The following is a 63,965-nucleotide window of genomic DNA, read 5'->3' as shown; positions in this document are numbered from 1 at the left end:
GGCGGCGGGTGGAGGGCGGCGCGCCACGTGGCGTGGCGTGGTTGGGCAGGCGGTGGCTGCGGACGTGTCCGGCGCCGTCCGGACGTGTCCGGCGGCGTCGGATCTGAGATTTTAGGGTTAGGGGGGAGAACGAACCGCGAATTTCGGAGGGGGGTATATATATAGGCATAGGGGGAGCTAGGAGAGTCCAAATGAGGTGCGGTTTTCGGCCACACAATCGTGATCGAACGCTCTAGGACATGGAGCAGAGTTTGGTGGGTTTTGGACCAAATTGGAGGGGTGTTGGGCTGCAACACACACGAGGCCTTTTCGGTCCCTCGATTAACCGTTGGAGTACCAAACGAAGTCCAAATGGTACGAAACTTGACAGGCGGTCTACCGGTAGTAAACCAAGGCCGCTTGGCGAGTCTCGGTCCAATCCGGAAATGTTTAATCCCCACACACGAAAGAAAGATAGAAATGACCACCGGAGGAGAACGAAGCGCCGGAATGCAAAACGGACAACGGGGAAAATGCTCGAATGCATGAGATGAACACGTATGCAAATGCAATGCACATGATGACATGATATGAGATGCATGACAAAGAAAACAACACACGGAGACAAAGACCCGAACCCGAGAAATAAATATAACTTAACGCCGGAAACGGCAAGAGTTGGAGTACAAATTGGGAAAGTTATATCCGGGGCGTTACATCTATGGCCAGGGCTGGCCTGGCTAATATCCATAGTAAAAGTTGGGGTCATACTACGATGAAGAAGACTCCGACTTCCACTGGTTGGCAATCATCTCTGGATCCCACTGGTAATTAGACTGTCGTGGAGGATCAACTTGTGGTTCCGGCTCTAGCTTTGTGGCTGATGTAGGGTTCTGATAGGCGTGAATAGCCTCCAACGGAACAAGGTACTGGCGTGCAGATAAATCAAACAAGGAAGGAGCAGGCAGGGTAATAGTCTCAGGATGATGTTTATCAAAGAACAATTTGTATTTAAGCTCTCCTTCCCTATTCTTAACAATAAAATCATGTGCCACCATAATCTTATAATCTAAATAAACACGAGGCGGCACTTTTTCTTCCTTTTCATAGTGCCTAATAGGTATGTTAAAATGTGCAGCTAGGCGTGAAGCATAGATGCCTCCAAAGATGGGGCCCTTTGTACGGTTCAGACTTAACCGTTTAGCAATAATGTTGCCCATACTAACAGAGTTATCACTGAATAAACCGTGGAGCAAAATAATAATATCAGGAACACTAAGGTTTCCACAGTTTCCGCGACCAATTAAGCAACGACTAGCAAATAATGCAAAATAGCGTAAAACAGGAAAATGTATGCTAGTGATTCGTGTATCGGAAACCTTCCTTGTTTCCCCTACGGTGATGGTATCAATAAACCCATCCACATCCTCGTGATGTGGTTCCTCTGTCTTGCCCTAGAAAGGGACCACACAAACCTGACAAAAATCATAAAATGACATCTCCTTATGCTCATCATATAAATGAAAATCCTCCGTAGCTGGTGAACTCCTAGAATGGAAATGAAAGTTTTGCACAAAGATATTTGTGAGTAAGAGATACTGATCGCGTTGGTCGTGGAGGAAAGCGGTGAGGCCTGCATTTTCAGCTAATTCATAATAATCTTCATAAATCCCGGCTGCTCTCAAGAAATCATTGGAAGGCCATTCACACGACCGAACCTCCGCGGTGCGAGGCAGATTATACTTGGGCTTCGGTGCCTTTTCCTTCGAGCTTCGGCTTGATGAGCCCCTCAAAAGCCTCTTCATCATTTTCTAAAAAATTCTGAAATTTTTAGTAACTTCAAAATAAAAGTAAACCAAACTCAATAATATTGATAGCAACTACTCCTACAAGTGCCTAGAGCCTATATCATGCATCAAAACTACTTGGAACCATATAAATTTGACAGCAAGCTCAAGAACATGGTCACCTGGGCAGCACAAATTTGCAATGAATAAAGGACTAGAACAAAAACTAATTGGACCAATGGAGGAGTCACATACCAAGGAACAATCTCCCCAAGCAGTTTTGTGAGAGGTGCTTTGAGCAAGGAGATCGAAAATGGCAGCAAAACGAGCTTGGACTCGGATTTGAGCTGGTTGTTCGTGTTTGTGGGAGGAAGGAGTGTGTGGGTGAAAGGATAAGTGGAGGAGGGCCACCATGGGCCCACGAGACAGGGGGTGTGCCCAGGGGGTAGGGCGCCCCCTCCACCCTTGTGGGCAGGTGGGTGACCCCCCTGCTGTGTCCTCAGTGCCAAATATTCTAAAATATTCTAGAAAAAATCATATTTAAATTTCAGGGAATTTGGAGAACTTTTATTTTCGAGGTATTTTTATATTGCATGGATAATGAGATAACAGACAGAAAAATACTATTTTTATTTTATTTAATATAAATAATAGAAAGTAAAAGGAGGGTAGAGAAGGTTGTGTCTTCTAGTTTCATCCATCTCATGCTCATCAAAAGGAATCCACTAGCAAGGTTGATCAAGTCTTGTTAACGAACTCATTCCGAATAACATGGAACTGGAGAAATTTTGAATAGCACTATGTTACCTCAACGGGGATATGCACATCCCCAATAATAAGAATATCATATTTTTTCTTGACAGTAGGAAGAGGAAATTCAAAACCTCCAAATATAATCGATGGGATTTTTCCAATAGAGTTGATACTATGAACTTGAGGTTGTTTCCTCGGAAAGTGTACATTACCATTAACATGAAAAGTGACATTGCCTTTAGTGCAATCAATAACAGCCCCTGCAGTATTTAAAAAGGGTCTTCCAAGAATAATAGACATACTATCATCCTCGGGAATATCGAGAATAACAAAGTCCGTTAAAATAGTAACGTTTGCAACTACAACAGGCACATCCTCACAAATACCGACAGGTATAGCAGTTGATTTATCAGCCATTTGCAAAGATATTTTAGTAGGTGTCAACTTATTCAAATCAAGTCTACGATATAAAGAGAGAGGCATAACACTAACACCGGCTCCAAGATCACATAAAGCAGTTTTAACATAGTTTCTTTTAATGGAGCATGGTATAGTTGGTACACCGGGATATCCAAGTTTCTTTGGTATTCCACCCTTAAAAGTATAATTAGCAAGCATGGTGGAAATTTCAGCTTCTGGTATCTTTCTTTTACTTGTAATAATATCTTTCATATAGTTAGCATAAGTATTCATTTTGAGCATATTAGTTAATCGCATACACAAAAAGATAGGTCTAATCGTTTCAGCAAAGCGCTCAAAATCCTCATCATCCTTTTTCTTGGATGGTTTGGGAGGAAAAGGCATGGGTTTCTGAACCCATGGTTCTCTTTCTTTACCATGTTTCCTAGCAACAAAGTCTTTCTTATCGTAACGTTGATTCTTTGATTGTGGGTTATCAAGATCAACATCAGGTTCAATTTCTATATCATTATTATTACTAGGCTGAGCATCATCATGAACATTATCATTAACATTATTACTAGTTTCAGGTTCATTACCAGATTGTGTTTCAGCATCAGAAATAGAAATATTATTTGGGTTCTTAGGTGTTTCAATAATAGGTTCACTAGAAGCATGCAAATTCCTATCATTTTTCTTTTTCTTCCTTTTAGAAGGACTAGGTGCATCTATATTATTTCTCTGAGAATCTTGCTCAATTCTCTTAGGATGGCCTTCAGGATACAAGGGTTCCTGAGTCATTCTACCACCTCTAGTCATAACTCTAACAGCATTATCATTATTCTTACTATTCAATTCATTGAGCAAATCATTTTGAGCTTTAAGTACTTGTTCTACTTGAGTGGTAACCATAGAAGCATGTTTACTAATAAGTTTAAGTCCACCTTTGAAATTAGCCATATAATCACCCAAGTGCTCAAGCATATTTGAATTGTATTTCAATTGTCTACCAAAATAAGCATTAAAATCTTCTTGCTTAACCATAAATTTATCAAACTCATCTAAGCATGGGCTAGCAAACTTAGTAAATGGGATTTCGGCTTTATCATATCTATAGAGAGAATTTATCTTTACTACCTGTGTCGGGTTATCTAGACCATGAGTTTATTCAATAGGTAATGGATTAAGATCATATGTTTCTTCATCACGCGGTAAATTAAGACCATGTATTTCTTCAATAGGATGTAAATTCTTAACATCTTCAGCTTTAATACCTTTTTCTTTCATAGATTTCTTTGCCTCTTGCATATCTTCAGGAGTAAGAAATAGAATACCCCTCTTCTTCGGAGTTGGTTTAGGAATAGGCTCAGGAATTGGCTCCGGAGGTGTCCAATTATTTTCATTTGTCAACATATTATTCAATAGAATTTCAGCTTCATTTGGTGTTCTTTCCCTGAAAACAGAACCAGCACAACTATCCAGGTAATCTCTGGAGGCATCGGTTAGTCCATTATAAAAGATATCAAGTATTTCATTTTTCTTAAGAGGATGATCAGGCAAAGCATTAAGTAACTTGAGAAGCCTCCCCGAAGCTTGTGGGAGACTCTCTTCTTCAATTTGCACAAAATTATATATATATATATATCCCTTAAAGCAGCTTGTTTCTTATGAGCAGGGAAATATTTAGCAGAGAAGTAATAAATCATATCCTGGGGACTACGCACACAACCAGGATCAAGAGAATTAAACCATATCTTAGCATCACCCTTTAATGAGAACGGAAATATTTGAAGGATATAAAAGTAACGAGTTCTCTCATCAGTAGTGAACAGGGTGGCTGTATCATTTAATTTAGTAAGATGTGCCACAACAGTTTCAGATTCATAGCCATGAAAAGGATCAGATTCAACCAAAGTAATTATATCAGGATCAACAGAGAATTCATAATCCTTATCAGTAACACAGATAGGTGAAGTAGCAAAAGCAGGGGCAGGTTTCATCCTTGCATTTAGAGATTGCTTATTCCATTTAGCTAATAACCTTTTGAGTTCGTATCTATCTTTGCAAGCTAAAATAGCTAAAGAAGCTTCTTTATCAAAAACATAACCCTCGGGAATAACAGGCAAGTCTTCATCATCAATTTCATCAGTATTATCAGATTCAATATTTTCATTCTCTCTAGCCCTAGCAAGTTGTTCATCAAGAAATTCACCAAGTGGCACAGTAGTATCAAGCATAGAAGTAGTTCCATCATAAGTATCATGCATAGCATAAGTGGCATCATCAATAACATGCGACATATCAGAACGAATAGCAGAAGCAGGTTTAGGTGTCGCAAGCTTACTCAAAACAGAAGGTGAATCAAGTGCAGAGCTAGATGGCAGTTCCTTACCTCCCCTCGTAGTTGAGGGATAAATCTTAGTTTTTGGATCTCTCAAGTTCTTCATAATGATAAGCAGATATAAATCCCAAGTGACTCAAAGAATAGAGCTATGCTCCCCGGCAACGGCGCCAGAAAATAGTCTTGATAACCCACAAGTATAGGGGATCGCAGCCGTTTTCGAGGGTAGAGTATTAAACCCAAATTTATTGATTCGACACAAGGGGAGCCAAAGAATATTCTCAAATATTAGCAACTGAGTTGTCAATTCAACCACACCTGGAAACTTAGTATCTGCAGCAAAGTAATATGATAGTAGTGGTAACGGTAGCAAAAGGTAACAGTAGTAAAAGTAATGTTTTTGGTATTTTGTAGTGATGATAGCAATAGAAACGGAAAAGTAAATAAGCGAAGAATAATATGTGGAAATCTTGTAGGCAATGGATCAGTGATGGAGAATTATGCCGGATGCGGTTCATCATGTAACAATCATAACCTAGGGTGACACAGAATTAGCTCCAGTTCATTGATATAATGTAGGCATGTATTCCGAATATAGTCATACGTGCTTATGGAAAAGAACTTGCATGACATCTTTTGTCCTACCCTCCCGTGGCAGCAGGGTCCTTACGGAAACTAAGGGATATTAAGGCCTCCTTTTAATAGAGTACCGGAACAAAGCATTAACACATAGTGAATACATGAACTCCTCAAACTACGGTCATCACCGGTAAGTATCCCGATTATTGTCACTTCGGGGTTAATGGATCATAACACATAATAGGTGACTATAGACTTGCAAGATAGGATCTAGAACTCTCATATATTGATGAAAACATAATAGGTTCAGATCTGAAATCATGGCACTCGGGCCCTAGTGACAAGCATTAAGCATAGCAAAGTCATAGCAACATCAATCTCAGAACATAGTGGATACTAGGGATCAAACCCTAACAAAACTAACTCGATTACATGATAGATCCCATCCAACACTTCACCGTCCAGCAAGCCTATGATGGAATTACTCGTGCACGGCGGTGAGCATCATGAAATTGGTGATGGAGGATGGTTGATGATGACGATGGTGACGGATTCCCCTCTCCGGAGCCCCGAACGGACTCCAGATCAGCCCTCCCGAGAGGTTTTAGGGCTTGGCAGCGGCTCCGTATCGTAAAACGCGATGAATTCTTCTCTCTGATTTTTTCTCCTTGAAACCAAATATATAGAGTTGGAGTTGGAGTCGGAGGAGCTCCAGGGGGCCCACGAGGTAGGGGGCGCGCCCCCCACCCTCGTGGACAGGTGGTGGGCCCCCTGGCCTTCATCTTTTGCAAGGATTTTTTATATTTTCCGAAAAGTTGTTCCGTGAAGTTTCAGGTCATTCCGAGAACTTTTGTTTCTGCACATAAATAACACCATGGTAATTCTGCTGAAAACAGCGTCAGTCCGGGTTAGTTCCATTCAAATCATGCAAGTTAGAGTCCAAAACAAGGGCAAAAGTGTTTGGAAAAGTAGATACGACGAAGACGTATCAGTATGCTCGAGGAAAACATACACAATTAAACATTTGTTGAACGATGCACCCGAAATATGGGTTAGGTAGCATGATCCATGTTAGAATGGTGATTCGATAACCAATGGTCTAAGAATGAAATATCGACCATTAACTTCAAAGCAATAGGATTGCTAGAAGTTTTGAAGTCGCATAACATAGTTCAATTGTTGATTTTCTGGTTAGAAACAACACGAGGACCAAGAAATGAACGGATATGGCAAAAAGTATCACCTGTATAAAGAATTCTTAAGAGGTGGTGAAATTCTCACGACATTCTTTAGATAAAAGATGGTAATACTCCAAGGTAAAGAAGAACAAATGCTGGATAGCAAGGATGTCAAGGTATAACACAAAACACGGACAAGTTTGTGTTGAACGTAAGGCAATACAGTGGTCGATGATAACACAAATCATTGAGGGCAAGGATGGTATTTCTCATCATGAATTCAATTGATATCCTGGAAGGAGTTAAAATGTTGATGTTGATCACAACAAATTTTGTCGAGAGGCTCCACGAAGAAGCAATCAAACAGCGACTACAGCAAGAAGAAGGACTGATGCAGCGAAGGATTATTGGAACCATGGACACGGCACCAATTCGGAATTAAGCTTGATGTTCGAGGTGAAAAGATAAGACAAGGAAGATTGTCATAAGCTTAGCTCAATGTCGAAAGTTGTTCTTTGGGAATAAGGACCAAGTAGCACAGTTAAAATCAGCATGATAATGATGCAGCCGAGCAGGCTAGGAATGACGGATCGAGTACAAACTCGTAAACAAAGAATATTACTAAGAGTTGTTTAGTCATGGTGCGGACTCAATTCAGTTATCGGTGTCCTTGAGTGTTTAATGACTCAGAGCCCATGAAAAAATTGGAATCAGTTAGAAATAACAGTTCATGAAGAAACCATAGGAAGTTATGCAGCTCCATGATATTCTCGAGATACTAGAGTGTAATACTCGACGGTAGATCAAAGTAAAGGTTGGACTAGGGTATTGATCCGCAGAAGACAAATGCTTAAACTTGGTAAAGAAATGGGATCAAAGAAGAACAATATGGTCAGAACCATAGCTGCAAGGGATCCAATTTAATGACACCGAAAGAATTACCCAAATGATTAAATATTTTGCAAGAAGCTTCCATGATATGTTCCACATCGGGTCCATGGGCATGAACACAAAGTTCAAGGTCGACTCCCACTTCTTTAATGCATAACCTTTCATTCACTTCTCGTCTTCAAAGAAGTTGTAGGGTAGAAAATTATCTGGTAAAACACCAGAAGGGTATAACTTGTGAAAACTTTCGGGTTCATACAGTTTTAGGGAAGGTATAGGTTGAACCCATCGGGGCATCTTAGGAATATATACCACGAACTTCAGAGTAAATAATACAAGCTCGAAAGTAGAGTATGGTTATTAAAGTAGAGGATACAAATTACCAAAGGCATTATATACCCATGGAAAGGCTCACAAGGTTATTGAATATGAAGGACACTGTCGGATATTAATCAAAAAAGGGGTCTTGTGGTCTACAATGGAGCTGATGCGAGTATCAGTACTCTATCAGAGGAAGAAGGAACGAAAGGGCATCGGATTATCGAACCAACTGACTAATTCAAAGCTCAAATGCAAAGGAATTATCATTTCCAAATCAAGGTATCAGAAGCCAACGGTCTGATTAAGAATGGATAAGTTGAATATACTTAGGGGTACAATCGACAACAATTTGATTGGTCAAGAATCGAGATCCATCTAATTTTAAAATGACTTCTGAGCCGAAAGAATGAATTCTAGGATCTGATTGAGGATTGCGAGCATTCGCAACATTTTGAATCAACGGACTCAAAATGACAATGACAAAGGATACTGTGAATACTGCTAGTCATATGGAACGCATCCATAATGCAAAAAGACAAGTATTTGCCGAGCAATAGCGGGCAGAGGATACCGGAAGATCAGATAGTATTTCAATGCATCTTGTGAATCATATGAACAACGAGGGAAGAACGGATACTCGGTAAGTGCGAGGAATTATCCGTAGGGGGTATTCATGAGGCAAGAACTGCAAGGCACTAGCCACAAAGTATTCTCGGAACAATAGAGAGAATTTTGGTGTATCTTGTAATAACAAGAGCAGTCGGGAATAAAGGTAGGAATGACAGGTGTATGTATTTATCCATATTGCAAGAGCGACGGGCACAAGGTCTCGAGAGAACATCGGAGAGTAACTTCGAAATCTTCTAGTGCAGCAGGCGATCATCTGTAATAAGTGGCTCTACAGGAGAAAGTTCTTACGAGAACCTAATGTTAGAGTTTTAGCAAATTCATTTAACCCAAAGAGAAGAGAGATCAGAGTCCCAGAGTATAGACAAGGAATAAAAGATCCTAATACCACCCAATGGCGATGTGGACCCATGGGCCGCACCACCATGTTAGTAAAACAGTTTTCATCGACTAGACTCAACTTCGGCCAAGGAGTGTGGAAGGGGATTCCTACAGGCAGTTGGCTCTGATACCAACTTGTGACGCCCCGATTTGACCGTACACTAATCATACACGCAAATGTGTACGACCAAGATCAGGGACTCACGGGAAGATATCACAACACAACTCTAGACACAAATTGAAATAATACAAGCTTTATATTACAAGTCAGGGGCCTCGAGGGCTCGAATACATAAGCTTGAGTACAAACGAGTCAACGGAAGCAACAATATCTAAGTACAGACATAAGTTAAACAAGTTTGCCTTAAGAAGGCTAGCACAAAAGTAGCAACGATCGAAAAGGCAAGGTCTCCTACTTGGGACCTCCTAACAACTCCTCGAAGTCGAACTCCACGTACAACCATCCTTGGGATCCTCTGGCTCCTGGACTCCATCATATGATTGCAGTAACCAGGAAAAGGAGAAAAAGAAGTAGGAAAGCAACCGTGAGTACTCATCCAAAGTACTCGTAAGCAAGGATCTACACTACATATGCATTGGTATCAATGAAATGGGCAGTATATGTGGACTGAACTGAGAAAGCCAGAATAAGAGGGGGATAGCTAGTCCTATCGAAGACTACGCTTCTGGCAACCTCCATCTTGCAGCATGTAGAAGAGAGTAGACAGTAAGTTAACCAAGTATCATCGCATAGCATAATCCTACCCGGCAATCCTCTCCTTGTCGCCCTGTTAGAGAGCGATCACCGGGTTGTATCTGGCACTTGAAAGGGTGTGTTTTATTAAGTATCCAGTTCTAGTTGTCATAAGGTCAAGGTACAACTCCGAGTCATCATTTTACCGAGGGACACGGCTATTCGAATAGATAAACTTCCCTGCAGGGGTGCACCACATTTCCGAACACGCTCGATCCCCTTTGGCCAGACACACTTTCCTAGATCATGCCCAGCCTCGGAAGATCAACACGTCACAGCCCTACCTAGGCACAACAGAGAGGTCAGCACGCCACTCTAAATCCTATGGCGCAGGGGTCTGGGCCCATCGCCCATTGCACACCTGCACGTTGCATGGGCGGCCGGAAGCAGACCTAGCCCCCTTAATACAAGAGCAGACTTACAGTCCAATCTGGCGCGCGCTGCTCAGTCGCTGACATCACAAAGGCTTCGGCTGATACCACGACGTCGAGTGCCCATAGCTGTTCCCGCATAGTTGGTTAGTGCGTACAGGCCAGTGGCCAGACTCAGATCAAATACCAAGATCTCGTTAAGCGTGTTATTTTAAAATAACCGCGGACGCCGACCAGGGCCAGGCCCACCTCTCTCCTAGGTGGTCTCAACCTGCCCTGTCGCTCCGCCACAAAGTAACAGTTCGGGGCCGTCAGGAACCCAGGCCCAGCACTACCTGGACGGAACCACCTATCCCTTCAGCCCCCCACATCGGAATCACTTGCGGGTACTCTACGAGCCGACCCGACTTTGGTCACCACATGTATCACATATTATGTATATAAGTATATGCCCGTGATCATCTCCCAAGTGATCACGGCCCGATAGTATAGCATGGCAGATGGACAAGAATGTAGGGCCACTGATGGAATTCTAGCATCCTATACTAAGCATTTAGGATTGCAGGGAAAGGTAACAACAATAGTAGCAAGGACAGGCTATGCATCAGAATAGGATTAACGGGAAGCAGTAACATGCTACACTACTCTAATGCAAGCAGTAGAAGAGAAGAATAGGCGATATCGGGTTGATCAAGGGAGGGCTTGCCTGGTTGCTTTGGCAAGAAGGGTTCGCCATCGATGTAATCGATCACAGGGATACCGGCAGCGGTCTTAGGGTTTGCCGGAAAGAAGTAACGGAGGAGGAACACAATAAATAACAGAGCAATCAAAGCATCACAAAGCATAGCAAGACAATACGCGGTGCTAGAGGTGACCTAACGTGGTACTAGATGATACCGGCAAAAGGGGGAAACATCCGGGAAAGTATCCCCGATGATTGCGTTTTCGAATAGATGAACCGGAGGGGGAAAGTTGCGTGTTTGCTATGCTAGGGATGCGGGCGGACGAACGGATTGCATATTCGGATTCGTCTCATCGTTCTGAGCAACTTTCATGTACAAAGTTTTTCTGTCCGAGCTACGGATGAATTTCTACCATTTTCCGAAGTTTTTAAACATTTTCTGGAATCCCTGAAAATTGGCTAAATCCTCAGTTTTAAACATCACTTAGTTGTTTTGCAGAGGCTATAGCTAGCATTCTGTACATCCTTTGAATTAGTGCCTTATATCAAATCTGGGCACTCTGTTGTGATCTACATGACAGCCTCAGGTCCATCTACATTAGTGTCCATTTGCTTGCTCAAATATTTGTTTGAAAAGTGCTATTGGATGTCAATTCCAGAATCTGTTTTTCAGTTCTTCTGGTTAACAGAACATGGATATTTGTCATTTTCATAGGAATTAATCCGGGTAACTTTTGGATTTGGTCCAATGGGAAGAATTGAACCCTGTCAAGTGCACTACCCGCACATATTTATTTCAGCTATGTTAAGCTTTGTTTAGTTGCTGTTCTGAGACTGTACAGGGGGCTAATCAATGTAATTTTAGAAAATCTAGCCTTAGCTATAGTAAAAGCAGCAGCAGTAGACAGAGCAGAACAACGGTCAACTAGCAGGAGCAGCAGCGGCAAGCATAAGTAGTGCAACAGCAACAATAGCGACCCGGGGCAGCACGAGCGAGCGTGGAGGCACAGACGGGCGTGGGCGACGCACGCGGGGACACACGGGGGGCGTGGCCGGACACGGGGCTTGGCGCGGGCAGGGTGCCGGCGGCTGCCGGTGGCAACAGCGCAGGCGGGCGGCGCGAGCGGCGGCAGTAGAAGCGGTAGTAGGCAGTGGCAAAAGCAAGAGCAGCGGCAGCAGCAATAGCTACGAGAAAAGTAGCAGCAAAGCAGCGGCTAAGCCACGGCACAGGTGCAGCACAGCACGCACGCACGTACGCGTACGCGGGGTCTCATACGAGCTCGGTGACGGCGGTTTCGGTGACTAATCAATAACAGGGAGTGGGGGTTTCGGAAGAGTGGCTCAGTGAGATGCTCGACGACGAGCTCGGGAGGTCGGGGTTGGACCGGAGCCGCGGCAAACAATGCCGGATGCCAGCGACGTACGCAACGAAGTTGTGCTCCACGCCGAGTGTACGGCGCGGCCCGACTTGATTCAATGGTCGTAGACGATGGAGATGAGGATGGGGAGGCTCCTGGTGATCTTCTCATGGCGCAGGGAGGGCAGTAACCGCGGGATCGACGAGGATGCAGTGACGATGGCTCGGCAGTGCCTTGCGGGGAAGAAAGTGGCGCAGTGAGGAAGAACAGAGAGGGCTAGGGTTGTCCCTGGGGTTCGGGGTGATATTAACCTAGCACCAGACCGCAGGATGCACGCCACGTGAGGCATCTCGTCCGTGGGTGGCCATGGCACCTCTGCCTCCTGCCTTGTTGGGAAGTGGAAGAAAAGGCCAGCCAGGTGGGCTGGGCCTGGTACAGTTAAGTGTTGGGCTTCACACTGTAGCACTAGGCTTTAGGTGCATAGTGTGTGCTTTTCTCTTTAATCTATCTGTAATTGAAAAAGCTATTGCTTTGCAATTAATTTGGACACCATTTGATTTTTTGTTAGATGTGATATTTACCACAAAAATACTTGGCTACATTCTAGGCTGGCACAAAATAATTTGGGGCCAAAACGAGATGTTCAAATTTAGTTTTAAATTCATGTGCGTATATTTAATGCTGCAAGCCCTATTTTTAATAGGTTAAGGGCATTTTAAAAATTCAAAAGATGTTGGTTTCTACATGAAAATTACTTAGCGAATACTTGCAATATCTCAAACATTTTAGTTTTTCAGTTTGAAGAAATATTTTATTTGGCCTTATTTTAAATTTGAAAATGGCTTTGATTTTTATCAAGTGGCAATTTGGCTTAGTTAAACATGATGACATGGCACCATTAGGGTGAGGTCACTGTAGCATGACACTCGGGGTGTTACACGTATTCTCCTCACGCCCTCACACAATATGAGATGTCGTGATTCCACTATTGGTGCCCTTGGAGGCGGCGACCGAACCTTTACAAACAAGGTTGGGGTTATCTCCACAACTTAATTGGAGGCTTCCAACGATACCATAAAGTTTCACCATAATGGAATATGGCTCCGTGATGACCTCAACCGTCTAGGGTGCTCGAACACCCAAGAGTAACAAGATCCGCAAGGGATGAGTGGGGGAATTAAATTTCTCTTGGTGGAAGTGTAGATCTAGGCCTCCTCAACCAATTCATAGAGAATCAACAAGTTTGATTGGGTAGGGAGAGAGATCGGGCAAAAATAAAGCTTGGAGCAATAATGGAGCTTGGGGTTGGAAGAGATAGTCAACTCGGAGAAGAAGACACCCCTTATATAGTGGAAGAACAAATTCAACCGTTATCCACCAACTCAGCCTGCGTAGCACGGTACTACCGCGCCGGGGACGCGGTACTACCGCAGGGCCCCGCGGTACTATCGTCCGAGCAGCAGAAACCAGAACAGCCCAAATGCAATGAAGCAAAGGGCGGTAGAACCGCTGGTGTGGTACTACCGCTCCCCCTTGCGGTACTATCATAAGGCAGGGATGGTCCAAATTTTGGGAAGGCACGGACATATAAAAATATATCTGTGGTAACTTCCGCTGAGTTAGAATCTATGCAAAAATCCGACACGGTAGTACTGCAAGCCAGGAGCGGTATTACCACGCGGGGTGCGGATGTAAAAAAATTACATCCGCTCCTACTGCCGCGCAAACTCCTGAGCCTGGCCAGAGCGCACGATACTACCGCGTAGGGCGCGGATGTAAAAAATTACATCCGCCCCTACTACCGCAATAGCAGCAGCGCCTGGCCTGAGGCTGCAGTACTACCGCTCCAAGGAAGCGGTACTATCGTGGGCACTTGCGGTACTACCGCGCCAGAGGCCGGTACTACCGCAAGGGACTGCGGTACTACCGCTCCTAGGAGCAGTACTACCGCATGCCCCCGATCAGCAAACACGATATTTTTGCATAGACAAGAAAAGACGGAGGATGCTCCAAAGTGTCAAAGGAAAGGCGGTGCAAAGGAGTAGACGTGTACGTGATGATTCCACCCAAACATTTCCAAAGCGGATCCCCTCTTAATAGTACGGCTTTCCTACGACTCAAATCCACCGAAAAGAAATATAGAGAAACGCCGTCTTCAATAGTCTTCGAGGGGCACCAAATCCTCTTGTGCCTAGTGATGAAATGTCTGAAATACTCAATGCACACGATTAGTCCATAAAAGCATTGTCATGAATCACCAAAACAACTAAGGGATAAATATGCCCTTATAACGTTGGACGTCGTGGTGGCGTCGACGGATGTACGGACTGGCAAGGATAGTGCAGATCTCTTTCTTGAAGATGGGTCAGCGGTTCGATGATGATGACGGCTTCTAAAATGTACGCATGTGATGTACGCTTTAGGTTTGTTGCACCAGCTCTAGTTTCCAATACATTATGTGGATGGTCGGCGATGATACCGATTTTAGATATGAAGAGTGGGAGCACTCAACATTATTGAATTTGTAGACGTGAGTGATGGCTTCGGATGGCTTGATATATGTTTTTGCCAGACTTTTCTTGAATAATTAATAAAGATGGCTACATACATCAATTGATGCAGAGACAGGAGATTTTAACCTCCTTTTGCAAAAACAAATGCAAACTTTACTCCATTGCACCAAAGCACTTGAGCGACATGATTTTGAGTATGATTAGCATCTAACGATAGGTCAATATTCATTGCACAAGTGGCATGCAAACTGTTGAGTATATTGATTATTATGAAGTATATGATATATTAGGATTTGGTTCTGCCTTGTCTTGTATTTCAAGTTGGTCTTTGTATTCCTATATATATGTCCACGGGGCTCAAGCAATATAACGAACTATTTCACCAAATCTCTCTCAATATCAATGCGTGTCTTCGTCTACAATGTGTCTTCGGGCTTGGCAAACCCGCTGCGAAGCGTCGTCAACAACATCTTTTTCCCGGCGCACCACTACTTCGACACCACTGCGTCCATGACTAATTCGGCGCCTCTTTGCGCCCGCGGCTCCACGGCGACTTTCTCGACACCGGCTACCCCGACTCGACATCGACCACGGCGTTCTTCACACGGCAACCTCGACCATGGCTACACCACCTACGCTCTCGGCTACTTCGACAAACGGCACAAAGGGCTACTGTCTGCTTGAGCAACCTCGTCGGTTTTCACTCCAGCCATGAGTCCGCGATGCATCGACCGTTACGACTGTGGAGGGTGTCCGTCGGTTTGACTTCGGATTCTTCTCCAGTCTCACCGTCTGCGTCGCTACCGTTGTGACTGTAGGGGGATGTTGAGTATATTGATTATTAGGAAGTATAGGATATACTAGGATTTGGTCCTGCCTTGTCTTGTACTCTAAGTTGATCTTTGTACTCCTATATATATACCAACGGGGCTCAAGTAATAAAACGAACTATTTCACCAAATCTTTCTCTTCCTTCTAACACAAACTATACTCCATTTCTAACCCGCAAATACATCATTGAGCGACGCGAAGTGGTTAACCGACGAACATGCAATATATATGTGGCAATCAATGGCCAAGATTAGGGAGCAATCATCAGTGGCGGTGCCTACTGCCTACATGTCACTCGAGTGGATTCCACCACTTAATCTTTGCTTTGCTGATGGATTTAACCAGTGATGGCACCTAATTTCTGGGTCCCACAATAGTCCAAAGTGCTCCTTAGTTAAATAGGACACCTCATCGAACTGCTGGTCGTATGAATCTTTTGTATTGAGTTGATCTTGCACTCTTGTACTTTTGAAACTTCTGCTAGTACACTGTATATACAGATATTGATTATTAATTTTTATGTTTACATTATGTTTTCCCGGATTCTAGTTTCCTCCTAGGACCCTCGAAATCTCCAGACCGGCCATGTAACATGTTATACTCTGCCTAGTCCTCTGCTACAGAATGTACACTCTCCATTGCAACCATGATTTTATTTTATTTCTTACGATCATACTGATTTCTGTAGGATTTTATAGTATTGAAACGTTAAAACGTCCCCAACAAACAGTTCATCATTGCACCAACCACACTTGAGCGACATGATTTTGAGTATGATTGGCATCTAACGACAATATAATGCTTTGATCTAAGCATATCTACCCGGTTCCAATCTATGTGCAAACTGCTGTTGTATGAACACCAGAGCGATTATGGCAGATTGTATCCATGTGGTGCCCGAATGATTGTAACGACCTTCGCGCCTACCCGATAAAAAATGCGCCCCATGCACAAGACGTGTGTGGTCTGCCCCTGCACCAGCAGTATAAAGCCGCGCCATCTCCTGTGCTTCTTCGCACCCCACACACACCAACCGCCTTCTACTTTGCAAGCATTTCCAAGAAGCTCTAGTCCAGGGCAGCCACCATGGCACGCCGTTTCCTGGCCGTGCTCGCCGTCGTCCTGGCGCTCTCGCAGGCCGCCTCGGCCAAGCCCTGGCTCGACGATAAGTTCAACACGGACGGCACTGTCCGGACCGGTTACGACGCTTCGGGCGAGCAGGTGGTGACGCTCAGCCTCGACCAGCGCTCCGGCGCCGGCTTCAACTCCGATGAGCAATACCTCTACGGTGAGTTCAGCATCCAGATGAAGCTCATCCCGGGAAACTCCGCCGGCACCGTCTCTTGCTTCTACGTAAGTTCATGAGCTAGCTTAATTTCGACAAGGACCAAAACTAACCTCGCTCCATCCTATATAGCTGACTCAACGTTGCTGCTGTGTGTGTGGAATGTGGATATATAATTGCTTTTCCTGCAGCTTTCTTCCGGTGATGGCGACGGGCACGACGAGATCGACATGGAGTTCATGGGCAACTCCAGCGGCCCTGGCCATCCAGTGGTGCTCAACACCAACGTGTGGGTCAACGGCGACGGCAAGAAGGAGCACCAGTTCAACCTCTGGTTCGACCCCGCCGCCGACTTCCACACCTACACCATCATCTGGAACCCGGAGAACATCCTCTTCAAGGTTGACAACCTCTTCATCCGGTCCTTCAAGCGCTTCGCCGGCATCCCCTACACTAGCTCCAAACCCATGAGGCTGCACGCCACGCTCTGGGACGGCAGCTTCTGGGCGACCGAGAAGGGCAAGGTCCCCATCGACTGGTCCAACGCGCCCTTCAACGTCTTGTACCGGAACTACTACGCCAACGCCTGCGTCAGCGGCGGCGCGTGCCACGCCGGCAGCGACGGGTGGATGAACAGGCAGCTCAACGGCGCCGAGTGGGGCACCGTGAAGTGGGCGGAGCGCAGTTACATGAGCTACAACTACTGCGAGGATGGGTACAGGTTCCCGCAGGGGTTCCCCGCCGAGTGCAGCCGCTACTGATCCCTGCTCTGATGTCTGATCTAGAGGGCCGGGCATTCATCCATTGTTTGATATCTTTTTCTTCGATACAGTACTTGATTCTTGTTCTTCTTTGTGAATTTGTAATTAAAAAGCAGCCCTGCGGCAGCGTGTGGGCGATTGTTTGTACATTTTTCCTAAAGAAAGAAGCATGTAATTTTTATTCACAAGCAGTAGTTCTATATATGACAATCTTCTTTTATTCACAAGCTAAAGTTGATGTATCTAGACGTATTTTAGTGGTAAATACATCCACTTGAGCGACAACTAATATAAGACACGGAGGAAGTACTTGTCTAGCAAATCAATCTTAGCAGTTTAAAGAATATTATAATATAGTACTGAACATGAATTGAGCTTAGTTTAGATGATTAGGTTTCTTGCGGTTGAATTCATTTTGACTTTCTGGCAATGTTCGTTTGGTGAAAGATGTTCAAAGATAGAGTTTGCATGTGTACATTTATAAAAGTGTTTGTGTGTATGTGATCATTTGTGATTATACTGTGTTAAAAAAATATAGCACTAAGCAACGCCATTGCGAAAGTATAGGCCGCACCAAAGTAAGCAGTAAAGTAGGAAAACTAGCCAAAAAATAATTCTGATTTCTTTACATACATAATCGCGTGATTTACCCGTGTGTCAATCTTTCTGAAGAAACGACGTCCATGGTGTTATGGACAGAAAAGACAAAATCAATGTTGGAAAAAGGTTTTTTGAAGCTTTTTGGAAGTCTGATTTTGCTTTTCAAGCCTAAGACAGTGCATATATGTCATTTTGCCATGAAATTTTACACATTGTAGAAAACACTCAGCTATGTTAATCCCAAGCAGGATTGCGAAATCTCAAGACTTAACGAAGTCTCAGTCGATATATCCATGAGATCTTATATGAAGATCCGTGTAAAAAACTATTTTTTTCTTTTTTATATGTTGTGCCACTTGACCGAGACATGGTTAAGCCCTCGGTCGACTGAGATCTAGCCACATCAAATTATTTTTCTGTCATTTTTTAGATTTTTACAGTTCATTCCGGTGCGTGTGCCACCGTAGCATTTCCAGGCACAACACTCTTTCTGTTACTGCATACCGCAATGCATCGGTGCTGCACAGCCAGCATGCTAGATATACGGACACGTACGTACGTTTGCTTGTCCAAGAAGAGAACAGCTAGCACGCTGTATCATGCATGCATTGCATGCATACGCTACATCTTTATACCCGACCGTGCCAACCCCAATAATGACTTACTTCCGCCGGTGGCATATATATCTAGTAACCTTTTCCAGCACCGCAAATTGTATGATCGGTCTATATATACACTTTTATGCTGTCTCGCCCACTAATAATACCGGTTGGTGGTGTTGATTATATTTATATATAGTACTATAACGAACTGATCCATATGATATGCATGTAGGGCATCGTCGCCTACCTCCGTCCGTTGACGCTTTGGCCAAAGTCCGCCAGCCTCTTCGCTGGAGAGCGGACATCCCGCGGCCTCTTGCGGTAGCTTCACGTGCTTTGGCATTATGTAATGGGAGACGCGTCCGTCTTTCAACGCGCTAACCAGCTGCTAACACGGCATGGCATGTGTTCGTGGGCGGCCGAACGAACGAACCAGACAGTATGCCGCCGCGTCCACCGCCGCGCCGAATGTGCATGTGCGTGTCCACCCACCGGCGGACGCGCGCGCCAGAGTCAACAACCACTAAGGTAACGCAGGCACCAACGATCACATTCCATGTTTGAGGGGCGCACGAGCAATAGTAACATCTGCCGCGTACTCCGTGGCAGAATTTATCTTTGACCATTGGCATGTCTAAAATTAGGTGTACCCCTCCTATTTTAGGGGTGCACTCTGATGAAGAGGCCGGGGAATATCCTCTTTTTCAATTTATTTTTTTAGAAATTCCGCCTATTTTTGGCCGGTGGCTGTTCATTGGGCGATTTGGGCCGTCGGGCAGGGATTGTAGGGTTCCGGATTTTTTAGAGGGGGTTAATAGTCGTCGATCTTTAAAGGAGGCAACATAGCTCGGGGAATCAGCCAGACGACACGGTAGGGCAGTGGACTCGGAGTGTCTTTGGCCGCGGGGTAGCGGGTAGAGTGTTGGTGGACAGAAAAAGAGAATGGGAGGGGGCATAAAACAAAGGGCACCAAATATATGTGAAGGTGGTGTGGGCGGGTCAAAGTTGAGCATGAGAGATCACACTGTAGAGAAACAACGTGGCCGAAGACTCTAGCTCAATCGAACAACACTGAATATGAAACTGACGACATTACACCCGTGGCGACGCTAGAGCGAGAACTTAGTGATCTCAAGCGTATATACTTGTACGTATATGTAGATAAAAAACAGTAAAGCAAAGGCGTATTACTAGAGCTAACTCATTTTTTGTGATGTCGCTTGACATCACAAATTACAAGTAGCACCGACTTTTTTTCATGAATATAGGCGGAGAGTATCATTTCATTGATAGAAGGGAAGAAAATACCGTGGCAGACCTCATGAAGCATACACTGGTAGGCGCTTACGAGGTCACTATGAGCAGAGGAAGGGGGTGCTCAGCCCTCATACAACCGAGTCAGGGCCGGTCCTGAGATTTTGGGGGCCCGGGGCGAGAGTAAAAGTCGGGGCCCTTAATATAGACATCTTAACAATAACATTGAATATAGGTACATGTATTATCAAGCACTTAAGTGCATCCAATACTAGTATGCATATCAAGTACTTTATAAATATTACCTTTAATAATAATTATAACATTCTTTGATGCAAAGTCACTTATGATGGGGTCGTTGCCAATATCATCCAATATTTTCTTCTCGATTCCATTATGTTGCCAAACCATATAACCTCTCTTGGGTCATTGCCTCATTGGTGACCTCAGATAGTTCCTCAATAATTTTAACTTCAAAAAACTTCTTCCGGCCTATACGATAGTCACAGGTATAGTAAATAAAGATGTGATAAGCAATGGAGATATCAGGATAACAACCAACTTCTCTTGACATTCTCGAAATCTCCATAGCATATATTACAGTCATCTGGCAAAGTGAATCCGCAATTTTCAATTCATAAATAAGATCATATACCTCAATATCACATGAACTATGAAGAGAGAAAGTTTCTGCAAATTTTGTGCACCACTCTTCAAGTTCATTATCACCAATGACTTCATAGTTTCCAAGCTAAAAATAATTCCAAATATATCTTTAAACACCATAGATTCTTTCAATCTACCCTTCAAAGAAGTGATCGCTATCAACCAAAAAAAATATTTAACTTGGACAGCCTTCTCAAATTCTAGAATTTCTTCTCGACAATCACTTTCGTCAAATTGTTTCTTCTTGTAACACGACGTCCTACGGGAAACAATGGACCTACACTCATTTCATTTGTAATAACTTTGGCAATTATCAAACTAGCAGAAAACCCCTCATCTCTATATATAGATCTTAAAATATTGCGTTATACCTTGTATTTTCTTTCTTTTCCTTTGTCGCTAGCAGATGCATATTTTCTTCTAGATGATATGATGACACAACGCTGAAAAAATTCATTAATTGTTGAGCAGTGCAACTGAGCCGGCTATGCATCTACAGAACCATAATAAGAATACATGTTATACCTCGGATGGCCGAATCAGCGATGGATGGAAACCAGAGCCAGATTACGACGGGCCACGGCGAATTGAAATCGGCGGCGAGGGACTGATGATCTAAATTAGGATTAGGAGAAAAGGAGAAAAAAGCGTCGAGCACGCAGTCGCGAACAATCGAAGCCTCGGCGTCTGCTAGACATCGCTGCATCAATGCAAGATGAAATAGAAAGGGATCAATCACTCCTATTTTTACGTGAAAAAAGGGAAAGAAACGATTGTTGCCGCTGTGCCTCGCGGGCCTGCTGCGTGTGTGCTGCATGTTGCGTGAGGCCCAGACGGCGAATCTGGCTTGCCTGATCCCTCCTCATGCTCCCATCCGTGCTCCCACTTCATCCTACGACTGTCCTTTTTTCTTTTTTCCTTTCTAATCTAATCATCCCCCCTCCTGATTTTAAGGGGATGAGGCCGGGTCTTATTTGTTCCAATCAAATCAAGCCGCGTATGCGGGAGCACGGATGGGAGCACGCGCAGCGAGTAGGCAAGTCTCGTCCACAGACGGCCAGCCCAATATCTGCCTCGCTGGATATATAGGCTAAAAAAGGCTACGTTACATACCTGGGGAGGGGCCCTTGAACTTTGGGGGCCCAGGGCGGCCGCCCCCCTGCCCCTCCCCAGGGCCGGCCCTGAACCGAGTCAGGTTACACGAATGATCGAACTAAGCCCTCTAGCACCGGCGTTGGCCCACGTGCGAGCTTCCTCCTTAATGTTGTGTATCAGGAGGGTGGTGGAAGGTGCCCCGCCGTCGAAGATGCAACCGTTGCGGTGTCTCCATATGGCCCAAGCACTCAACGCAATGAGAGAAGCTGGGCCTTTGCGCTGGCCTGCTGGGGAGTCATGGAGGGTCGTTGCCCACCAATCGTAGAAGCCCACGGTGCCGTCAGGAGGAAGTGTAGTAAGACGACACCAGGATAGGATGTCATACCACACCATGCGGGACACAACGCATCCAACAAGCAGATGGTGCATGGTCTCCTCCTCCTGGTCACAAAGGCTACAGGCAGCGGTTGTGGTAGGCTGTGGTGGGCAAGCCTCGCGAAGGTCCAGCGTCGTTCCAGACCGGCAAGCCAGAGGAAGATCTTTATTCCCTCTGGTGCCCAAGGCTTCCAGGTGAGTCTCCAAGTAGGGGAAGTCGTGGATCCATAGAATAGCGTGAGGTAGCAGGACTAGGCGGAGTAGGTGCCACTCTCGGTCCACCTCCAACGGATGGTGTCCGGTGTATTTTGTAGCGAGATGTCATGAAGGCGACGCCACACGTCCACGTACTGGATAGTGGACTCGACCCCTAGGGCCCCCTGAATTTCATCGATCCAGGCCCTGGCGGGGATGGCCTCCGAGACTAGCCTGCGGTTGCGACAGCGTTTAGGGACAAGAGCTACGAGGGCGGGAGCAATCTCAGCGATGGTGGAACCATCAAGCCAAGGGTTGATCCAGAAGCGGCACTTGATGCCATCTCCAAGTGTCCAGGAGGTCGAGGCACGGAAGATCTGTCGCACATGGGAGGTAGCGGGCAGGTGAAGATGGCTCCAGGGCCTCGTCGGATCCGTGGCCTAAAGCCATAGCCAACGCGTGCGCAGAGCGATGCCAGCGTGCTGCAAATCTCGAATGCCGAGCCCCCCAAGTTGCCGCGCACGACACACCCTTGGCCAGCTGACAGGGCAGCTACCCGACCTCGCATCCTTATTCCCATGCCATAGGAAGTCGCAAATAAGGCGGTTTGCCAACTTCAAGATGGTGGGGCAGAGCGCCATGGCTAGCATGACTGCACCGTCACTACATTATACAACTCACCACCATAACCATAGATACCCACCTTGGATAGAAAACCCAAACAAATCATAAATGGCTTTAAGTATGGCCACAACATATGATTATAAGCCTTTGCCATATCAAGTTTTAATGCACAAAATCTATTGTTCTTTCTTCTTCAGAAAATGAAGAACTTTATTTGTGTTGATTTTGTTATCACTAATCAATCTTTCGGCTACAAACATTGGCTGCTCTTATCATATGATATCTAGTAGTCCTCTTATCCGTATTAATTTATGGCTGATTTAGTATAAAGTTGCACTAAATCAGTGACAATTTATATGGATAGGAGGGAGTAGGGTTTTCTTCAATTTTTTTGCCAATACTTTTGAAACAACGTCAACGCCACATTACACAGACTTGTGGGTGGAATTTACATAAGAGAGTAGAATTTGATACCTTAGCAATCATCACGATATAATTTATTCAAAGAATCTAGATCATCTACTCCATTCAAATCATTAAGGACATCCTTTATAACTTCCGGTCCATAGAAATATCCATGTCGCTGATAGAATCATAGAAGTGTGAAGGGAGGCCAGGGCGGATCCAATAGGGGTGCCATGGTACCCCACTTAGCACTAATTTTCTGAGAACTTAATGCTATTTTATGACTATTTTGTGAGGATTATAACGACGTTCAGACTAGAATACGCTATGATTAGTATAGTTTTTATAAATTTTGAATGACGTATTAAAATTATGTTGCTTATACATAATCTTCTATATCTAAATAGCTAGCCCCTACTAATATATTTCTCTCAACATGCAAGTATACCACCTCATCATAAAACATGCATAGGAAAAGGCCCACCTCAACATGCAACTATGCATATTAAAAATCCACTTCAATATGCAACCATGTATGCATGTAAAATTCCATTCTATTATGACATTTACATTTAATTATTATATATTTCAAAAACTATTATTTCAAATATTGATCTTTCGTATAACCAAAAACCTCATTGAAATATTGCAAAATATCCCCACAACAACGTGCGGGGCATCATCTAGTATAAGTAAATTGTGGCACCCCCAGCACTAAGTTACTAGTTCCGCCACTGTGGAGGCGCCCAACTTTGTTGCAAAGATTTGAAAGAGTGCATTCGTGGCACCATTCAACTTTCACAAGAACAGACTTTTAGACTTCTTCCATCCCATTGACGCCTTTGAAAACAAGTACTTTCTCTGTTCCATATTAGTTGTCGCTCAAACGGATGTATCTAGAATTGAAATACATCTAGATATATCGATTTCGGCAACAACTAATATGTGACAGTGGCAGTATACAACTTCGTATAAACCTCGATGGACATGATACTCTACTCTGCCGGCGATTCTGTGATCGATCTACGCATGCTCTCAAGCAAGCCAAAAAAAACAAAGATACTATATTTTTCGGGCGTGGCTATGCATTGCTTAGTGCGATGCCGAGTGTTTTCTCCTTGAGGGAACAAGTAGTGGCCTTCTCAGTAACCACGTGGTCTTATCATGCTGATGTCGCTTTTACCTTTGTTTATATTAAAAAATACATATATTATGAAAATAATAATTAAGTTGATTTTTTAAAGTGTTCATTGCACATTTAAAAATATAAAACCAATGTTTTCTCAACTTTTAGAAAAAAATTCTACCATTCAAAGAAATGTGTGAATAGTCCAAAAATGTTCACATGCTTAAAAATGTAAATAATATTTTTAAGAAAATGCTATGCAATGTGAAAAAAATGATCATGTACTTCATAGTCAATATTTCGTACCATTCAAGAAAAAGTATGTTACATTCAGAAAAATGGTCAATCATTTCAAATAAAATGTTCGTGACATTTAAAAAAAGTTTATCCAATATAAAAAATTGCTTGCATCATTAAAAAATGTTTTGTATGATAAAAAATGTTTCAACGTGTATTTGAAGAAAAACTATATTTAACATGTATTCAGAAAAAGTTCTAAAAAAGTATTTTAAAAAGTTAAATCACATATTTATTAAATTTTAAACTTACATAAAATATTCTATATATATATATATATATATATATATACAAAAATGTACAATAGAAATGAAAAAAGTAGGCATCAGAACACATATTATTTAAAATGCTAATCATGTATCTGAAAAAAGTTAAATGTGTAAAGAAATATTCCTGCTGTATACGGAAAGTGTACAATACATATAAAAATGTACACATGTGTTAAAAAGTAAATAATAAAAGAAGACAAAAGGTAGAAAGCCGGTGAAAACCGAGAAGAAAAGAAACCGAACAAAAAGCCTATGCAAAACTAGCATCCAGCAGGAGCCGAGGCACAAAGCGGGGCGGGCTGCTTGTGGGCTGGCCCGGTATAGGCGATGTACAACTCTGGCGTTGTTTCCTTCTTGGAATTTCCTAATTGATGGACAACTTTACTTTTTTTTGTGAGAAAACTTTTGATCTATTCATTCTCAATCATGATAGTACAAAGAACATCAGAAATAATAAAAATTACATCCAGATCCGTAGATCACCTAGCGATGACTACAAGCATTGAAGCGAGCCGCCATCATCATCGCCCTTTCCTTGCCGAAGCCGGAAAAACTTGTTGTAATAGACACTTGGGGGATCGTCGTGCTAAGGCCCACAGAACTAACGCACCAGAACAACAGCCACCACTGATGAAGAGACGGGTAAATTAGAAGGATCCAATATGAAGACACAAGAACGTAGACTGGATCTGAGTAGAACCATCGAACACAACCACTGACCGAATCATGCGAGATCCGCCGGAGACACACCTCCACACGTCCTCTGATGATGCTGGGCACACCACCGAAACGGGGGCTACCTAGGGAAAACCTTGTTCAGGGTCGGCCCTGGGGAGGGGCAGGGGGGCGGCCGCCCCGGGCCCCCAAAGTTCAAGGGCCCCTCCCCAGGTATGTAACGTAGCCTTTTTTAGCCTATATATCCAGCGAGGCAGATATTGGGCTGGCCGTCTGTGGACGAGACTTGCCTGCTCGCTGCGCGTGCTCCCATCCGTGCTCCCGCATACGCGGCTTGATTTGATTGGAACAAACAAAACCCGGCCTCATCCCCATAAAATCAGGAGGGGGGATGATTAGATTAGAAAGAAAAAAAGAAAAAAGGACAGTCGTAGGATGAAGTGGGAGCACGGATGGGAGCATGAGGAGGGATCAGGCAAGCCAGATCCGCCGTCTGGGCCTCACGCAGCATGCAACACACACGCAGCAGGCCAGCGGGGCACAGCGGCAACAATCGTTTCTTTCCCTTTTTTCACGTAAAAATAGGAGTGATTGATCCCTTTCTATTTCATCTTGCATTGACGCAGCGATTTCTAGCAGACGCCGAGGCTTCGATTGTTCGCGACTGCGTGCTCGACGCTTTTTTCTCCTTTTCTCCTAATCCTAATTTAGATCATCAGTCCCTGGCCGCCGATTTCAATTCGCCGGGGGCCCGTCGTAATCTGGCTCTGGTTTTCCATCCATCGCTGATTCGGCCATCCGAGGTATAACATGTATTCTTATTATGGTTCTGTAGATGCATAGCCGGCTCAGTTGCACTGTTCAACAATTAATGAATTTTTTCAGCGTTGTGTCATCATATCATCTAGAAGAAAATATGCATCTGCTAGCGACAAAGGAAAAGAAAGAAAATACAAGGTATAACGCAATATTTTAAGATCTATATATAGAGATGAGGGGTTTTCTGCTAGTTTGATAATTGCCAAAGTTATTACAAATGAAATGAGTGTAGGTCCATTGTTTTCGGTAGGACGTCGTGTTACAAGAAGAAACAATTTGACGAAAGTGATTGTCGAGAAGAAATTCTAGAATTTGAGAAGGCTGTCCAAGTTAAATATTTTTTTTGGTTGATAGCGATCACTTCTTTGAAGGGTAGATTGAAAGAATCTATGGTGTTTAAAGATATATTTGGAATTATTTTTAGCTTGGAAACTATGAAGTCATTGATGATAATGAACTTGAAGAGTGGTGCACAAAATTTGCAGAAACTTTCTCTCTTCATAGTTCATGTGATGTTGAGGTATATGATCTTATTTCTGAATTGAAAATTGCGGATTCACTTTGCCAGATGACTGTAATATATGCTATGGAGATTTCGAGAATGTCAAGAGAAGTTGGTTGTTATCCTGATATCTCCATTGCTTATCACATCTTTATTTACTATACCTGTGACTATCGTATAGGCCGGAAGAAGTTTTTTGAAGTTAAAATTATTTAGGAACTATCTGAGGTCACCAATGAGGCAATGACCCAGGAGAGGATATATGGTTTGGCAACATAATGGAATCGAGAAGAAAATATTGGATGATATTGGCAACGACCCCATCATAAGTGATTTTGCATCAAAGAATGTTATAATTATTATTAAAGGTAATATTTATAAAGTACTTGATATGCATACTAGTATTGGATGCACGTAAGTGCTTGATAATACATGTACCTATATTCAATGTTATTGTTAAAATGTCTATATTAAGGGCCCCGACTTTTACTCTCGCCCCGGGCCCCCAAAATCTCAGGACCGGCCCTGACCTTGTTCCATCTTTTTGGGGCCGCTATCGTCTCCTCTTTGTGAGCACGACAAAAATCCTAACAAAACCAAAAGAAACATCTAAAAATAGAGTCCTCCCGCTGGCAAGGGTAAGGATCCACCGCGCCCCCATGGCCCTAGAGACGAAGTGGACCGGCAACGGTGCCTACGGGAGACAAAGGAACCCTCACTTTTTTAGGGGAAGCAGCGGCGGTTGTGTGTGCGATGGGCAGCACTATGTCTTGCTTACATCGAGACCTAGCAGGTTCATGTGTCAAGGGAGCGCCAGATGGGCTAGCTGGCCTGGACGTGTGGGGGGCCACGATCTCGTTTCTGTGGTTATTTTATATATTCTGTTTTTCTTTCATTTATACTTTCAAATATTTTAAATAAATGTAAAACAAAAATTACTTTACATAAACGCTTGAGAAATTATTAACCAAGCATTTGAAAATTATTAAATACGTACAGAGAAAAAAGTTTTTATGTATACAAAAAATGTATTCAAAAACCAATGTGTGTGAAGAAGTTGATCATGTCTTTAAAAGATGTTAATCAAGCTTTGAAAGAAATATTTAGAAAGTATTTGAAAAATATTAGTCAAGCATTTGAAAAAGGTTAAATATTGATAGGAAAAATGTTGACCATATATCAAAAAATGTTTAAAATGTACTTGAATTTTTTTAATCAAGCATTTGATTTTTTTGTCAATATGTATGTAAAAACTGTTGAACATGTATTCAAAACAAGTTCATCGTGTATTGTATTAAAAAATTGCTAAGCTTGTATTTGAAACATCTTAATAAAGTATTCGAAAATATTTCACTGTATATAGATTTTTTTGACAATGTATTCAAAAAAATTAATATTGCATTTGAGAGAAAAAAGTGAAACAAGCATATGAAAAATGTTAAATGTGTATGGAAAAAATATCTACCATGCCATAAAAAATTGTCAGTCTTGTATATGAATTTTTTTAATCAAGTATTTAAAAATGTTTAAAAAGTGTATAGGAAAAATATTAATCATGTATTCTGAAAATGTTAATCTTGCATGTAGAAAATTTTAATTAAGCATTTGTAAAATATTAAAAATGTGTATAAAAAGTGGTGACCATGTATTTAAAAGTCATGAAAGAACAAAGAAAAAGAATAAAACCGATCAAACCCAGAAAGAAAGAAAAGAAAAGAAAATAAAGAAACTGAAAAGAAAGAAATGCAAAACAGCCCGTGAAGCCAACAAAAAACATAGAAAAAAGTAGACGAATAAAGAAGCCTCTAGAACATTCGGAAAAAGGGTTTCTTCTATATGATTTCTTTCAGGTATACTTTTTTTGTTTCTTGTAATTTTTTGTGTTTCCTTTTTTAATTCATTTATCCTCTTGTTTTCCTGTTTATTTTCATAAATGCAAAATTCTTGGTAGTTTAAACATTTTGTTCATGTTTTTCAACATTTGTTCTTTTCTCAAAAATATTCCACATTTGCAGAAAAAATTCGAAAATTCAAATTTTGTTCACATTTTTAATTAATGTTCAGAAATTAAAAAAATCACGAATCAAGTTTTTTCCAGATGAAAGAAATATCCATGTTTCAAAAATTCTTCCATTTTTCAAAAAATGCTTGTATTTTTCATAAAATATTCCTAAATTTGAGAAAATATTCGTGTTGTCAAATTTTATTCGCGGTTTCAGAAAATGTTTCCGTTTCAAAAATATTTCATAGATCCTAAAAATTGTCCACTCTTTCATGTTTTCAATAAAGTTACAGTTTCAAATTTTGTTCAAAATTTTGAAAACTTTCCTGTTTCTGAAAATTGTTTACAAAATGGAATTTTTTTGTGTTTTCAAATTTTTTTGAGTTTTTATAAAAAAATCAAACATTTGAAAATGTTCGCATTTCAAAAATATATTTACTTTTTCAATAGAATATGACGTCTGAATTGTGAAAAATGTGTAATTCTATCATGGTGTTTGATCCCTTATACCCGTGCGACTTTTTCATAATTTTTCTTCTTCGGTTGTTAGCCACAGTTACTAATAGAAAGCAGCATCCCATACTAATGTTCCTTTGAATGTTCATTCTGGAATTAAATGTCACAAACAAGAGTCATACTTCAGACTTTGAACTGATTGAATCAGGAGTTGTAATCTGCAACTTTAGAGATAGGGGACGGTTTGTGTGCTGCTGGGCCGGCCCAGTCGGGAGAGCTGATGTGCGGCGCACATTTGTTGGATGCAGTGCACATCATATGAGGGGCCCCCTCTCTTCTTTTACCCCTAGCACGCTATTCCTCCGCCTCGCAGTTCGTCCCATGGGTTACAGGCCAAGACAGTAGCTCATGTGCTACACTCGTCTGCTTGACGTGGTGCGCGTCATATAGAAGGTCCTTTCTTTTTTCATGTAGCACGCTATTGCTCCGACTCCCAATTGGTCCCATGGACTACAACCAAAGAAAATATCATTTGGCCGTTAGCAATTCACGTAGGCCAAGACTTCTAAGCCATGGGAATGAAGGTTGGACATTAGCAGGATGATATGTATCACAATACCCTTCGATCGCCCACTGTCGTAGGAAAATGGGCGGCCCATTAGGAAGCGCTCTCTCGCTTCGCTTCAAGGTTCCACGGTCATTTCGGAACTTTCCATTCTGTTTTTTCTTTCATCGACTTTTTCGGTTTTCTTTCTGTGTTTTTTCTTTGGTTTTTCTTCAGTTTCTTTTTTGAAATTTTTTATTTTCCTTTTTTATTCTTGAACATTTTTTATTTTCGAACATTTTTATAAAATTTGTGAAAAACTGTTTTGTACTTTAGTGATCTAAACGCTCTTATATTTCTTTAGAGAGGGAGTATTTCTGAACATCCTTTTCAAATTCATAAATACTTTCGAATCCATGAACATTTTTTAATCCATAATTTCTTTTGAATTCCTGATTGGCTTTCAAATTGACAAACCTTTTTGGAATTTGTGAAAAATTTGTCAATTCATTGTCTTATTTTTTTTAATTCACAAACATTTTTTAATCATAATTTTTTTTGAATTCCATCTTTTTTTTCAAATTGACAAACATTTTTGGAATTTGTGAACATTTTTTGAACTCATTGTCTTATTTTTTGAATACACAACCATTTTTTAACTTCATGAATTATTTTGATCCATGGGCATTTATGGAAGTCACAAAAAATTTCAAATTCATGAACGTTGTTCAAATTAGTGAACCATTTCTTATTCGTGAATATTTTTTTTGAATCAATAAACATTCTTTAATTTCGTGAACAATGTTCAAATTCAAGAATACTTTTTGGAATTTGTGAATATTTTGTAAATTCATGAACATTTTTTTGAATTCGAAAATTCAAATATGTGATTTTTTAAATTAAAGAACATTTTTTGATCTGTGATTGTTTTAAAATTTGTGAATAGTTTTTCATGCACATAAACGTTTCTGATTTCACAAACATTTTCTAAACTAATAAACATTTTCCAAATCTAAAATCCAGTTTCCAAATTTGTCAAAAATTAGACTTGTGAATATTGTTTAAAATCTATGAACATTTTTCAAATTTGTGCTGATTTTTTTGAATTCATGGACTTTACTGAGATCGTGTACATTTTTGGATTTTTTATGCAATGGAATAAAAGAAAAAGGGAAACACCCACAAATCCTACCTACGCTACAGGACGTAGCGATCGGAGCTAATTTGTAGCGAGCGCGAGAAGGCCCACCTCCCACATCGGCGCAGGTCTCCAGGGGAACGGCGACAGGTCGCTTTGGTAGGCAGATCTTCCAGCACGGCTTTCATTCAAACAGTCTCATGCATGCGACCTGGTGTACTGGCCAGCCTCCCGCACGCGACCAACGTTGACGCCACGCACAACATCTTCTCCACGAGCACCTCCGGCAAGCTCCGGCTCGATTTTCCATCACTCCATTGGCGCCGCATCATGGAGCTCGTGCTCCAGCACTTCGCGCTCGTCGACCATGGCCTCTATCACGTCGGCACAACTGAAGGATTGCCGGATTTTTGGGATAGATTAGAGATGTTCTAACACCATAAAAAACAATCACATCCATAAACAAAGCTTATAGCAGGCAGAAGACCAAACAGGCAACCCAACAAAAAACATCGATCATATTGATCATGATACAAATATAGTGCAAACTTCAAACGTCCAAGTACAAGGGAAATCCGTATTAGAGATTGATAATCCATTGAAGAATTGTCAATTTGCTTCTGGCTGAGAGACCTGCTTGTTCTGCCTAATAGATCTTGGGACAAAAGTAAGACCACGAGCACGGCGATGGCCAAAGGTTATGCTCGAAGGCACCGAATCTGCAGTGCTCAGCCTTGATACAGCCGAGGACAGTTCATCAATCTTCTGTTCGACCTCCATGTCGCTCTCCTTGGCCTCCTTCTCATGATGTTCATTGTCTTTCGACTCCTTGTGACCATGTTCATTTTCTTTCGGCTCCTTATGATCACGTTGCTTCGGCCGATATCTCGGTTTCGATTGCCTTGGATTCTTCCCATCAACGTCCATGACAGTATCCCTTGTCTCTTCTCCCTTATAAGCAGTTTGCCTTCGATGATGATACTTCTGACGATGCCGCTGGGAAGGTTGTGCTCTTTTGAAGAATTCAAATGAGTTGGGAAATTGATGCTTATCAACAAGATGCTGCTGCCGACTTTTGTACGTCTTCAACTTCTCCCCACAACCCTCCACCAAACATTCGTACTGTTTCAGAAGAAGAAAAATGCACACCTCAGCATACATATGGTTCTCCAAGTTAGTTCGGTAAATTTGCATGTGTCAAACCCTAATTATTTGTTTATATGAAATAAATCAAATAATCTATAAAAGCTCCATTAGCTGAATAGGATAGTAACTATGTGAATGCTGACTGTTGCTGCAGTTGATAACTACTGTATAAAATATCTTCAGATAATCATAAAAAGGACACTACTGGGAATATTGAGATTGTGTACAAATCGGCTATTGTGCAATTTAAGTAATAAATATATTGAGAAATGCATTGTTATGATGGATTACATTACCATCGGAAAACCACGAGCGACTTTTGCTTGGAAGAAGGAATCATGCGCCTCAGAAATATGAATACTCAGCAACCTTGATGTTGGGTACACTCTTGAACATACAGAGCATGAAGCAGTATGCCGTGTGCTGTAGTGGTCTTCAAAGTCCTCCAAGCAATCTAGATGAGCACCGCAACCAGCAATTGGACAACACACCATGCTGCAGGAGTTTTTAGACAAATGACTGAGTCAACGGAACAATGGGACAGGACCAAACAATATGCTGTAGTTCATAACATGCAGAGGGAAAATTTCGCTGCAGTACAGCATGTATTAGCAGGTGCCAGGACAAAATACTCACGCATCGTTGTATAAAGTCCACATCACAGATTAGTATAGAAGAGTTCAGTTTTTAAACATCCGACTGTCATTTGCTCAAACAATTATACCTATTGCGCGCAATGTATTTATGTGTCTGATGATGCAAATACATATGTACACTCCATTTCAATTTATGTGTCATAGTCATAATCAAGACAAGGTAATACTGAGTGTTTGTTTAACTATGTTGCTCTGTGGCCACTCTACATCTATCAATGCGTATGTGATCACACATACCTGTCAGATCAGTATTGTGGATACTACACATATAGGAATGGAAACAAAATCTACTGCTTTCACTATGATCCACTAATCATAGGTCCCTGTTCCGTCATATGCCTTGTGTTCAGGTAGCATTCAGATCGAGTTCAAATGAATACGAAACCATGTAGATACTTGATACTTAACATACTGTGGCAAACAAGAAGAAGCACAATCTAGTACCAATCACTGGTGAACAACAAAATGATATGCAAAGATCATCAACTGCCTCAGTACCTCACGCTCGCCACATCCATCTTCTCAAGTTGGTACCGGTCATCATCCGAGAGATCCAGGGCAACCTACACATGGGCATACACATGCCAAACCACTTAAGTATTAGAGCGATGTACAACATAGGAATGAAACAATACTAATTGAAGGAAACATAGGAACAGAATGAAATCCACAATTCAGTTGATATAAGCTACTCTAAGTTCCTTGTGAGTCCACGGTCAGGGCCCCCAGTTTCTGCAAGATTAACCTGCAAAACTCACGATCCTGCGTAGTGCAGACCACTGAATTCAGAGGCAGCATCAAACAATTTGATGCTCTAGGTACACCACTAAGCAAGATTTCAAAGGAATGAAAATGCCATGGTTTATTCCTTCAAGGGCAAGGCACCAATATTCAGCTAAAATTGGTTTGATTTGGGGATCTGTCGAATCCAGAAGATCTTCCGCTAGACGCTCATGAACAATCAATAAAATCATTGGGTAAAATCGGCTTGACGGGAGGGGCATGGGGGACGTACGTGTTTGGCGAGTAGCTCGCGCTCCATGTCGCCGGCGGCGAAGAAGGGGTCGTCGGGGGTCAACCGCCGCCGCGACACCTCCCAGAACCCTAGCCACGGCCCCGCATCTTTGGGCGCCTCGGCCTCCGACGGCGCGGAGGGCTCCATGGCCTCAGCAGGATTCTGCTGCATCCTGCCCTAATAGAGCCGCCGATCAGCCAGCTCCGGTAGCCGTGCCGTCCTGGGCCGCGCCTCCGTCCTCCTCCTCCCGGAGAGACAGCTTGCGAGAGAGGTGGGGAATCTCTGATTCGAAACCGGGAGGACTGTCGGATTCCGCGACCCAGGTGCTGCGCTTATGGATGGGTAGGGCCGTGTCCAGCAATTTTGGGGGCCAGGCCGGAGCGCAAAATGGAGCCCAGGAATTTGAATTAGTTTTTCTTTTTTGCAGGGAGAGAATTTGAAATAGTTCGTATGGATAAAATATATGATACGCCGCGCGTCGCTGAGAGAATTGCCTGCAATAGCTTTTTTTTAAATAGAGAGTTGTATTAATTAAGTAGAGAAAACATAGTTCGTACAATCGTGCAAGGTCTCGCTCAACATGCAGGTTGGCACTGTGTCTTGCATAACCCCACCACGCAACTCTCTACGCCCCAACTGGGCAAGACTATGAGCTAACATATTTTCCTTCCTATCTACTTTGCAAACTCTAACTTCTCTGTTCCCTTTCATGGTTTGAAACTCCTTTGCAATTGTTCCAACCTCCGATCTATCAATAGACGAGAGGATGATCGCCTTTGTCACCGATCTGCAATCCGTCTCGATGATTAAGGGTAGATCCGTCTCTGACATTGCCTTCCATAGTCCTTCTAGGCAAGCCATGGCTTCCGCGCAGTCCGCTCCATTGCACCGCGGTATATAATCCCAAGCTGAGAAGATAATTCTTCCATCATGATCTCGAATCATAGCTCCCCAGGCTCCACTCCTACTTTCCTCCAAAAAACTTCCATCAACATTGACCTCAGCCCATCCGAGCTCTGGCTTTTTCCATCATTTTTCCGTTGTATTATCATGTTGTTGCACAGATGACAATTTAACCATCGGACTTTTTCCTTTTCGATCTATCTTAGAAGTTCCGTTCGCAATCAAGCGAAGGTTTACAAGGTAGTTTTGCAGAAAACGAGCAGAGTGGGAAATTTTCCCTTACCTTTTGCGAAGATCGCGTCATTTCTATGGTGCCAAACACGCCACCAAAATAGCATAAATTTTTGTTTCATATCTTCACTCACCTTATCTAGCAGGATTAGGACCCAATCCCTTCTAGTATATTCTATTTCATGCTCAGGGGGCAGGTTCCATACCTCCTTGAGTTCGTGCCATAGGGCCCTTGCAAATGTGCATCGATGTGCCATATGGAAGCATGTTTCATCATCGGTTCCACATACATTAAAAATCGGGGTGAGGCCTGGGATGCGACGAAATCTATTAGTTTGAACCGCCAGTGACTCTGTTGCTAATCTTCATGTAAAAATACGTACTTTTTGGGGTACATTTGTCTTCCTGATATTATTCCAAATACTGTGATCCCCTTGGGTATTGTGGCTGGACCCAATCACCACAGAATCCCTTTCGTCCATGGCTAACCGGTATGCGCTACGAACACTAAAAATTTCTTTTTTTTCGGGCTGCCAAGCAATATAATCCTCTTCATCATAATTTGATAGTCGGATACTTAAAATATCATTTGCGTCTTCGGGTGTAAATATACGCATGATATCATCTTCCTTCCAAGCATGACTCTCCTAGTCGATGAGGTCTGCTACCCAACGAGTTCGGGAGCTTGTTGGATTTATGTTTATTTTCATGTTTCCTCTCGATATCCAATTGTCTCTCCAAATGCACACACTATTTCCGTTGCAAATGCGCCAAATACATCCTTTTTAAGGAGTTCCAAACCATGCATGATGCCCTACCAGCCCGGCAATGCATTATGAATAAACGCCGTGTCTAGCAGTTCAGCCCATGGTAGTATTTTGCCTTAAGTACTCTCGCGCACAAGCTGTCAGGATGTGCAATAAGTCGCCAGGCTTGCCTAGCGAGGAGAGCCTGGTTAAAAACTTTAAGATCTTTGAATCCCATACCTCCTTGGCTTTTACGTTTTGTAAGTTTCTCCCAACTCAACCGATGAATACGTCGACGATCTTATCATCTCCCCACCAAAAGTCTCTGGTCATGTGCATGAGCTCCACACAAAGGTTGCCGAGAACTTGAAAATGCTCATTGCAAAAGTGGGGATCACTTGGGTCACTGATTTAATTAGTGTCTCCTTGGCTCCACTGGAAGAATATTTTTCTGTCCAATGATTCATTCTTTTCCTCGCTTTATCTTTTGTGTGCTTGAATTTCCCTTTTACCATACATCCTTCTGGAACCGACAAACCCAGGTATTTATCTTTAAAAGTCACCGTCACTACATTCAAGATATTTATTACATCATGTCCATCTTCTTGTGAGCATTTGTTTCCAAGGAGCGGGGAGCATTTAGATGGACTTATTAGCTGTCCAGTGGCTCTCTCATAGTTGTCTAGAATGTTCTTTACCTTATTGGTCTGATCGTTGTTTGCTTTAAAAAATAACAGGTTGTCATCCGCGAATAAAAGGTGTGAAATACCAGGGCTTTGTCTACAAATTTTCAGCTCCTGTAATTCACCTGTTTCCACCTTACTCTGTATTAGCCGTGAGGGCTTGGCATATAGTTTGACCACTACTTTCTCAGATTTTGGATGTATCTAGTGCCAGGATTGTTGTGTGGTTGCTATGGATGCTATGTACTATGATGCAACCGATGTTGTATATCATTAGTTTGTTACAGACTTGGTTATTCCTATGAGTGCTATATTCATATTGTGTTATAGTACATGCCTTCAAATTTGTACATGGATTCATACTAAGTGCCAATGTTTTGGCAAAACATTAATTGATTTCCGTTTCATCAAATTCTGGCAGTTAATATGTCCAATATTAAACAAAGGTCATGCCAACTTTTCCGCTGATTTTTAACTTTAAATATGTGCATGGTTTAGAGCACTCTTTCATTGGACATGGCGGGGAACGGGAGGTACTGTGGTGTTTTCCAGAGGCCTTGGGGCAACTGGTCATCCCAAATCCAAAACCCCAACACAGGCAAGAAGCAATGGTTCCGCATGTTCAACATTGCCGAGTTCTCCAACAAGGATGATGATGTTGGGGAACGCGGTATTTCAAAATTTTCCTACGATCACACAAGATCTATCTAGGAGATGCATAGCAACAAGACGGGAGAGCGTGTCCACGTACCCTCGTAGACCGAAAGCGGAAGCATTTAGTAATGCGGTTGATGTAGTCGAACGTCTTCACGATCCAACCGATCTAAGTACCGAACGTACGACACCTCCGTGTTCAGCACACGTTCGGTGATGACGTCCCTCAAGCTCTTGATCCAGTTGGGGACGAGGGAGAGTTCCGTCAGCATGATGACGTGGTGACGGTGATGATGAAGTTACCGGCGTAGGGCTTCACCTAAGCACTACGACAATATGACCGAGGTGTTAAACTGTTGAGGGGGCACCGCACACGGCTAAGAGATTGTCTGTTGTGCTATTGGGGTGCCCCCTGGCCACGTATATAAAGGAGAGAGGGAGAGAGGAGGCCGGCGAGGAGGGGCGCGCCAGGGGGGAGTCCAAGTAGGATTCGCCCCCCCCTTTTCCTTTCTTCCACATGAGGGAAAGGAAGGAGGGGAGAAGGAGAAGGAAGGAGGGGGGCGCGCCCCCACCCCTTGTCCAATTCGGTTTGGGCAGGAGGGAGGCGCACACCACCTCGTGGCCCTTCTTCCCTCTCTCCACTAAAGCCCACTAAGGCCCATTAACTTCCCTAGGGGGTTCCGGTAACCTCCCTGTACTCCGGAAAAATGCTCGAAGTACTCGGAACCATTCCGGTGTCCAAATGCAACCTTCCAATATATTAATCTTTACCTCTCGACCATTTCGAGACTCCTCATCACGTCCGTGATCTCATCCGGGACTCCAAACAAACTCTGGTCATCAAATCACATAACTCATAATAAAATAGTCATCGAACGTTAAGCGTGCGGACCCTACGGGTTCGAGAACTATGTAGACATGACCGAGACACATCTCCGGTCAATAACCAATAGGGGAACCTGGATGCTCATATTGGCTCCTACATATTCTACGAAGATCTTTATTGGTCAAACCGCATAACAACATACGTTATTCCCTTTGTCATCAGTATGTTACTTGCCCGAGATTCGATCGTCGGTATCCTCATACGTAGTTCAATCTCGTTACCGACAAGTCTCTTTACTCATTCTGTAATGCATCATCCCGTAACTAACTAATTAGTCACATTGCTTGCAAGGCTTATAGTGATGTGCATTACCAAGAGGGCCTAGAGATACCTCTCCGATACACGTAGTGACAAATCATAATCTTGATCTATGCCAACTCAACAAACACCATCGGAGACACCTGCAGAGCATCTTTATAATTGCCCAGTTATGTTGTGACGTTTGATAGCACACAAGGTGTTCCTCGAGTATTCAGGAGTTGCATAATCTCATAGTCAGAGGAACATGTATAAGTCATGAAGAAAGCAATAGCAATAAAACTAAAGGATCATTATGCTAAGCAAACGGATGGGTCTTGTCCATCACATCATTCTCTAATGATATGATCTCCTTCATCAAATGACAACACATGTCTATGGTCAGGAAACTTAACCATCTTTGATTAACGAGCTAGTCAAGTAGAGGCATACTAGGGACACTTTGTTTTGTCTATGTATTCACACATTTACTAAGTTTCCGGTTAATACAATTCTAGCATGAATAATAAGCATTCATCATGATATAAGGAAATATAAATAACAATTATTGCCTCTAGGGCATATTTCCTTCAGTCTCCCACTTGCACTAGAGTCAATAATCTAGATTACATAGTAATGATTCTAACACCCATGGAGTCTTGGTGCTGATCATATTTTGCTCGTGAGAGAGGCTTAGTCAACAGGTCTGCAACATTCAGATCCGTATGTATCTTGCAAATCTCTATGTCTCCCTCCTTGACTTGATCGCGGATGGAATTGAAGCGTCTCTTGATGTGTTTGGTTCTCTTGTGAAATCTGGATTCCTTCACCAAGGCAATTGCTCCAGTATTGTCACAAAAGATTTTCATTGGACCCGATGCACTAGGTATTACACCTAGATCGGATATGAACTCCTTCATCCAGACTCCTTCATTTGTTGCTTCCGAAGCAGCTATGTACTCTGCTTCACACGTAGATCCTGCCACGACGCTCTGCTTGGAACTGCACCAACTGACAGTTGATACGTCTCCAACGTATCTATAATTTTTGATTGTTCCATGCTGTTTTATTTTCAATCTTGGATGTTTTATAATCATTTTATAGTCATTTATATCATTTTTTGGTACTAACCTATTGACATAGTGCCAAGTGCCAGTTGCTGTTTTTTCTATGTTTTTTACATCACAAAAAATCAATATCAAACGGAGTCCAAATGCCACGAAACTTTACGAAGATTTTTTATGGGCCAGAAGGAAGGTAATGGGCCCTGGTTGCACCTGGGGGTGCCCCGAGGGGGCACAACCCACCAGGGCGCGCCAGGAGTCCCAGGCGCCCCCTGGTGGGTTGTGCCCACCTCGGGTGCCCCCGGACCACCTCTTTGCTCTATAAATACCCCAAAAATACCAGAACCCTAGGGGAGTCGACAAAATATTCATCCAGCCACCGCAGAGTCCAGAACCACCAGATCCAATCTAGACACCATCTCGGATGGGGTTCACCACCTCCATTGGTGCCTCTCCGATGATGAGTAGTTCTTTGTAGACCTTCGGGTCCGTAGTTAGTAGCTAGATGGATTCATCTCTCTCTCTCTCTTGATTCTTAATACAATGGTCTCTTGGAGATCCATATGATGTAACTCTTTTGCGGTGTGTTTGTTGGGATCGATGAACTTCGAGTTTGTGATCAGATCTATGTTTTTATATCCATGAAAGTATTTGAGTTTCTTTGATCTCTCTTATGCATGATCTCTTATAGCCTCATATTTCTTCTCCGATATTTGGGTTTTGTGTGGCCAACTTGACCTATTTATCTTGCAATGGGAAGAGGTTCCCGGTAGTGGGTTCGATCTGACGGTGCTTGATCCCAGTGACAGAAAGGGAACCGACACGTATGTATCGTTGCTACTAAGGATAAAAAGACGAGATCTATATCTACCTCCATATAGATAAATGGATCTTATCTACATCATGTCATCGTTCTTATTGCATTACTCCGTTTTTCCATGAACTTAATACATTAGATGCATGTTGGATAGCGGTCAATGTGTGGAGTAATAGTAGTAGATGTTGGCAGGAGTCGGTCTACTAATCTTGGACGTGATGCCTATGTAATGATCATTGCCTGGATATCGTCATAATTATTTGAAGTTCTATCAATTTCCCAACAGTAATTTGTTTACCCATCGTTCGCTATTTTTCTCGAGAGAAGCCACTAGTGAAACCTACGGCCCCCGAGTCTTCTTTCTCATATATTTGCCTTGCGATCTACTTTTCCTTTGCATTTTTATTCAGATCTATTAAACCAAAAATCCAAAAATACCTTGCTGCAATTTATTTTATTTGGCGTTCGATCTATTAATATTTACAACTTTATGTCCCGTCACTCGCCGTTTCTGGCGCCGTTACCCGAAAGGGGTTGACAACCCCTTTAACACGTCGGGTTGTGATGTGTTGTTATTTGTGTGCAGGGGCTGTTTACGTTGTGTTGCTTGGTTCTCCTACTGGTTCGATAAACTTGGTTGCATAACTGAGGGAAATACCTACCGTCGCTGTGCTACATCATCCCTCCCTCTCCAGGGAAATACCGACGTAGTTCCAGCTACCATCAAGGAGAATTTCTGGCGCCATTGTCGGGGAGGATCTTCAACATAACTAGGTTCCTAATCACAAATCTCATCTCCTCGTAATTTACATTATTTTCCATTTGCCTCTCGTTTTCCTCTCCCCCACTTCACAAAAAATTGTCGATTTATTCGCACCTCTTGTTCCGTTCACCGTTTTCTTGCTGGATCTGTTTTTGAGTGCAATCTTGTTGTGTTTTCATCATGACTCAAGAGAACACCAAGTTATGTGATTTCTCAAATACCAACAACAATGATTTTATTGGCACTCCGCTTGCTCCTCCCGCCACTAGTGCGGAGACTTGTGATATTAATACTGCTTTGCTAAATCTTGTTATGAAAGACCAATTTTCCGGTACTCCTAATGAGGATGTCGCGTACCATCTTAATATCTTCGTGGAATTATGCGATATGAAAAATAAAAAAGATGTGGACAATGATGTGGTCAAGATGAAATTATTTCCGTTCTCTTTGCGTGATTCTGCAAAATTTTGGTTCTCTTCTTTGCCTCGCAATAGTATCGATTATTGAAATAAGTGCAAAGATGCTTTTATCACTAAGTATTTTCCTCCCGCAAAAATTATTTCCCTTAGAACCCGGATCGTGAATTTCAAGCAACTTGAACATGAACATGTTGCACAATCTTGGGAAAGGATGAAAATGATGCTAAGGAATTGCCCAACTCATGGGTTAAATATTTGGATGATCATACAAATTTTTTATGCGGGATTGAATTTTGTTTCTCATAATATTTTAGATTCCGCCGCGGGTGGTACTTCTATGGAAATTTCTTTGGGTGATGCCACCAAATTGCTTGATAATATCATGGCGAATTATTCACAATGGCATACCGAAAGGGCTCCTACTAGTAAAAAAGTTAATTCGGTTGAAGAAATTTCTTCTTTGAGTGAAAAAGTTGATGCTCTTGTGAAATTGGTTGCTAGTAGAAGTGCTCCTATTGATCTTAATGATATGCCTTTGTCTACTTTGATTGAGAAAAATAGTGATGCTATTGATGTGAATTTTATTTCTCGCAATAATTTCAACAACAATGCTTATAGAGGTAATTTTAATCCTAGGCCTTTTCCTAGTAATTCCTCTAACAATTATGGTAATTCCTATGGAAATCAATCTCATAATAATAATAGGAACACCTCTGATCTTGAGAACAATATTAAAGAATTTATCAACACACAAAAAGTATTCAACACTTCCATAGAAGAAAAGTTGAACAAGATTGATGACTTGTCTAGAAGTGTTGATAGAATTGCTCATGATGTGGAAAATCTCAAGATGAAATTTTTTGTGCCTAAAGTAGATGGATCAATTAAAGCTATTTATGTTTCTATGGATGAAAATAAGAAAAGAATTGCTATGCTTAGAGCTAAAAGAGAATTTTTAGAAAAAGCTTTTTCTAGTGATTATTGTTGCAAAGTGATGAAGATCTTAAAATGATTGGTGTTTTTTCTATTGATTCCTTGTTTAGTAAAGTTAATAATGTTGAAAAAGGGACTGGAGAAGAGTCAACTTTAGGTAGAAGGCGTCCCAATATTTCGGAGGGTGAAAATCTTGTTGAGAAAATTGATGAAAGTGGGTTTGGAGAGGTCAAAACTTTAGCTAGTGTTGTGCCCACTATTTTGGATTACAAAGACTTTAATTATGATAGTTGCTCTTTGATTGATTGTATTTCTTTGTTGCAATCCATGATAAATTCACCCCATGCTTATGAACAAAACAAAGCTTTTACTAAACATATTGTTGATGTTATGATGAAAGCTTTGGAAGAGAAACTGGAATTAGAAGTTTCAATCCCTAGAAAATTGCATGATGAGTGGGAACCTACTATCAAAGTCAAGATTAAAAATTATGAGTGTTTTCCTTTGTGTGACTTGGGTGCTAGTGTTTCCACAATTCCGAAATCTTTATGTAATGTGCTTGGTCTTACCGATCTTGAATCATGTACTTTTAATTTGCACTTGGCGGATTCTACTATTAAAAAGCCTATGAGAAGAATTAATGATGTTCTTATTCTTGCAAATAGGAATTATGTGCCCATAGATTTTATTGTTCTTGATATTGATTGCAATCCGTCTTGTCCTGTTATTCTTGGTAGACCATTTTTACGCACTATCGGTGCCGTGATTGATATGAAAGAAGGCAATATTAAGTTCCAATTTTCTTTGATGAAGGGTATGGAACACTTTCCTAGAACTAGAATTAATCCACCTTATGAATCAATCATGAGGGCATCTTATGGATCTCGAACCAAAGATGACAAAACTTAGATCCTTGCCTTATGCCTAGCTAAGGGCATAAAACTATAGCGCTTGTTGGGATGCAACCCAATGAATAAAGTTTATTTTTGCTTTTTTGCTTTTTGTTCTTGAGTGTTAGCACAATTATGGTACTGTTATGATTGTGTTTTTATGTTTTAATTAGTGTTTGTGCCAAGTAAAGCCTTTAGGATCTTCTTGGGCAATAGTTGTTTGATCTTGCTGGAAAAAAACAGAAACTTTTACGCTCACGAAATTAATTTTCGTTTTTTACCGGAGAGCGACAAAATACCCATTCCAATTGCAGTAGATCAATATAAAAATTTCTCAGGTCATCCTAATTTTTCAGAGTTTTTTGAGTTACATAAGTATTCGAAATAGTCAGATTGCTACAGACTGTTCTATTTTGACAGATTCTGTTTTCTTTGTGTTGTGTGCTTATTTTGATGGCTCTATGGTTTTCTTTGATGAATTTTTGCCATAGAAAAGTTGGAATACAGTAGATATAATACAAAAACAAAATATGAATTGGTTTGATACATCACTTATAGTAGTGGTTTATTATTCTTATACTAACGGATCTCACGAAGGCTTTGTTGAGTTTTGTGTGATTGAACTTTTCAAGTTTTGGGTTATCTTACGATGGATGAAGGAAGGATGTAAGAGCCTAAGCTTGGGGATGCCCCGGCATCCCAAGATATTATCCAAGAATGAGCAACCAACTAAGCTTGGGGATGCCCCCGAGCGGCATCCCCGCTTTCTTCGAACAACCATCGGTATTTTACTCGAGACTATATTTTTATTCGTCACATGATATGTGTTTTGCTTGGAGCGTATTGTATGATATGTGTCTTTGCTTGTTTTATTTTGTGTTTTAAGTCATCAATCCTTTCTGGAAACACCTATTTGAGAGAACCAAAATTATGTCATGACTTGTTAGAATTGCTCTCTATGCTTCACTCAAATCTTTTATGAGCTAGGACTTGCTCTAGTGCTTCATTTATATCTTTTTAAGCACGGTGTGCTTTTTTATTTTTGAAGAAATGCTCTCTTGCTTCACTTAGATTTATTTGAGAGTTAGTAAAATTTTGAAGAAATTCTCTCTTGCTTCACTTAAATTATTTTGAGAGAAAGAAAATTTGTTATGCTCATGATGTTCACTTATATTTGTTCGAGCTTATGAAAAGAAACACATGAAAATTAGTGCCAAAGTGATAGATATCCAAGAAGGATAAAGAAAAATAAAATGTCATGAAGATCATTGGACAAAATAAACTTGATTCTTAATAATAGTTTTGAGATATGATGATGTGATATGTGAGTTATGTTGATGAGTAATTATGCTCTAGTAAGAATATTGGTGTTAAGGTTTGTGATTCCCTATGCATGCACGAAAGTCAATAATCATGCAATGAAAATTATATCCTACTTGTGGTGCATTATTCGGTGTTAATTATGCTTAATGCTTGCTTATGAGATTATTCGTTTCTTGGTTGGTCGCTTCTCAATCTTTTTGCTAGCCTTCATTTTGCACTAAGTATGACCTCTACTTGTGCATCCAAAATCCTTTAAACCAGTTTTGCCACATGAGTATATCTACCTATATGCAATATTCTTTTACCTTTCTAAGCAAATTTGCATGTGCCATCTCTAATTTTCAAAATAAACTTCTCTTTTGTGTGTTTGTTTTCGCTCGTGGAGCGGTGAGGGGTGGCTAATATTTTCCATGCTAGATGTGTTATTCTCAAGATGAGTGTTTATTCACTTGTCATTGCACAAGAGTAAGACAAAGGTATCAGGGATGCCCAGTCTCAGAATGTAAAAACAAATGAATTTACTTTATGTTGTCAAATAATAAACTCCTTGGAAAGTGTTAGTATGGAGGGCACCCATGGATACGGTTAGCCATGGAAAGTGAAAGTTATGGTGGAGAAAGGAATAAACTTTATTTTCTGTTCGGGAACCGCCTATGATATATCTAAGCATGGAAAGTAAATCCCTACTTCCCTCTACAAAGGGACTTTCTTTTACTTTATGCAATTTTTATTTTGAAATTTGAGTCTCCATCGTCTCTCATAAAAGCACCAACTAGGAGGCAATATGATCGTGCTCAAGTATTGGGTGTAGTTAATATTCGAGTGTGTTTCATGAATGGATCAATGTTTGAGCATGATGGGCTAGAGATAACTTATTTTAGCATTGATATTTTGAAAGACATGGTTGCTTGTTGATATGCTTGAGTATCTAAATTATTATGTCAAAACTAGACTATTGCTTTGAATCACATAAAAGTCCAAATGTCCATGCTATAAAGAAAAGAATATGATATGAATTGATGAACAACACTCCACATCAAAAATTCTGTTTTTATCACTTACCTACAAGAGGATGAGTAGGAGCTAAGTTTGGGGATGCTGATACGTCTCCAACGTATCTATAATTTTTAATTGCTCCATGTTGTTTTATTATCAATCTTGGATGTTTTATAATCATTTTATAGTCATTTTATATCATTTTTTGGTACTAGGCTATTGACATAGTGCCAAGTGCCAGTTGCTGTTTTTCTATGTTTTTTACATCGCAGAAAATCAATATCAAACGGAGTCCAAATGCCACGAAACTTTACGGAGATTTTATATGGGCCACAAGGAAGGCAATGGGCCCTGGTTGCACCTGGGGTGTGCCCCGAGGGGGGCACAACCCACCAGAGCACGCCAGGAGGCCCAGGCGCGCCCTGGTGGGTTGTGCCCACCTCGGGTGGCCCCCGAACCGCCTCTTGGCTCTATAAATACCCCAAAAATACCAGAACCCTAGGGGAGTCTACGAAATATTCATCCAGCCGCCACAGAGTCCAGAACCACCAGATCCAATCTAGACACCATCTCAGATGGGGTTCACCACCTCCATTGGCGCCTCTCAGATGATGTGTGAGTAGTTCTTTGTAGACCTTCGGGTCCGTAGTTAGTAGCTAGATGGATTCATCTCTCTCTCTATCTTGATTCTCAATACAATGGTCTCTTGGAGATCCATATGATGTAACTCTTTTGTGGTGTGTTTGTTGGGATCGATGAACTTCGAGTTTATGATCAGATCTATGTTTTTATATCCATGAAAGTATTTGAGTTTATTTGATCTCTTTTATGCATGATCTCTTATAGCCTCGTATTTATTCTCCGATATTTGGATTTTTTGGCCAACTTGATCTATTTGTCTTGCAATGGGAAGAGGTGCCCGGTAGTGGGTTCGATCTTACGGTGCTTGATCCCAGTGACAGAAAGGGAACCGACATGTATGTATCGTTGCTACTTGCTACCTCTTGAGCTTGCGTTGGATTTTCCCGAAGAGGAAAGGATGATGCATCAGAGTAGCGTAAGTATTTCCCTCAGTTTTTGAGAACCAAGGTATCAATCCAGTAGGAGGCCACGCTCAAGTCCCTTGTACCTGCACAAAATGATAGCTACTCGCAACCAACGCGATTAGGGGTTGTCAATCCCTTCACGATCACTTACGAGAGTGAGATCTGATAGATATAATATTTTCGGTATTTTTGGTATAAAGATGCAAAGTAAAAAGTAAAAGCAAAGTAACAACAAAGCAAGATTAAAGTGATGGAGATTGATATGATGAGAATAGACCCAGGGGCCATAGGTTTCACTAGTGGCTTCTCTCAAGAGCATAAGTATTCTACGATGGGTGAAAAATTACTGTTGAGCAATTGACAGAATTGAGCATAGTTATGAGAATATCTAGGTATGATCATGTATATAGGCATCACGTCCATGACAAGTAGACCGAAACGATTCTGCATCTACTACTATTACTCCACTCATCGACCGCTATCCAGCATGCATCTAGAGTATTAAGTTAAAAACAGAGTAACGCCTTAAGCAAGATGTCATGATGTAGAGAGATAAATTCATGCAATATGAAATAAACCCCATCTTGTTATCCTCGATGGCAATGATACAATACGTGCCTTGCTGCCCCTTCTGTCACTGGGTAAGGACACCGCAAGATCGAACCCAAAGCTAAGCACTTCTCCCATGGCAAGAACTACCAATCTAGTTGGGCAAACCAAACGGATAATTCGAAGAGACTTGCAAAGATAACCAATCATACATAAAAGAATTCAGAGAAGATTCAAATATTATTCATAGATAGACTTGATCGTAAACCCACAATTCATCGGTCTCAACAAACACACCGCAAAAAGAAGATTACATCGAATAGATCTCCACAAGAGAGGGGGAGAACTTTGTATTGAGATCCAAAAAGAGAGAAGCAGCCATCTAGCTACTAACTATGGACCCGAAGGTCTGAGGTAAACTACTCACACTTCATCGGAGGGGCTAGGATGATGTAGAAGCCCTCCGTGATGACGACCCTCTTTCGGCGGAGCTCTGGAACAGGCCCCAAGATGGGATCTCATGGATACAGAAAGTTGCGGCAGTGGAATTAGGTTTTTGGCTCCTTATCTGTTCGTTTGGGGGTACGTAGGTATATATAGGAGGAAGAAGTACGTCGGTGGAGCTCCGAGGGGCCCACGAGGCAGGGGGCGCGCCCTAGGGGGGGCGCCCCCACCCTCGTGACCACCTCTTTTGTTCCCTGGCGTAGGGTCCAAGTCTCCTGGATCACGTTCGGTGAGAAAATCACGTTCCCGAAGGTTTTATTCCGTTTGGACTCCGTTTGATATTCCGTTTCTTCGAAACACTAAAATAGGCAAAAAAACAGCAATTCTGGGCTGGGCCTCCGGTTAATAGGTTAGTCCTAAAAATAATATAGAAGTGGAAAATAAAGCCCAATATAGTCCAAAACAGTAGATAATATAGCATGGAGCAATCAAAAATTATAGATATGTTGGAGACGTATCAGACATCCCCAAGCTTAATTCCTGCTCGTCCTCGAGTAGGTAAATGATAAAAAGAGAATTTTTGACGCGGAGTGCTACTTGGCATAATTTCAATGCAAATATTCTTAATTGTGATATGAATATTTAGATTCGAAAGATTCAAGACAAAGGTTTATATTGACATAAAAAATAATAATACTTCAAGCATACTAACAAAGCAATTATGTCTTCTCGAAATAACATGGCCAAAGAAAGTTATCCCTACAAAATCATATAGTCTGGCTATGCTCTATCTTCACCACACAAAGTATTTAAATCATGCACAACCCCGATGACAAGCCAAGCAATTGTTTCATACTCTAACTTTTTCAAAACTTTTTCAATCTTCACGCAATACATGAGCGTGAGCCATGGATATAGCACTATAGGTGGAACGGAATGGTGGTTGTGGAGAAGACCAAAAGGAGAAGATAGTCTCACATCAACTAGGCGTATCAACGGGCTATGGAGATGCCCATCAATAGATATCAATGTGAGTGAGTAGGGATTGCCATGCAACGGATGCACTAGAGCTATAAGTATATGAAAGCTCAAAAAGGAAACTAAGTGGGTGTGCATCCAACTTGCTTGCTCATGAAGACCTAGGGCAATTTGAGGAAGCCCATCATTGGAATATACAAGCCAAGTTCTATAATGTAAAATTCCCACTAGTATATGAAAGTGATCACATGAGAGACTCTCTACTATGAAGATCATGGTGCTACTTTGAAGCACAAGTGTGGTAAAAGGATAGTAACATTGTCCCTTCTCTCTTTTTCTCTCATTTTTTTATTTGGGCCTTTTCTTCTTCTTGTTTATGGCCTCTTTTTTGGGGCTTCTTTGGCCTCTTTTATTTTTTTCGTCCGGAGTCTCATCCCGACTTATGGGGGAATCATAGTCTCCATCATCCTTTCCTCACTTGGGACAATGATCTAATAATGATGATCATCACACTTTTATTTTTCTTACAACTCAACAATTACAACTTGATACTGATACGTCTCCAACGTATCTATAATTTTTGATTGCTCCATGCTATATTATCTACTGTTTTGGACTATATTGGGCTTTATTTTCCACTTTCATATTATTTTTGGGACTAACCTATTAACCGGAGGCCCAGCCCAGAATTGCTTTTTTTTTGCCTATTTCAGTGCTTCGGATAAACGGAATATCAAACAGAGTCCAAATGGAATAAAATCTTCGGGAACGTGATTTTCTCACCAAACGTGATCCAAGAGACTTGGACCCTACTGCAAAGGTTCAAAGAGGATGTCACGAGGGTGGGGGGCATGCCCCCTGCCTCGTGGGCCCCTCGGTGCTCCACCGACATACTCCTTCCTCCTATATATACACACGTACCCCCAAACAATCAGAACAGGAGCCAAAAACCTAATTCCACCGCTCAACTTTCTGTATCCACGAGATCCCATCTTGGGGCCTGTTCCGGAGCTCCGCCGGAAGAGGGCCGTCATCACGGAGGGCTTCTACATCATCATAGCCTCTCCGATGAAGTGTGAGTAGTTTACCTCAGACCTTCGGGTCCATAGTTAGTAGCTAGATGGCTTCTTCTCTCTCTTTGAATCTCAATACAAAGTTCTCCCCCTCTCTTGTGGAGATCTATTCGATGTAATCTTCTTTTTGCGGTGTGTTTGTTGAGACCGATGAATTGTGGGTTTATGATCAAGTCTATCTATGAATAATATTTGAATCTTCTCTGAATTCTTTTATGCATGATTGGTTATCTTTGCAAGTCTCTTCGAATTATCCGTTTGGTTTGGCCAACTAGATTGGTAGTTCTTGCCATGGGAGAAGTGCTTAGCTTTGGGTTCGATCTTGCGGTGTCCTTACCTAGTGACAGAAGGGGCAGCAAGGCACGTATTGTATCGTTGCCATGGAGGATAACAAGATGGGGTTTATTTCATATTGCATGAATTTATCTCTCTACATCATGTCATCTTGCTTAAGGCATTACTCTGTTTTTAACTTAATACTCTAGATGCATGCTGGATAGCGGTCGATGAGTGGAGTAATAGTAGTAGATGCAGAATCGTTTCGATCTACTTGTCACGGACGTGATGCCTATATACATGATCATGCCTAGATATTCTCATAATTATGCTCAATTCTATCAATTGCTCAACAGTAATTTGTTCACCCACCGTAGAATACTTATGCTCTTGAGAGAAGCCACTAGTGAAACCTATGCCCCCCGGGTCTATTCTCAACCTATCAATCTCCATCACTTTTATCGTTTTGCTATTTACTTTGCTTTTACTTTTTACTTTGCATCTTTGTATCAAAAATACCAACAATATTCTATCTATCAGATCTCACTCTCGTAAGTGACCGTGAAGGGCTTGACAACCCCTAATCGCGTTGGTTGCGAGTAGCTATCGCTTTGTGCAGGTACGAGGGACTTGAGCATGGGCTCCTACTGGATTGATACCTTGGTTCTCAAAAACTTAGGGAAATACTTACGCTACTCCGCTGCATCATCCCTTCCTCTTCGGGAAAACCAACGCAAGCTCAAGACGTAGCAAGAAGGATTTCTGGCGCCGTTGCCGGGGAGTCTACGCAAAAAGTCAATATACCAAGTACCTATCACAATCCCTATCTCTCACATTACAATATTTGCCATTTGCCTCTCGTTTTCCTCTCCCCCAATTCACCCTTGTCGTTTTATTCGCCCTCTCTCTCTATCCTCCCTCTCTATTTGCCGCTTTTGCCCGTTTCTTGTTTGCTCATATGGTTGGAATAGTCATTTATTTATTACTAAACAGAGAAGCTAATATCTATGTATCCTCATCCGCTTGCCAATCTTTTTAATAGATCCAATTATGATGAACCAATTCCTAGTGATTTGGATGCACTAGATTATCTTTATAAGCTTTTGCCTGAAATCCGTAAATCTGAAAATTGTGATGAAGTGCTTCACAATAGATCTTTGAATAAAACGCATGATTGCAATGATTTTACTATAAACTCTCTTGATGTCAATTGTGCTAATAATATGCAAAACCCTAAGCTTGGGGATGCTAGTTTTGCTATGTCCTCTACTTGTTGCAACGATCATGATTGGGGTGATTCTTCTTATGATATTGAAAATTTATTTAAGCCCCATGATGAAAATGAGATTGATAATAGCGTTTGCAATATTATTGAAAGTGGTTTTGGAAGAATGTCAACTTTAGATCCCACATATTTAGATAATGTTCAATCTTATGAAGTTTTTGATAGAAGTGCGTTTGGGAAGGTCATGACTTTAGTTAATGTTAATCCCACTATTTCAGAAAAGTGCCAACTTTGGATGCATGTGGATCATGTTGAAAATATTTTATGTGATAGCTATTTTATTTAATTTGCTTATGATCCTACATGTAATTACTATGATATAGGAAAATATGGTTGTAGAAATTTTCATATTACTAAATTACCTCTCGTTATGTTGAGATTGCTATTGTTACTTTCCGCTTCCTTGCATATGCTAGTTTTTGCTTGCCTTGATAATTTGTTTTCCTATAAGATGACCATGCATAGGAAGTATGTTAGACTTAGATGTGTTTGTCACGTGTTTTATGATGCTCTCTTTGTGCTTCAATTCTTTTTTTTTCATGTGAGCTTCATTGAAATATTATGCCTAGCTATAAGGCTTTAAAGAAAAGCGCTTGTTGGGAGACAACTCAATGTTATTACTTGCTGTTATTTAATAAATAAATTATTTATCCTCTGTTTTGGTTGTGTTTTTTGTGTTTAATTAGTGTTTTTGTCATGTAGAACCGTTGGGAAGACTTGGGGAAAGTCTTGTTGAACTTGCTGTAAAAAACAAAAACTTTAACGCTCACGAGAACTGCTGTCATTTTTATTTGAAGAGTGCTATTTAGTTAATTCTTTTTTCAGATGATAAATAGATAAATTCCTCACGTCCAGAAATTTATTTTAGAATTTTTGGGGTTCCAGATGTTGCACTATCTACAGATTACTACAGACTGTTCTGTTTTTGACAGATTCTGTCTTTGTGTGTTGTTTGCTTATTTTGATGAATCCATGGCTAGACAAATAGTTTATAATCCATAGAGAAGTTGGAATACAGTAGGTTTAACACCAATATAAATAAAGAATGAGTTAATTACAGTACCTTGAAGTGGTCTTTTGTTTTCTTTCGCTAACGGAGCTCACGAGTTTTCTATTTTGAGTTTTGTGTTGTGAAGTTTTCAAGTTTTGGGTGAATTCTTTTGATGGATCATGGAACAAGGAGTGGAAAGAGCCTAAGCTTTGGGATGCCCATGGCACCCCCAATATAATTCAAGGACACCAAAAAGTCAAAGCTTGGGGATGCCCCGGAAGGCATCCCCTCTTTCGTCCACTTCCATCGGTAATTTACTTGGAGCTATATTTTTATTCACCAACATGATATGTGTTTTCCTTGGAGCATTTTGTATTATTTGTGTCTTTGTTTGTTAGTATGCCACAATCATCCTTGCTGTACACACCTTTTGAGAGAGCCATACATGAATTAAAATTTGATAGAATACTCTATGTGCTTCACTTATATCTTTTGGGCTAGATAATTTTGCTCTATGTGCTTCACTTATATCTTTTGAGCTAGACAATTTTTCTCTATGTGCTTCAGTTATATATTTTGAGCTAGATAATTTTGCTCTGTGTGCTTCACTTATATCTTTTGAGCTAGATAATTTTTCTCTGTGTGCTTCACTTATATCTTTTGAGCGTTATAATTTTGCTTTACGTGCTTCACTTAGATCTTTTAGAGCACGGTGGTGGATTCATTTTAAAGAAACTATTGATCTCTCATGCTTCACTTAAATTAATTTGAGAGTCTATTAATAGCATGGTAATTTGCCTAATAATAATATTCTTGGTATACAAGATTGGTGAAACTCTCTTTCGAGTGTGTTGAATACTAAGAAAAGATTGAAGCATGATAATTGTTTTGAGATATGGAGGTGATAATATTAAATTCATGCTAGTTGAGTAGTTATGAATTTAAAGAATAGTTGTGTTAAAGTTTGTGATTCCCGTAGCATGCATGTATGGTGAACCGTTATGTGATGAAGTCGGAGCATGATTTATTTATTGATTGTCTTCCTTATGAGTGGCGGTCGGGGACGAGCGATGGTCTTTTCCTACCAATCTATCCCCCTAGGAGCATGCACGTAATACTTTGCTTTGATAACTTCTAAATTTTTGCAATAAGTGTATGAGTTCTTTATGACTAATGTTGAGTCCATGGATTATACGCACTCCCACCCTTCCACCCTTGCTAGCCTCTCTACTACCGCGCAATTTTCGCCGGTATCATACACCTACCATATACCTTCCTCAGAACAGCCACCATACCTACCTATTATGGCATTTCCATAGCCATTCCGAGATATATTTCCATGCAACTTTCCACTATTCCGTTCATGACATATTCATCATTGTCATATTGCATATCCCGGTACACCGCCGGATGCATTCACATAGAGTCATATTTTGTTCTAAGTATCGAATTGTAATTGTTGAGTTATAAGAAAAATAAAAGTGTGATGATCATCATTATTAGAGCATTGTCCCAGTGAGGAAAGAATGATGGAGACTACGATTCCCCCATAAGTCGCGATGAGACTCCGGACGAAAAATAAAAAAAATAGGGCAAAGAAGCCCAAATAAAAAAAGAGGCCATAAAAAAAGAAGAAAAGGCCCAAATAAATAAAAAAATGAGAGAAAAAGAGAGAAGGGACAATGTTACTATCCTTTTACCACACTTGTGCTTCAAAGTAGCACCATGATCTTCATAGTAGAGAGTCTCTCATGTTATCACTTTCATATACTAGTGGGAAGGTCTTCATGAGCAAGCAAGTTGGATGCACACCCACTTAGTTTCTTTTTGAGCCTTTATATACTTATAGCTCTAGTGCATCCGTTGCATGGCAATCCCTACTCACTCACATTGATATCTATTGACGGGCATCTCCATAGCCCATTGATACACCTAGTCGATGTGAGACTATCTTCTCCTTTTTGTCTTCTCCACAACCACCATTCCATTCCACCTATAGTGATATATCCATGGCTCACGCTCATGTATTGCGTGAAGATTGAAAAAGTTTTGAAAAAGTTAGAGTATGAAACAATTGCTTGGCTTGTCATCGGGGTTGTGCATGATTTAAATACTTTGTGTGGGAAAGATGGAGCATAGCCAGACTATATGATTTTGTAGGGATAACTTTCTTTGGCCATGTCATTTTGAGAAGACATAATTGCTTTGTTAGTATGCTTGAAGTATTATTATTTTCTATGTCAATATAAACTTTTGTCTTGAATCTTTCTAATCTGAATATTCATACCACAATTAAGAAGATTTGCATTGAAATTATGCCAAGTAGCACTCCGCATCAAAAATTCTCTTTTTATCATTTACCTACTCGAGGACGAGCAGGAATTAAAATTGGGGATGCCTGATACGTCTCCAACGTATCTATAATTTTTGATTGCTCCATGCTATATTATCTACTGTTTTGGACTATATTGGGCTTTATTTTCCACTTTTATATTATTTTTGGGACTAACCTATTAACCGGAGGCCCATCCCAAAATTGCTGTTTTTTTGCCTATTTCAGTGTTTCAGATAAACGGAATATCAAACGGAGTCCAAACGGAATAAAATCTTCGGGAACGTGATTTTTTCACCGAACGTGATCCAGGAGACTTGGACCCTACTGCAAGGGATCAAAGAGGAGGTCACGAGGGTGGGGGACGCCCCCCCCTAGGGCGCGCCCCCTGCCTCGTGGGACCCTTGGTGCTCCACCGACGTACTCCTTCCTCCTATATATACACACGTACCCCCAAACGATCAGAACAGGAGCCAAAAACCTAATTCCACCACCGCAACTTTTTGTATCCACGAGATCCCATCTTGGGGCCTGTTCCGGAGCTCCGCCTGAAGAGGGCCGTCATCACGGAGGGCTTCTACATCATCATAGCCTCTCCGATGAAGTGTGAGTAGTTTACCTCAGACCTTCGGGTCCATAGTTAGTAGCTAGATGGCTTCTTCTCTCTCTTTGAATCTCAATACAAAGTTCTCCCCCTCTCTTGTGGAGATCTATTTGATGTAATCTTCTTTTTGCTATGTGTTTGTTGAGACCGATGAATTGTGCGTTTATGATCAAGTCTATCTATGAATAATATTTGAATCTTCTCTGAATTCTTTTATACATGATTGGTTATATTTGCAAGTCTCTTCGAATTATCCCTTTGGTTTAGCCAACTATATTGGTAGTTCTTGCCATGTGAGAAGTGCTTAGCTTTGGGTTCGATCTTGCAATGTCCCTACCCAGTGACAGAAGGGGCAGCAAGACACGTATTGTATCATTGCCATCGAGGATAACAAGATGGGGTTTATTTCATATTGCATGAATTTATCTCTCTACATCATGTCATCTTGCTTAAGGCGTTACACTATTTTTAACTTAATACTCTAGATGCATGCTGGATAGCGGTCAATGAGTGGAGTAATAGTAGTAGATGCAGAATCGTTTCGATCTACTTGTCACGGACGTGATGCCTATATACATGATCATGCCTAGATATTCTCATAATTATGCTCAATTCTATCAATTGCTCAATAGTAATTTGTTCACCCACCGTAGAATACTTATGCTCTTGAGAGAAGCCATTAGTGAAACCTATGGCCCCTGGGTCTATTCTCATCATATCAATCTCCATCACTTTTATCGTTTTGCTATTTACTTTGCTTTTTACTTTTTACTTTGCATCTTTATATCAAAAATACCAAAAATATTCTATCTATCAGATCTCACTCTCGTAAGTGACCGTGAAGGGCTTGACAACCCCTAATCGCGTTGGTTGCGAGTAGCTATCGCTTTGTGCAGGTACAAGGGACTTGAGCGTGGGCTCCTACTGGATTGATACCTTGGTTCTCAAAAACTGAGGGAAATACTTACACTACTCTGCTGCATCATCCCTTCCTCTTCGGGGAAAACCAACACAAGCTCAAGACGTAGCAGATATCTAGAACAAAATATGACTCTATATGAATGCCTCCGGCGGTGTACCGGGATATGTAATATGACAATGATGGAGTGTGTCATAATAAACGAAACGGTGGAAAGTTGCATGGCAATATATCTCGGAATGGATATGGAAATTCCATAATAGGTAGGTATGGTGGCTGTTTTGAGGAAGGGTATATGGTAGGTGTATGATACTGGCGAAAGGTGCGCGGTATTAGAGAGGCTAGCAAAGGTGGAAGGGTGAGAGTGCGTATAATCCATGGACTCAACATTAGTCATAAAGAACTCATATACTTATTGCAAAAATCTAGAAGTTATCAAAGCAAATTATTACGCGCATGCTCCTAGGGGGATATATTGGTAGGAAAAGATCATCGCTCGTTCCCGACCGCCACTCATAAGGAAGACAGTCAATAAATAAATCATGCTCCAACTTCATCACATAACGGTTCACCATACGTGCATGCTACGGGAACCACAAACTTTAACACAAGTATTCTTTAAATTCACAACTACTTCAACTAGCATGACTTTAATATTATCACCGCCATATCTCAAAACAATTATCATGCTTCAATCTTTTCTTAGTATTCAACACACTCAAAAGAAAGTTTCACAAATCTTGAATACCAAGCATATTATTATTAAGCAAATTACCATGCTACTAAGAGACTCTCCAAATAATTTAAGTGAAGCATGAGAGATTAATAGTTTCTTTAAAACAAATCCACCACCGTGCTCTAAAAGATCTAAGTGAAGCACATAGAGAAAAATTATAACGCTCAAAAGATATAAGTGAAGCACATAGAGCAACACTACATAGCTCAAAAGATATAAGTGAAGCACACAGAGTATTCTATCAAATTTTAATTTATATATGGCTCTCTCAAAAGGTGTGTACAGCAAGGATGATTGTGGTATACTAAGACACAAAGACATAGATAATACAAGACGCTCCAAGCAAAACACATATCATGTTGGTGAATAAAAATATAGCTCCAAGTAAATTACCGATGGAAGTGGACGAAAGAGGGGATGCCTTCCGGGGCATCCCCAAGCTTCGACTTTTTGGTGTCCTTGGATTATCTTGGGGGTGCCATGGGCATCCCCAAGCTTAGGATTTTTCCACTCCTTGTTCCATAATCCATCACAAGAATTCACCCAAAACTTGAAAACTTCACAACACAAAACTTAACGTAGAAAACTCGTGAGCTCCGTTAGCGAAAGAAAACAAAAGACCACTTCAAGGCACTGTAATTAACTCATTATTTATTTATATTGGTGTTAAACCTACTTTAATCCAACTTCTATATGGATTATAAACTATTTTACTAGCCATAGATTCATCAAAATAAGCAAACAACACACGAAAAACAGAATCTGTCAAAAACAGAACAGTCTGTAGTAATCTGTAGCTAGCGCAAGATCTGGAACCCCAAAAATTTCAAAATAAATTTCTGGACGTGGCCAATTTATCTATTAATCATCTTCAAAAAGAATTAACTAAATAACACTCTTCAAATAAAAATTACAGCAGTTCTCGTGAGCGCTAAAGTTTCTGTTTTTTACAGCAAGTTGAACAAGACTTTCCCCAAGTCTTCCCAACAGTTCTACTTGGCACAAACACTAATTAAACACAAAAAACACAACCAAAACAGAGGCTAGGTAATTTATTTATTACTAAACAGGAGAAAAAATCAAGGAATAAAAATAAAATTGGGTTGCCTCCCAACAAGCGCTATCGTTTAACGCCCCTAGCTAGGCATAAAAGCGAGGATAGATCTAGGTATTGCCATCTTTGGTAGGCAATCCATAAGTGGCTTTCATGATAGTTTCATATGGCAATTTTATTCTATTTCTTGTAAAGTGTTCCATGCCATTTTTTAATGGAAATTGAAATCTAATATTCCCTTCCTTCATATCAATAATCGCACCAACCGTTCTAAGGAAAGGTCTACCAAGAATAATAGGGCAAGAAGGATTGCAATATATATCAAGAACAATGAAATCTACGGGCACATAATTCCTATTTGCAACAATAAGAACATCATTAATCCTTCCCATAGGTTTCTTAATAGTGGAATCCGCAAGATGCAAGTTTAGAGAGCAATCATCAAAATTACAGAAATCTAGCAAATCACACACAGTTTTGGGAATAGTAGAGACACTAGCACCCAAATCACACAAAGCATAAAACTCATGATCTTTAATTTTAATAGTTGGTTCCCACTCATTATAGAGTTTTCTAGGGATAGAAACTTCCAATTCAAGTTTTTCTTCATAAGATTGCATCAAGGCATCAACGATATGTTTAGTAAACGCTTTATTTTGACCATAAGCGTGAGGAGATTTTAGCACGGATTGCAACAAGGAAATACAATCAATTAAAGAGCAACTTTCATAATTAAATTCCTTGAAATCCAATATAGTGGGTTTAGCAACATCTAGGGTTTTAATTTCTTCAATCCCACTTTTATCAAATTTAGCATCAAGATCAAAAGATTCAGAATTATTGGAACGCCTTCTAGGTAAAGGTGGATCATATTCAGTCCCATCATTATCAAGATTCATATTGCAAAACAAAGATTTAATAGGTGACACATCAATAACTTTTAGATCTTCATCATTATTTTCATAGGAACTAGAAGAACACGCTTTAATAAAGGCATCTTTGGAAGCACGCATCCTAGCGGTTCTTTCCTTGCACTCATCAATGGAAATTCTCATGGCTTTGAGAGACTCATTGATATCATGCTTATGAGGAATAGATCTAAGCTTTAAAGAATCAACCTCAAGAGAAATTCTATCAACGTTCCTAGCCAAATCATCAATCTTAAGCAATTTTTCTTCAATCATAGCATTAAAATTCTTTTGCAAAGAAATAAATTCTTTAATATTAGATTCAAAATCAGAGGGCATCTTATTATAATTTCCATAAGAATTTTTGTAGGAATTACCATAATTATTAGAGGGATTACTAGCATATGGCCTAGGATTGAAATTTCCTCTATAAGCGTTGTTACCAAAATTATTCCTACCAACAAAATTCACATCCTTAGATTCATTGTTATTCTCAATCAAAGTAGACAAAGGCATATCATTAGGATCAGAAGAAACACTCTTAGTAGCAAATAATTTCATAAGTTCATCCATCTTTCCACTCAAAACATTGGTTTCTTCTATCGCATGCACTTTTTTATTACAAGATCTTTCAGTATGCCATTGAGAATAATTAACCATAATATTATCTAGGAGTTTAGTAGCATCTCCTAAAGTGATTTCCATAAAAGTGCCTCCCGCGGCCGAATCTAAAAGGTTTCTAGAAGCAAAATTCAATCCGGCATAAATTTTTTGTATAATCATCCACAAATTCAAACCATGAGTAGGGCAATTACGTATCATTAATTTCATTCTCTCCCAAGCTTGTGCAACATGCTCATGATCAAGTTGTTTAAAGTTCATAATATCGTTTCTAAGAGAGATGATCTTAGCGGGAGGAAAATACTTAGAGATAAAATCATCTTTTCACTTGTTCCAAGAATCAATACTATTCTTAGGCAAAGACGAAAACCAAGCTTTAGCACGATCTCTAAGAGAAAAAGGAAATAGCTTCAATTTAACGACATCATTATTGACATCTTTTTTCTTTTGCATATCACATAAATCAACGAAGCTATTCAGATGAGTAGCGGCATCTTCACTAGGAAGGTCGGCGAATTGATCTTTCATAACAAGATTCAATAAAGCAGTATTAATTTCACAAGATTCAGCATCGGTAAGAGGAGAAATCGGAGTGCTAAGGAAATCATTATTATTGGTATTGGTGAAGTCACACAATTTGGTAGTATCTTGAGCCATCATGACAGACAAGCAATCTAGCACACGAGCAAACAAAAGCAAACGGGCAAAAAGAGGCAAATAGAGAGGGAGGATAGAGAGAGAGGGCGAATAAAACGGCAAGGGTGAAGTGGGGGGAGAGGAAAACGAGAGGCAAATGGCAAATAATGTAATGCGAGAGATATGGATTGTGATGGGTACTTGGTATGTTGACTTTTTGCGTAGACTCCCCGGCAATGGCGCCAGAAATTCTTCTTGATACCTCTTGAGCTTGCGTTGGATTTCCCCGAAGAGGGAAGGATGATGCAGCAGAGTAGCGTAAGTATTTCCCTCAGTTTTTGAGAACCAAGGTATCAATCCAATAGGAGGCCACTCTCAAGTCCCTCGTACCTGCACAAAACGATAGCTACTCGCAACCAACGCGATTAGGGGTTGTCAATCCCTTCACGGTCACTTACGAGAGTGAGATCTGATAGATATAATATTTTTGGTTTTTTTGGTATAAAGATGCAAAGTAAAAAGCAAAAGCAAAGTAAAAACAAAGCAAGATTAAAGTGATGGAGATTGATATGATGAGAATAGACCCGGGGGCCATAGGTTTCACTAGTGGCTTCTGTCAAGAGCATAAGTATTCTACGGTGGGTGAACAAATTGTTGTTGAGCAATTGATAGAATTGAGCATAGTTATGAGAATATCTAGGTATGATCATGTATATAGACATCACGTCCGTGACAAGTAGACCGAAACGATTCTGCATCTACTACTATTACTCCACTCATCGACCTCTATCCAGCATGCATCTAGAGTATTAAGTTAAAAACAGAGTAACGCCTTAAGCAAGATGACATGATGTAGAGAGATAAATTCATGCAATATGAAATAAACCCCATCTTGTTATCCTCGATGGCAATGATACAATACGTGCCTTGCTGCCCCTTCTGTCACTGGGTAAGGACACCGCAAGATCGAACCCAAAGCTAAGCACTTCTCCCATGGCAAGAACTACCAATCTAGTTGGCCAAACCAAACGGATAATTCAAAGAGACTTGCAAAGATAACTAATCATACATAAAAGAATTCAAAGAAGATTCAAATATTATTCATAGATAGACTTGATCATAAACCCACAATTCATCGGTCTCAACAAACACACCGCAAAAAAGAAGATTACATCGAATAGATCTCCACAAGAGAGGGGGAGAACTTTGTATTGAGATCCAAAAAGAGAGAAGAAGCCATCTAGCTACTAACTATGGACCCGAAGGTCTGAGGTAAACTACTCACACTTCATCGGAGGGGCTAGGATGATGTAGAAGCCCTCCGTGATGACGGCCCTCTTCCGGCGGAGCTCCGAAACAGGCCCCAAGATGGGATCTCGTGGATACAAAAAGTTGCGGCGGTGGAATTAGGTTTTTGGCTCCTTATCTGTTCGTTTGGGGGTACATAGGTATATATAGTAGGAAGAAGTACGTCGGTGGAGCTCCGAGGGGCCCACGAGGCAGGGGGGCGCGCCCTAGGGGGGAGCCCCCACCCTCGTGACCGCCTCTTTTGTTCCTTGGCGTAGGGTCCAAGTCTCCCGGATCACGTTCGGTGAGAAAATCACGTTCCCGAAGGTTTTATTCCATTTGGACTCTGTTTGATATTCCGTTTCTTCGTAACACTGAAATAGGAAAAAACAACAATTCTGGGCTGGGTCTCCGGTTAATAGGTTAGTCCCAAAAATAATATAAAAGTGGAAAATAAAGCCCAATATAGTCCAAAACAGTAGATAATATGGCATGGAGCAATCAAAAATTATAGATACGTTGGAGACGTATCACTACTAAGGATAAAAAGACGAGATCTATATCTACCACCATATAGATAAACGGATCTTGTCTACATCATGTCATCATTCTTATTGCATTAATCCGCTTTCCATGAACTTAATACACTAGATGCATGCTGGATAGCGGTCGATGTGTGGAGTAATAGTAGTAGATGCAGGCAGGAGTCGGCCTACTAATCATGGACGTGATGCCTATGTAATGATCATTGTCTGTATATCATCATAATTATTTGAAGTTCTATCAATTGCCCAATAGTAATTTGTTTACCCACCGTTTGCTATTTTTCTTGAGAGAAGCCACTAGTGAAACCGACGACCCCCGGGTCTTCTTTCTGCTATATTTGCCTTGCGGTCTACTTTTCCTTTGCATTTTTATTCAGATCTATTAAACCAAAAATACCTTGCTGCAATTTATTTTATTTGGCGTTCGATCTATCAATATTTACAACTTTATTTCCCGTCACTCGCCGTTTCTGGCACCGTTACCCGAAAGGGATTGACAACCCCTTTAACACATCGGGTTGCGAGGTATTGTTATTTGTGTGCATGGGATGTTTACGTTGTGTTGCTTGGTTCTCCTACTAGTTTGATAACCTTGGTTTCATAACTAAGGGAAATACCTACCGTCACTGTGCTACATCATCCCTCCCTCTCCAGGGAAATACCGACGTAGTTCCAGCTACCATCAACAGCTCCACCATTCATATAAATACGTATCTGGTTTGTGACTTAGATTCATCCGGATCAGTGTCAAAGCTTGCATCGACGTAACCATTTACAACGAGCTCTTTGTCACCTCCATAAACGAGAAACATGTCCTTAGTCCTTTTCAGGTATTTCAGGATGTTCTTGACCGCTGTCCAGTGATCCACTCCTGGATTACTTTGGTACCTCCCTGCTAAACTTATAGCAAGGAACACATCAGGTCTGGTACACAACATTGCCTACATGATAGAACCTATGGCTGAGGCATAGGGAATGAATTTCATTTTCTCTCTATCTTCTGCAGTGGTCAGGCATTGAGTCTGACTCAACTTCACACCTTGCAACACAGGCAAGAACCCTATCTTTGACTGATCCATTTTGAACTTCTTCAAAACTTTATTAAGGTATGTGCTTTGTGAAAGTCCAATTAAGCATCTTGATCTATCTCTATGGATCTTGATGCCCAATATGTTGGGGATATTACTATCAGTTGAGACCCACCCAGGAGGGGCCGGGTCAGCTTCAATGGCGGGTTACGCAAGAAGTTCAGTAAACATCCAAGTTTGTAGTTTATTAAGTCTTATAGAAGGCCCAAAGGCCTGGGGCCGGCTTGAGGCCTGATATTTCAAGTAAACCGCCACATGTAAGGAAATACTTGTACAGAAAGACATGTAAAGAAAGTCACTGAGACGGACACGATTATGAGCCGGCCGGGACTCTATAGGCCACCTAGCGTCAACCCGTGTATATAAGGGGACGACCTGGTGGCGGTTTAGGGCAAGAAACAACCAAGTCGATAACCAAGCCGGCGAGTTGAGCCTCTTGGAAGTCGAAACCTCAGCAATATCAATCCCAACTAGACGTAGGCTTTTACCTTCACCGTAAGGGGCCGAACTAGTATAAACTCTCTCGTCTCCTTTGTCCCGATTAACCCCTTTAAGCTTCCTAGTGTGATGGCACTACGACTAAGTCCTTGCTCTAGGACATCTGCCGTGTCAACTCCACGACAGTTGGCGCCCACCGTGGGGCCAGCGCACGGTGGATTTGAGTTCTTGAAGGGCAACTTCGAAGGGCTCAAGGGATACGCTGTGGGCCGGATGACCAAGAGTCATCGCGGCAAGATCTACATCGACGACGAACGCTGGGGCCCCGAGGCCGGCTCAATCGAGTACGGGTACCGGGTCC

At 41.3% G+C, this 63,965-nt stretch overlaps 2 protein-coding genes across 2 annotated transcripts; one reads left to right on the top strand and one right to left on the bottom strand.

Moving 5' to 3' along the window:
* The first annotated feature begins 16,768 nt into the window (after window positions 1-16,768).
* Window positions 16,769-17,921, top strand: LOC119267097 (xyloglucan endotransglycosylase/hydrolase protein 8-like). The gene is made up of 2 exons (XM_037548410.1): window positions 16,769-17,095; window positions 17,219-17,921. The coding sequence occupies exons 1-2, from the start codon at window positions 16,829-16,831 to the stop codon at window positions 17,786-17,788; spliced, it is 837 nt and encodes a 278-aa protein (XP_037404307.1). The 5' UTR covers window positions 16,769-16,828; the 3' UTR covers window positions 17,789-17,921.
* A 14,004-nt stretch (window positions 17,922-31,925) lies between these two features.
* Window positions 31,926-34,574, bottom strand: LOC119267096 (zinc finger protein 511-like). Its single transcript, XM_037548409.1, has 4 exons — window positions 34,250-34,574; window positions 33,733-33,797; window positions 32,875-33,073; window positions 31,926-32,554 (listed from the first exon to the last, which is right to left on the bottom strand). The coding sequence occupies exons 1-4, from the start codon at window positions 34,418-34,420 to the stop codon at window positions 32,042-32,044; spliced, it is 948 nt and encodes a 315-aa protein (XP_037404306.1). The 5' UTR covers window positions 34,421-34,574; the 3' UTR covers window positions 31,926-32,041.
* Window positions 34,575-63,965: the final 29,391 nt, after the last annotated feature.

Source organism: Triticum dicoccoides, chromosome 3A, assembly GCF_002162155.2.
Source record: "Triticum dicoccoides isolate Atlit2015 ecotype Zavitan chromosome 3A, WEW_v2.0, whole genome shotgun sequence".
In the NCBI taxonomy this organism is placed as follows: Eukaryota; Viridiplantae; Streptophyta; class Magnoliopsida; order Poales; family Poaceae; genus Triticum; species Triticum dicoccoides.
The sequence above is the reverse complement of the archived record's forward strand: the minus strand, read 5'-3'. Positions and strand labels throughout refer to the sequence as shown.

What these genes read in the sequence shown, in the direction of transcription:
- LOC119267096 (XM_037548409.1), bottom strand. Translation starts at nt 34,420, where the DNA reads ATGCAGCAGAATCCTGCTGAGGCCATGGAGCCCTCCGCGCCGTCGGAG. An exon ending in GCGAGCTACTCGCCAAACAC is followed by an intron (nt 33,798 to 34,249) that starts GTACGTCCCCCA and finishes GCCCATGTGTAG; the next exon opens with GTTGCCCTGGATCTCTCGGA. An exon ending in TCGCTCGTGGTTTTCCGATG is followed by an intron (nt 32,555 to 32,874) that starts GTAATGTAATCC and finishes CTTCTGAAACAG; the next exon opens with TACGAATGTTTGGTGGAGGG.
- LOC119267097 (XM_037548410.1), top strand. Translation starts at nt 16,829, where the DNA reads ATGGCACGCCGTTTCCTGGCCGTGCTCGCCGTCGTCCTGGCGCTCTCG. An exon ending in GCACCGTCTCTTGCTTCTAC is followed by an intron (nt 17,096 to 17,218) that starts GTAAGTTCATGA and finishes CTTTTCCTGCAG; the next exon opens with CTTTCTTCCGGTGATGGCGA.